The 52,464-nt window shown below is 44.7% G+C and overlaps 2 protein-coding genes and 1 pseudogene across 3 annotated transcripts; 1 reads left to right on the top strand and 2 right to left on the bottom strand.

Annotated features, from left to right (window-relative positions):
* Positions 1–5,235: 5,235 nt before the first annotated feature.
* LOC138807082 (oligosaccharyltransferase complex subunit OSTC-like) lies at positions 5,236–5,674 on the bottom strand (annotated as a pseudogene).
* A 5,421-nt stretch (positions 5,675–11,095) lies between these two features.
* Prss54 (serine protease 54) lies at positions 11,096–29,660 on the top strand. 2 transcript variants are annotated; one of them, XM_069992670.1, is made up of 7 exons: positions 11,096–11,187; positions 11,608–11,841; positions 12,486–12,577; positions 14,782–14,953; positions 21,044–21,302; positions 22,222–22,353; positions 28,906–29,660. In XM_069992670.1, exons 3-7 carry the CDS (start codon positions 12,520–12,522, stop codon positions 29,434–29,436), a joined length of 1,152 nt encoding a protein of 383 aa, XP_069848771.1. In that variant the 5' UTR covers positions 11,096–11,187; positions 11,608–11,841; positions 12,486–12,519; the 3' UTR covers positions 29,437–29,660. The 2 variants fall into 2 exon arrangements, with proteins under 2 accessions (XP_069848771.1, XP_069848772.1); XM_069992671.1 differs by having other exon boundaries at positions 11,605–11,841.
* A 260-nt stretch (positions 29,661–29,920) lies between these two features.
* On the bottom strand, positions 29,921–49,580 carry Cfap263 (cilia and flagella associated protein 263). Its single transcript, XM_069992669.1, has 9 exons — positions 49,362–49,580; positions 46,718–46,844; positions 44,156–44,311; positions 41,953–42,108; positions 41,211–41,291; positions 39,733–39,888; positions 33,073–33,180; positions 31,445–31,600; positions 29,921–30,007 (listed from the first exon to the last, which is right to left on the bottom strand). The coding sequence occupies exons 1-9, from the start codon at positions 49,526–49,528 to the stop codon at positions 29,921–29,923; spliced, it is 1,194 nt and encodes a 397-aa protein (XP_069848770.1). The 5' UTR covers positions 49,529–49,580.
* Positions 49,581–52,464: the final 2,884 nt, after the last annotated feature.

Raw genomic sequence — 52,464 nt, 5'->3', positions numbered from 1 at the left:
CTGCAGAAGTGTCTTGAAGCTCAACAGCTGGAGGGAGCAGTAGAGATTGTTCCTAGGTTGGATTCTAATGTGGGAGATCAAGATGGCCCCCACAGAAGGTTTTCCACATCTTCCAGAGCTATGCTTATTGCCAGGAGAAATGTAATGGCAAGCAGATTGACGGCCAGGGCAAGTTCCTCCAAAAGCTACAGGGTAGCCTTGAAACCATTGCAGCTGTGACAAGAGGGTGATTTAGGGACAGAAGCTGTCCAATAACTTCAAATTCTATTTATTAGATGTAAGGAAAAGGACACAAACAGAAGCAAAACAAACTTTCCCACAAGCAGAGCTTTCTGGGGGCAGGAGGCTTAACGTGTAGTGCCGTGTGTGAAGCCGGCGGAAGATGAAATGGCTGCCAGCAGCCTGCTTGGAAGCAGAAGAAGAGCAAAGGTGGGTCTGGACAAACTCAGCGCTTGGGAGAAACAAGGACTTCAGAGCTCAGATAGGAGCCATGACTCCCAACTGAGCCAGGAGAAAGCTTCATGAAAAAGGTAGCCTTGGACATGAACTTGAGGACTGAGTGGAACAGTTTGATAAAAAAAACATTTCTGTCTGGAGATGGCCAAGGGTGGGCAAACATAACAGCAGCTCAGGTGGAGATATGTTCACCACAGGGTTCATGTAACAAAAGGAAGAGAGAAACTTTGAAGGGGCTTTTACAGAGACTGAGCGAGGTTGTCTGAGGATTTGCTCACACAGAGCCTGTGAAAGAGGTTCTAACTCATTCTTCCATCAAAGCATTTAAACATGAATTGTAAGTGGGTGGACGTGCAAAATAATTGAAATGAGGAATCTGGACAGATAATTGTGCACCAAGGCTTATAGCAAGATTTGCCACAACTCAGAAGGTGGAAAAGGCCCAAATGTATATCCCAAATGTGTGTGTGTGTGTGTGTGTGTGTGTGTGTGTGTGTGTAGTTGTTGTTGGTTGTGGGGCCTAAACTCTGGGCCTGGGCGCTGTCCCTAAGCTCTAAAGCTCAAGGCTAGCGCTTTACCACTTGAGCCACAGCGCCACTTCCAGCTTTTTTTCCCTGCTTATGTGGTGCTGAGGAATTGAACCCAGGGCCTCATGCATGCAAGGTAAGCGCTCTACCACTGAGCCACCTTCCCAGCCCTGTATATGTATTTTTGTAAAGTGGTGTGCTATTTAACTTTAAAAAGCAATGTATCTCTGCCACATGCCACAATGTTGTTGAACATTAAGACAATATGCTAGCTGGGTGCTGGTGGCTCACATCTGTAATCCTAAGCTAATCAAGAGGCTTACATTTGGAAGACTGTAGTTTGAAGCTAAGCCTTGGCAGGAAAAAAAAAAAAAAAAAAAGAAACATTCTTATCTCTAATTAACTAGCAAAGAGCTAGAAGCAGAAGTGTGCCCCAAGTGGTAGAATACCAGCCTGGAGTGAAAAAAGCCAAACCCCAGTACCAGCACATACACACAGGCTTTTTCTCTAGCCCTGTCATTGGTCTTTAACACACACTCACATAGAAATACACACACACACAGACATACATACACACACACACACACATTGTTTTGCTCTCTCTCTATATATATATAATGTATATTTCTATAATTGCCATTAGCCACTGTAGGGTATTTTATATTAAGTACTATCGTTTATATAACTGATGCCCTATTAATGGAACTATTAATGCCTATCAGTGGGTCATCCCCAATTTATTCCAATTTGTGATCATGATAATGTGGTCACATGCCTAAGAGGTGTTCCTGTCACCTTGGAACACAAAAGCTGTCCTACCTAACCTGTCTTGGTGTGGAGTGGCCCTAGGTTGGAGACTTGAGCTGATTGTCTATCAATATGGATAGGTAAAACATTTACACTGGACTGCTGATGCCAGGGAATTTGCTTTTGCTTCAAACAGTATCATTTTGCTCAAACTCCATAGCAATAAAGAATGTTTGTATATTTGCCCAGACGAAAAATCCCATGGAGTTTTCATGATGCTGAGAAGCAAGAGGCTTCAGGTGGGTGCCATGGTGACGCTCTCATCTCCTTCATAGACCGGGCTTGGCATGGCACCAACCAGCTGGCTGGGTTCTTTTGCTCCACCCAGTTAGCACTTGTGGGTAGATGAGAAGCAACGCTAGTTATTCCAGGCCCTTGCAGGTGGTAGAGAGAACAGCAGTGGGTAGTGGCAGTCAGCCCTGGGGTCTTTGACAGGTAAGATGGCTCTTGGTAGTGGGAAGGGCCTGCCAATCCCCTTCCCATCCTCCCCCTCTCCCCCCAGTCAGTTTTCTCGGAGACCTCTCAGCTTTCTGGCCTTACTGCCACCCTGATGCCTGGATGGCTTCTGCTCTACCACCACCACATCTGCTGCTTTTTCTTCATGTTAACACTTCGCAAAGGTAGGCAAGACAACTTGAAAAACTTTCCTGGGACCTGATGTTATAAGACCAGAAGAGCAGCAAGGAGAATGACTCCCAACTGCTCCCCAAGTGAATCGAAAAGCCTGCCTATTATAGAGCCAGAAGAGGAGGGAGGTACAAAGGTGTCTGCACCAATCACAGCAGTCCCCTCCTGTTTCCACCAGTTATGATACACTGTTATGCAAATGAAGGATTGAGTTTGGACCAATTGTAGGTCTACTAATGGGTCCCTCTGACCTTCCCCAGCTCCCTTGTGAAAGTGGCAGTTGTGATGGTCGGTTTTGTTTTGGGCTCTCAAGTCTTTGAACTCCTATTTCTGGAACACTGCAAGCCATATTTTGGGTATTGTCATGAGAACAGTCCTACCACCTTTGCTCACGCTGAGACCCTGGAAGAGGGTATAACAGATGTCAGTTGAAGAATTAAGTCTCCCCAACCCCCATCATCTCAACACATTTAAAGGAAAAATATAATGTTCTAGAAATGTACTTAAAGGCTTGCCAGTAATGGTGTTTTAACAATGTTTAACAGTGCTCTAACAATGTTTACCTTCTGTCTCAGTGTTCCACAGAGACAGGCCCGTGCTATTATTTTTTTTTTAATGTTGTATATGAATATATTTTCTACTGATAGAGCAAAACATCTGGGCTGGGAAACTTGACAGGTGCATTGTATTTGGCTCACCAGTTCAGAGGATGAGACCCCACAGCCTGGTGTAAGCTCATCACGCCCATGGCATCATGGGTGTGTCATGAGAGAGATCACATGGAGACCAGAAGAAGCCAGAGACAGCACAAGAGCCAGTCTTGCTCTTTTATGTCAACCCCTCTCTCAAGAGCTGAGGTTCCACAAGAACTATATTAACCCTTCTCTGAAGACAATGCCCCACCCCTAAGGGTTCTGCCAGCTCCCAACATGGCCATACTGAAGGACCAAACTGTCAGCGTATGTTCCAGGAGGACACGCTCAACCCATAGCCAGACCACAGCTTGTTGTCACTAAATATACATAAAAATATATCATTCTGTATGAAGGAAATAGTGGCTCACCTCTGTAATCCTGGCTATTCAGGAGACTGAAATCTGGGGATCACAGTTTCAAGCCAGCCCAGCAAGAAAGACCATAAGACTCTTTTTTTTTCTTTTCTTCTCTTCCTTCCTTCCTTCCTTCCTTCCTTCCTTCCTTCCTTCCTTCCTTCCTTCCTCCCTCCCTCCCTCCCTCCCTCCCCCTCTCTTTCTTTCTTTCTTTCTTTCTTTCTTTCTTTCTTTCTTTCTTTCTTTCTTTCTTTCTTTCTTTCTTTCTTTCTTTCTTTCTTTCTTTCTTTCTTTCTTTCTTTCTTTCTTTCTTTCTTTCTTTCCCAGTCCTCAGGCTTTAACTCAAGGCCTGGGCACTGTCCCTGAGCTTCTTTTGCTAAAGGCTAGCACTCTACCACTTGAGCCATACAATACCACTTCCAGCTTTTTCTGTTTATGTGATACTGAGAAATTGAACCAGGGCTTCACGCATGCTAGACAAGAACTCTACCACTAAGTTACATTCCCAGCTCGCATGAGACTCTTATTTCCAACTAACCACCAAAAACAAGGAGTGGAGCTGTGGCTCAAGTGGTAGAGTGCTAGCCTTAAGTGAAAAAAACTAAGGGACAGCACTCAGGCACTGAGTTCAAACCCCAGTATCAGTGCACGTGCATGCTTGCACACGTGTACACACACACACACACACACACACACACACACACACACACACACACACACACACCACACAAAGACTGATGAAAAATAAAAGCATAAATACTGTAACTTAGAAAAAATAGCTAGGGGGCTGGGAAGTTGGCTCAGTGGTAGAGCACTTGCCTTGCATGCATGAGGCCTTGGGTTCTATTCCTCAGCACCACATAAGCAAAAAAGAAAAAAGCCGGAAGTGGCACTGTGGCTCAAGTGGTAGAGCACTAGCCTTGAGCTGAAGAGCTGAGGGACAGTGCCCAGGCTCAGAGTTCAGGCCCCACGACCAGACCCCCCCCCCAAAAAAAAAGAAAGAAAAAATAGCTAGCACTCAAGTGTGATTTATTTGTACTGAGACACATGAATCCAAGTGTATGATGAGTTCAAGCAAGTAGCCAAAAACTTGAGTGAAGAAGAACAAACTCTAGAAACCCTTAATCTTTTTTTTTTTTTTTTTGGTTCAGTCGTGGGGCTTCAACTCTGAGCCTGGGCTCTGTCCCTCTTCAGCTCAAGGCTAGCACTCTACCACTTGAGCCACAGCACTGCTTCTGGCTTTTTTCTTTTTGCTTATGTGGTGCTGAGGAATCGAACCCAGGGCCTCAGGCATGCAAGGCAAGCGCTCTACCACTGAGCCACCTTCCCAGCCCCTAGAAACCCTTAATCTAAAAATGTGAATTGGAGCTAGGAGACTGCCTGCTGTAGTGGGAGGCCATTAGTCCAGCTTCTGATGCATGGTTGCAAACTCAGGGTTGTTTTTTTTTTGTAAAAAATCATCACTTTATTCAATATTATAGTTTGAGAAGTGGAGTATTTTTTCCCTTAAGAAATGAAAAACTAAGAAAATGCCACTTGACATGGTTGGGATATCAGAATAGTCAGCAGTGAAAAAATACCGCTATAAACTTGTCTCTGATACCAAGAAATTCTAGTCTGGGCTTTAATGGGCTTCCGAGGTTTTCATTCAGGCTTATTTTCCTGCTGTTCTTTGTTCTTTTCCACGTTTCATAGAGGATTGGTACAAACTTTCAAATTTCATTCACAGGAGTAAGTCCAGAGTTCACTGATTTCTTCTCAAAAGACCCTCTATCCCATCAGATAACCTGGCAGTTTCATTCTTATGAATACTAGCGCCATGAAAAAGCTCAACAGGACACAGACAAATCCAATGAATAACAGAAGAAATCTATTGAGTTTGGTGCATTGGATTGGTCCAGGATTATAAAACCTAAAGTGCCCATTGTAAACAGGAAGCTGGATGTGAGGCCTTCCATAATGTACTGTCTATTTACTCTGTAGACCAAGAAGGCTACTGGCCTCTGGTGTCCATGTTCATCAGTCATGGAGCCAATACTTGGAGGTCCAACAATAACATCATACATTATTCCTCCGGTAATGAGGAAGTAGGCATGACCACCAGTGTATACACCATCATGGCCGACCGCATGTGTACCCAGGGCAGCTTCTTCAGCTTCAGGTTGGGACATTCGAGCACCAAGAACAGGACCTGGTACAAGGTTTCCATGTTGGTGGCAGCAGGACCAGCTGGAGGTCATTGCTTCTTGACCTTGAGCATCACCACGGACCAAGTAGTCTGAGAAGTCTTCTCATGCAAAGCAGACACCAAGTGCAGAACACATGTGAAGTGGTTGAAAAGGAGAAAGATGTCATATCACAGATGAAAATCACAGAAAAGATGATCAGAAACAAATAGACTTAAAATGGATAATCTTAAAAAGTATTTTGGGGTTGGAGGTGTGGCTCAGATGGTAGAGGAATGGCTAATGAGCAAAGACTTCAGAATTTGCTGAATTTGCATCTCAGTCTTAGAATTAAAAAGGAAAATATGTTTCTTTGTTAAATTGAAAAAAAAAGTCCTCCAAAGGACAGCTAGACAAAAAACTAGACAGATGAATAGATTGATTAAACTGGAAGGTATATCACAGTAATCACCTAAAACACAATACAGAATGATAAAAGCGGGGGGGAAGACTACAAAATCAATAAAAGACATGAAGGATAAAATGAGAAAGTCTAACACGGAGCTCTATGGAGTCCCCAAAGGACAGAATAGAGAGCCCGAAGAAGAGAAAATGTTTGAAACACACTAGATGATTACTGTTCCAGAACTTACAGGAAAATATGAAGAACTGATAGCAAAAGTAGGAAACATGACATTTTCTAATAGAATAAAGAAAAGAAACTCACTCTTCAACTTATAATATAGGCCATCAGAAACCTCCTTACAAACAAATACCAAAGTTTTCCAAGGAGTTCTACAGACTTTCATTATTCCACAAGGCCAGAGTAACTGAGGAGAGCACAGAAGGGAATGGTAGGCTAATTCAAGCTGTTTGCCAGTCACCCTACATGAGATTTATTAAGTAATAGTATGTGAAATAATAGAACATTAATTCTTGAAATTCAACAGCAATTTAGTTTAAGAAAGTCTGAAGTTTCATTACTCACACTAATAAAAGAACAAGCATATGATTACCTCAGTAGAGGCCAAAAAAGTTATTTGAAAAATTAAATCTCAGATTTTTATTAAAGCAAACAAAACCTAGAATTAAAAGGGGAATACCATAACCTGCTAACATAAATCAAGTTATCAACCTATATTATATATTATTTTAAACTAGGGAGTGTTGGATACTCACTTTTGACTAGAATAAAGTAAGAATGTCCTCTATTATTGACTATATTTGGCTTAGTTGTCTTGCCAAAACAATAAGACAAGAAAAAGAAATGAAAGATGTAACAATTGAAAAGGAAGAAACAATGTTTTCATTATTTTGTTTTTTCATAAAAAACCTGAAATAACATAAAGATACAGCACTAGAAATAAAATATTTTATTATTCATTAAGATTTATATACTGAAACAGAATTAAAAAGCATAATAGTAAGAGTCAAGATAACCTTCAATTGCAACCAAGAAATACAAGATACTTAGGAATGAATCTCATGAAAAGATTAGCTGAGCACTGACTCTTATGTCTATAATCCCAGCTACTTTGGAGGCTGAGGCAGGAGGATTATTATTCAAAGCTAGCCAGGGCAAAATAGCCAGACCCTGTCTATCAAAAGGTATATGAGAGCCAGGCACCGGTGGCTCACACCTGCAATCCTAGCTACTCAGGAGGCTGAAATCTGAGGATCACGGTTCAAAGCCAGCCTGGGCACAAAAGTCCGTGAGACTCTTACCTCCAATAAACCACTAGAAAACCGGAAGTGGCTCTGTGGCTCAAGTAGTAGGGCGCTCACCTTGAGCTGAAAAGTACAAGAACAGCACCCAAGCACAGAGTTCAAGCCCCACCACTGACAAAAAACAAAAAACAAAAATAAAAAAACACGGTATATTAGATCTGTGCAGAAAATTACAAAATTTTGGTGCAACGGTCTTGAAGGAGACCTAATTGAAAGGTACACTGTGCTTATGAAGAAGTCACTGTTATAAAGATACTAATTTGTTGACAAATTGGTCTGTTGATGCAATGGAATTGTAATTCAAGTCTTAGCACAGTTTTGGGTTATTGATTTGTGGAAGTTTCCAAGTTGTTTCTAAACTATGTGAAAGTAAAAGGAGGCAAATATAATCAAGACACCCAGAGTGGGGGAAAATTAGGAACATTCCCTGTTTGATATTATAACTGCTATGGAAATGAACTTCAGATGGTATGCAACTAGCACAGAGAGATAGACAATTGGTGTTATAGGAGCGAGGTCTGGACCACACTGGAGACCTATGGGCAAATCAGGCTGCAAGATGATGTCACAAAACCATGAGAGCATATTCCTGGTTATAAATACTGCATGTCTTTTTCAGTTAGTAAGAAATAGCTCTTTTTTTCTAGAATGAGAACATTATAGTATTTTATAATAAATTCTTTTGTATGTATGTGTGCCAGTTCTGTGGCTTGAACTTAGGGCCTGGACACTGTCCCTTAGCATTTTACCTCAAGGCTGATGCTCTACTACTTGAGCGCACAGCTCCCCTTTTGGCTTTTTTGATAGTTAATTGGAGGTAAGAGTCTCATGGACTTTCCTGCCCAGGCTGGCTTCAAACCGTGATCCTCAGACCTTGATCATCTGAGTAGCTAGGACTACAGGCGTGAGCCTCAGTACCTGGCTTACAATAAATTCTTTGTTGGGGTAGCAGGGGGGCGGGGGGCAGTAAGAGAAGATATCTAAAAGCAAAACCATGCTTCAAAGTCATGTCTCCTATATTACACGTTGTACCAGTGCTGGAGACTTTAAGTGAGGGTATGGGTACAGGATTCCTTTGCAGACGAGTCCTTATGACGTTGCACCCATAGCAAAGGGTTAGCAGATATTTTGCTTCCCAACTCAGTAAACTAGTGATGAACAAGAGTCATGCTCACAAAATCTGGCATACCTTGACCAGGGAGACAAAGATTCTTTTTTGTTCTGCTTGCCTCAGAAGTGAGGAGATTCTGAAATGTAGTAGAGCTATTACTGGCATGCTTGAAAATCAGTGTTGCAAGAGAACATGGGAAAATCTTTTTCCAGACAGAAAAGCAACCAAGTGGCCTAGAAACCTGCCCACCTCTCTCTCTAGGATGGAAGAGCTTTGCAGGGGAAATGCTTAGTCCTCACCCCAGATTTTGACTTTTACCGACAGTTCCCAAGTGCCTGGAGAAAGCAATTTTTTTGTTGTTGTCAGTTGTGGGGCTTGAACTCAGGGTCTGGGTACTGTCCCTGAGCTCTTTTGCTCAAGGCTAGCACTCAGCCTTTTTAATCCACAGCTCTACTTCCAGTTTTTTGAGTGGCTAATTAGAGATAAGAGTCTCATGGGGACTTTTCTTTTCAGGGCTGGCTTCAAACCACCATCCTCAAATCTCATCCTCCTGAGTGACTAGGATCACAGGAGTGAGCCATCAGTACCCAGCAGGAAAACAATTCCTTGTGAATAAAACCTTCATTAGTGCAAAGCCTATGCTCAATCTGAATATCCAGAATGATCAGTTTGAACCTCCAAAACTTACTGTGATTTCCAATGTTCTTTAACTGGGAAGGTTTTCTAGTTTAATGAAAATACAGGGTAGAAATGGGAAGGTATAGCTAAGTGCCAGTGGCTCATGCCTGTAATCCTAGCTACTCAGGAGGGCGAGACCTGAGGATCACAGTTTGAAGGCAGCCCAGGCAGGAAAGTCCAGGAGACTCTGATCTCTAATACATTACTCAGAAAAAGCTGAAGTGGCACTGTGGCTTAAGTGGTAGAGCACTTTCCTTGAGCACAAAGAAGCTCAGAGACAGTGTCCAGGCTCTGAGTTCAAGCCCCAGGACTGGCAAAAAAGTAGGGGGGGGTATGGAAGGGCTGGCTCAGAAAATGTGTATGTTTCATACTATCACTGTCCTGGGTGAGGCTCCTGCTGCCCTTGGGGAGGTTATGACTTTCCTTTTAAAGATAAAAACTACTATAATTGCTGTCCTTAATAACCTTAAAGAATGCCATCAGTGTTTTTAGAGCTAGGATCAATATTTTAAGAATTTACATAAAGTCCATGGTTCAGAGATTTTAAGACCTGTCATAGAGAGGTCGATTCTGAGCCTTCTTTGCTGGATGTGATGCCAGCTCATTCCAATAGGAGACAGAAAATTCTCTGTCTGCCCCAGGTTCCTTTGCAGGGGGAAGGGGAGTTAGGGAGGAATCTGGAGAGAGTCAGGGTTACAAGTGTTCACCTCAGCCTCTGTGCCTCCTCCATCTCCCTCCTCATTGTTGAAGAACAGCTCCTGCCACCATTTCTGCTTCTGACCCTTGGAAAGGCAGCATATGAACTGGGTGCTGGTGGCTCATGCCTGTAATCCTAGCTACTCAGGAGGCTGAGATTTGAGGATTGTGGTTCAAAGCCACAAAGCTGGAAGGGGAACTGTGACTCAAGTGGTAGAGTACTAGCCTTGAGCAAAAGTAGTTCAGGCCCTGAGTTTAAGCCCTGGGACTGTCAAAAAAAAGGGAAGGAAGTTAGGAAGGAAGGAAGGAAGGAAGGAAGGAAGTTAGGAAGGAAGGAAGGAAGGAAGGAAGGAAGGAAGGAAGGAAGGAAGGAAGGAAGGAAGGAAGGAAGGAAGGAAGGAAGGAAGACAGGCAGGCTGAGTAGGACTTGTCCTGTCCCTACCATGTCCACTGTAGGGCAGTGACATCCCCACTCTGGGTCACTGGGCTGTTATTTGGAAAGTTCTGTCTGCCCAGGTCTCCTCAAGACTTTGAACATGAGTGGGATTCATGTCCCTCCTACTGCTAAAAACTGTCCCTGTTCTTTTTCTCAGGGAAGCCATCCCCTGCACAGGATTAAAAGTGACAGAGGATGGCTGACATCAAGGAGGACCTAAAGGGTAGGAGATCCTTTCTGACTCAGGCTCCCCTTCCCATCCCACCATCTTGCCTTCCTTTGGCCAACATTACCCATCCAGTAAGGGTTTCCTGGGTGCCACCAGCAGCCCACAACCCTCTGTGCTTCAGCAGAATGACAGGCCACCATGATGTTGTCATCAACACTTTCCCAACTCGCTGCTCTCTGTGGCTGGAGCACAGATCTCTAGCTGGCCCTGGGCTGGCAGAGCTGACCTGGTAAGTTTATTTTAGCCCTGCCAGCAGGTGGAGGAATCAGAAAACTGATCTGAGCCTCAAAGAAACCACACCGGAAGCATACAATGCTGACAGGGACTGGTGTGACCCACTTGTGCAGACCCAGGGTAGATGCTGACGGAGAGACACATCACAGTCTTGACCAAAGCGAACGTGATGAGTGTCACTCAGCCGGGCCTGGGGAATGCCTGGCTTCCAGAGTAGCACTGCCAAGGTTGGGTAACAACGAGCTTTTCATCCCAGCCCATCCACATCCCCATATGCAGACATTTGCTTGGAGATGCCATGGCAACCACGATGCCACAATGGAACATTCTTTCCCAAGAAATTTCCCAAGAAATTCCTCTGTTGAGCTCTGCTGTGGAAGGCCAGAGGGAGTTTGTTTCTCCCTCAGTGGAATCCGTTCTCAGAAAGACTCAAGGATACTATGAGGCGAGCATGGTGACTTAGCACTGACTTCATGGGCTACTTAGGTCACTGTTCATGGTTTCAGGCAAGGATGGTGGCCGGATGGTTTGGTCTGCGGTGAAGCACCCAAGGGCTTTGTATTCAGAGAGTCCTGAGCTCCGATTCCAACTTTCCACTTGGTAGCTGTTGGACCTTAGGCTAGTCCCTCAAGGTCTCTGTTTCTGAATCTGTAAAATGGGTTTGTGAAGGGTTCTGCCTCATTGCTGTAGCTACGCAAATGAGCAGAGCTAAATGTTGGGGTGTAGAAATACTGCTGTTTACCATCAAAAAGACACCCTGGTATTTTTCTTAAGCCAGCAGATTTTGGGGGAGGAGTAGAATAACAGCGTAGACAGAAAGCTGAGGGGTGCCCATTCACCCAAACTCTGCCTTTTCTTCCAGTAGCATTTTGTGGCCACAGAATTAAAGCAAGGGTTGAATTCCATGAATCAAAACCCAACCCTTCGTAGAGAGCCAGCTCTCTAGGGCATGCCAAGGCCTGGGCTGCATTGAGGAGCAAGTGGAACACGTGGCTGCCTTCTCGCCTCTGGCCACCTTGCTAATTGCTAGCTAAGAGTGTGTGCGGGACAGCAGCTTCCTGCCTCTTTACTGCATATCCAAGCACTGAGGATGTGACAGGTTAGTTTCCCATGATCCAGACCTTTTTTGTTTGTTTGTTGTGGGGCTTGAACTCAGGGCCTGGGCACTGTCCCTGAGCTCTTTTGCTCAAGGCTAATGCTCTACCACTTTGAGCCACAGCTCCACTTCCATCTTGTGAGTGGTTCACTGGGGATAAGAGTCTCATGGGAACTTTTCTGACTGGGCTGGCTTTGAACCTCCTGAGTAGCTAGGATTATAGGTATGAACCACTGGTGCCCAGCTTTTTTTTTTTTAAATGACAGTACAGTGATTTGAATTCAGGTCCTCCAGCTTGATGGGCAGGTATGCTACTGCTGAGCTGTGCTGCTGGCCCTTTTGGCTTTTAGTTATTTTCAGACAGTTTCTTATGCTTTTGAACCAGAGGCTGTCATTGGACCGCTATTCTCCTATTTAGCTGGGATTACAGACAAACTGCAGTGTTTGGCTTGTTTTTGTGAGACAGAGTTGGCCTCAAACCATCCTATCTCTACTTCCCAAGTAGCTGGGATTACAGGCATGAATCACCATGCTTGGATTCCAGTCATTTATGGGTAGCAAAGAAGAGGCATGATTTTGGACCTGGGGAAACCCAGGAATGTGGGTTTGCTAAGGTGATAGAGTCACTGGCTCTTCTGTCTTCCCAGCTGCCCATGGTGCCCGCTGCATTTCTCTCTGGGGATGGCGGAGCTGAGAGGGATGCTGTTGGTGCTGCTGTATGTGTCCCACACCGCTGCCAGTGAGTGCGAACCCTTCCCAGTTGGGGAGGGGGGTGGTCCAGGAAAATGAAATTCCCTTTAATGCTCAGAGAAGGACTCCAGGGGGTAATGATCCCCAGCACTTTGGCTCTGGGCAGCATGTGTGAGTGATAGGAACTAACCAATCCCTGGGCTGTGGATGTGGACACTGGCTTCAAAGCCTGATCAAGGCTGGTCTTGAGGGCAGAGAGGGCTGGAAAATCAGCTTTAGGCAACAGAGATGCCAGCTGGGCAGAGAGGTACTGTGAGGTCTGCCTTCCTACCTTCAGCTGCACCCTGCCTGCCTGCCTGCCTGCTCTTCAGCTCAAGGCTAGGGCTCTCCCACTTAAGCCATAGCACCACTTCTGGTTTTCTGAGTGGTTTATTGGAGATAAGAGTCTCACAGAGTTTTGGGCTGGCTTTGAACAGTGTTCCTCAGATCTCAGCCTCCTGAGTAGCTAGGATTGTAGGAGTGAGCCACGGGCGCCTGGCTACTTCCAAGGATTTTTAAGGCCTATTGTGCTCACCAAGTAGAAATTTAGGCAAAGGAAAGTTCACACACACACACACACACACACACACACACACACACACACACACACACACACACACACACACACACACAGAGCTCCGCTAAGGCTCCTAGTATAAGTCAATGTCCTGAGGTGGGGTTGGGTGAGGAAGGGGGCAAGGAATCAATCCACTGATTCCTGATGACTTCTAAATCACCAGGTAACTTCACAGGTGTCATTTTGCCAGCAATCAGCTTTGCCATTATTCTAGAAAAGTCTCCAATGATCCTGGAAAGGAGAGGTTTGATCACATGATGTGTCTGCTCAAGACAATGCTGTAGATGACAAAGGACTGGCTTATACCATGTTGTGTAGTGCTGACCCCAAATGTCAACAGCAGGGGGAGCCCTCCCAGGCTTACTGCACAGGGCAGAGCCTCCCTGCATGTGCCCAGGACGTTCCCTTTTGTCCCACTGTCTGTGTGATTCACATCACGATGATAAATGATCCCTGAATCCAGCCCCCAGGCCAGTGCCTGGCAAGGCTGTGTGTCGAGGGATGATGGGCTGAAGAAGCAGCCATTATTGGTCCCATCCACTCAGTGTGCTGGGCAGGGGAGTGGGGGAAACGATGTCCCATGTGACAATGTGGCATCCCTAATCTCAGGCCACTGTTTGGGACTTACAGGGGCTAAGCGTGCAGTCCGCTCTGCTCTGGGAGTTCTAGTGTGTTTCCTCACAGATGTTTAGTATGCCAGGCCTTTCCCACAATTCCACCTCCCAGAAGTGTGTACATCCACGATTATAACTCCCATATTTCAAACAGAAAACTGGGACCCAGAGAAGAGCAATGACTCATACCTAAGATTTCACAGCACACTGAGGGGCCAAGGTGACTTGAGACCATGCATCCAGGCCCTTCCTAAATACACCCTAGAATCTGCTCTGGGGTCTTTCACAAAGGCTGTGTCCGGAATTCTGTTGGATGCAATGTACAGTCAGGGCTCAGAACCTCTGCACCCAGTCTGCTTGAGCAGGAAAGCCCCCCCAATCCCCCACCCCTCCCCCAGTCTAACAAGGCCATGAAGGACTCATCAAAGCAAGGTGTACTGACTGGGAGGGAGGATTGGGGCAGCAGGTTCAGCAGCTGGAAGAGCAAAACTGTTAGTGGAGTTGCCATCTAATGAATGGTGCCTGGAAAGTGGGGTCAGCTTACCACATCTAGGACTTGAGAGACATGTTTCCTTCCCTCCCTCATTCCCCCGCTCCCTCCCTCCCTCTCTCCCTCCCTCCCTTCCTCCCTTCCTTCCTTCCTTCTTCTCTCCCTCTCTCCCTCCTCCTTTCCTTTCCCAAATATGTTTTATTTTTAATAATCACACATTTCCCCCTTATTCATGATATGCTCCTTTCTAACCAGACAAGTGTCAAGGACCTTCCTTTTCTAACATCTTAACATTCTGTTTGATCTATGATCCCAGTACTGGTTGGAGGCAGGGATCTTTGAAACATTATCTATTAGCATCTGTCTCCCCTGGGGCAAATATAGCAGTTGGAGAGTTGGGAAAAGGGAGTCCAGTAGAACTGGGCTTCTCAGAAAAGCTAGGGTGACAGTCAGAGATGAGCAGGGGACAAGGGGTGAGGGCTGGTAAGGGCTGGTGAGGGCTGGTGCCCCCAGGTATCCTCTTCCCTCTACAGAGTGCGGTATCCAGAAAGCCACATTAGTGGACAAATCGGAGGAGAACCTGGTGAGCATCACCGAGTTCCCATGGGTGGTGTCCTTGCAGGATGCACAGTACACCCACCTGGCCTTTGGCTGCATCCTCAGCAACTTCTGGATCCTCAGCGCTGCATCTGCCTTACATAACAGGTCAGAGGGACAGAAGGATGGAAGGGGGTGAGACATGGGAGGGGCACTTCTTGCTCTGACCTTGGGCTTGGGGTCCTAAATTGCCAGCTGCCAGGACTCCTGAGTTCTGAGGACTACAGATACTCTGAACATGAACGACATTTCTTTTTATCTTTCCCTCCCTCCCTCCCTCCCTCCCTCCCTCCCTGCCTTCCTTCCTTCCTTCCTTCCTTCCTTCCTTCCTTCCTTCCTTCCTTCCTTCCTTCCTTCCTTCCTTCCTTCCTTCTGTTATCCTCTCCCTCTTTTATTCCTTCCTTTTCTTTCTTCTTTCCAGATAGTGTCTCCCTACGCAGCCCAGGGTGATGGGCTGTAAGTTGCCATTTGCCTCAGCTCTCCTCGGCTGGTATTACAGGAATGCTCCATCCGAGTTCTGATTTTTCTACAACCATAGAGGTTTTGTTCGTTTGCTTGTTTCAATGTTTGGTTGAACCTAGGACCTTGCCCAGGCTAAACAATTGTTCCTCTTGGCCTTTTGCTTATATATTGTTCTTGCGACAATGTCTTGATAACTTTACCCCTTTTGACCTCAAATTTATGGTCCTCCTGCCTCCATTTCCCAAGTATTTGGGATTACAGGAATGTACCACCATGTCTGCTAGGCACTGAGTCTTAATCTCTGGCTGCCTTACCACTTATCCTGGTAGGACCTGGTAGGATTTATCCTAGTAGGACCTCTTTAAGGCACTTGCTTGGGCCTTACTAATGTCACTATCCCAGACATTGTAGGTTACACAAACAAAAAAAGGAACTCAGTGATTTTACTTTGTGGAGATAAAATGAAACAAAATAATTTCAGCTGAGCACTGGTGGCTCACACTTGCAATCCTAGTTACTCAGGTGGCTGAGTGTATTACACAGTAAGAAGTATTTCCTCCATCCATTGTCTCTCACTACTTATCTTCCCCTGTCCTATCTTTGGGGATCCAAGGCTACTGTTTTGGCTTTGACTTTCTTTCTTTCTTTCTTTCTTTCTTTCTTTCTTTCTTTCTTTCTTTCTTTCTTTCTTTCTTTCTTTTCTTTCTTTCTTTCTTTTTTCTTTCCTCCCTTCCTTCCTTCCTTCCTTCCTTCCTTCCTTCCTTCCTTCCTTCCTTCCTTCCTTCCTTCCTTCCTTCCTTTCTTTTTCTCTGCTTCTCTCGTGGGGCTTGAACTCTGGGAACTGTCCCTCAGCTCTTTAGCTACAAGGCAAGTGCTCTACCACTTGAGCCACAGCTCCACTTCTGGTTTTCTGGCAGTTAATTGGAGACAAGTGTCTCATGGACTTTCCTGTCTGGGAACCAAGACAGGAACCAAGATCCTTAGGTCTCAGCCTCCTGAGTAGCTAGGATTACAGGCATGAGCCACTGGCTCCCAGCTTTTGATTTTCTTTTAACTCAAGGGTTTTGTTAAAAAGCAAAGTTTTAAAATATCCAGGTGTTAGAGTGTGTTAGTTTTCTAACATTATAAATTTTGAGTTATGGTGATCTAACTAGGACTTTGTTGAGGTGATTTTTGTGCTCTATTCTATATGGTCCATTCAATATTTCCCCTAGGTAACAGAAATGCTCCCTGTGTTCTTGCATTTATATAGTTTAATTCATAAGATTGGGGGAGGAAATCTACTTGATCTGTCCTAGACTGAGAGAGGTAAATTTTTTTTTTTTTTTATCAACTTTATATATTTTATGATCTTTTGTTCTACAACTAAGCCAGTCTTTATTAGGAAGCTGTAACCCCATTGGCAATAAATATCAACAATGTAATGAAATAGTGAAAGAATTATTATACAAATACTGAAACCTGTAACCAAAACACATTTGGGTTTGGGAAAAACACAGTATACATATACCACAACAACACAAAAACCTCCCACCAAAACCAAAAACCAGCTTCGGTTAAGGCTTGAACTGGTTGGAAAACGAGAGAGGTAAATTTTATAGCTTTAACTTCATGGACCAGTCATTTAGTATTGACATTGATGACTTAATGATGAAGTTCTGATCTTCATTAAGATCCTTTCTTGGTCTTTCCCTGGTGTCCCTCTGCTCTGCCTTGAGGTTCAGAATGTGTCTCCTGAGACTTTTTTGTATTTTAGGAATGCTTTGTGAATTTATTGTTCACAAAGTGACACTTGCTGTAGTTGTTTCTGATGACAGATGAATTAGGACATATTTGGAAAGTGTCCATTTTCATTCTGCTTTTTATTTTAGAGCTGTAATTTCATGTAAGACACCAAAGCCTCTGTTCTCCTTGGCTAGCCCTTTCTGGACTCACTATGGCCACCACCAGGAGTCATATCTTCTCATTTCTCTCCTCTTTCATCAACCAAATTCAAGGCATTATATATGGCCACGTGCTGGTGGCTCACACCTATTATCCTAGCTATGCAAGAGGTTGATGGTTCAAAGCCAGCCAGGGCAAAAAGGTCCGGAAGAGGAGCTATGACTCAAGTGGTTAAGCACCAGCCTTGGGCAAAAATGCTAAAGGACAATACCTAGGCCTTGAGTTCATACCCCAGTACCAGCACACTCATAAAAAATTTGTTAAAGCATTTAATATAATTTTTAACATTCATCCTGATTCCTTTACATATTCACATATATTCTTCATGTTAGCTAGATATGTTCATCTTTTTGTATGTGTAGATTTCTATAAAGATTAGGAAATTGGTCTACTAACATCGACCTCTGACTTTCCAACTTCATTCCTACTATTTGATTATTGTGGGTTTTTTTTTCCATTTTTCATTTTTACTCCAATCTATAACAGATTTACAGGTTTTGTTCTAATTTTAGGCAAGTGTTATAATGAGATTCACACTGCTTGACAGTCTTTTTGCTGGATTTGCTCCATTAGATTCTAAGTTTGACTAAGTTTGTCTTCAAGTAGTTTTTGCAAAAAATATTTCGTGGGTCTTTGCACATATTCAGAAATGTGCTGACCTTATACCTGAATGAGCATGCAGTTTATACCTCCTTTCTTTCTGAGAACTTTCTAGATGTCACTGCACCCTACTCCTACTCCACTCCATCTTCCACCCACCCCTCTTGGCTTCTGGTATTCATCTTGCTGTGGGACAGTCTGATTTTGTGTGTGTGTGTGTGTGTGTGTGTGTGTGTGTGTGTGTGTGTGTGTGTGTGTGTGTGTGTGTGTGTGTGTGTGTGTGTGTGTGTGTGTGTGTGTGTGTGTGTGTGCGCGCGCGCGCATGCGCACACGCTGCTCCTGGGGCTTGAACTTGGGGCCTGGGTACTGTATTTGAATTTTTTTTGATCACGCTTAGTGCTTTATCACTTGAGCCACAGCTCTGTTTCTGGCTTTTTGGTGGTTAATTAGACATAAGAATCGCAGACTTTCCTGCCCAGGCTGGCTTTGAACTGCAATCCTCAGATCTCAGCCTCCGGAGTAGTTAGGATTACAGGCATGAGCCGCTAGCCCTAGCTCAATGTTATTCTTGTTTCCCCTCTTTGGGTAGGGTGACCATATAGCCTCATGTACCAGGAAAAGCCTGTTCAACATCTGTTGTCTCTCCCAGCTTCCTGCCACTAACACCCCCTCTCATTTGCATATGTTCACTGGCTTAGACAATACATTACATGGTCGAACTCTGGATGATTTAATTGTTGTTGGTCTGCGTGCCCAAGGCTTCCTCCTTCATGTTGGATTGATCCGTCCAGATTCCCTCTCTACTCTTTCCCTCCTGCTAGGTCCCTGCAGGTTGACCTGTGTGAAATACACTAATGCTCTCTCTGGTTCTGGTTGGCTTTAGCCAATGGGAGTCCTGGATCAAAAGGAGAAGAAAGTAAAGTCCAGGACTTTATTCCCTGGAGAGGTCCTGCAGAATGGCTTCCTCCTTTCCCCTGGAGCCCAGAGGCGGGCTCAGAACCCTGTTGTGACCTCTGCATCCTGCTACAATATTGCTCATGAGTCCCTTATTAGGTCTTTCTTGCTTCTGCTCACTACAAGGTGTAATAGCTTTTCCTCCACATGCTCCGGCTACCATCATGTCTGTTCAGGCACACAGGGCCAGGCAAGCATGGACTCTGAAACCATGAGTTTTGGAATAAATAATCCGTCCCCTTAAAAAAAAAAAAGTTCTTATAAAAAAAATTGAACTCCTCCAATCTACTGATTTGAGTGTGCCATCTGTTTCCAATTGGGACCTTACCAGGATATGTCTCAGTGTTGATTTTTCTGTAACATTTTAAATGTTTGCTGTGGTAGAATTAAGTGGTAGATTTAAGTTTTTTGTAAGGAAAAACCTTTTGTAAGTTATATCCTTTTTTTTTTTTTTTTTTTTTAGTGGTACTGGGATTTGAACTTAGGGCCTTGTGCTTGTTAGGCAAGTCATACCCCCGAGCCCTTATTTGCTTTAAGTTTTTATAGGGTTTCTTTTTTTCTTATTTTTGAACTAAAGTTCTCCTGGCTTTGCTTGGGGATGGCCTTGGACTATAATCCTAATTATGCCTGAAATACAGGTGTGACCCACCATTCCTATTCTCATCCATGGTTAAGATTGAATCTTGCTACCTTTTCTTTTTTTGTAGTGGTCGTGGGGCTTGAACTTAGGGCCTGGGTGCTGTCCCTGATCTCTTTTGCTCAAGGCCAAAACTCTACCATCTTGAGCCACAGCACCACTTCCAGTTTTTTTTTTTGTTGTTGTTGTTGTTTTTTTGGGTCCGGTCGTGGGGCCTAACTATGGGCCTGGGTGCTGTCCCTCAGCTCTTTAGCTCAAGGCTAGCACTCTACCACTTGAGCCACAGCGCCACTTCCGGCTATTTTCTTTTTTTGCTTATGTGGTGCTGAGGAATCGAACCCAGGGCCTCATGCATGCAAGGCAAGCACTCTACCACTGAGCCACCTTCTCAGCCCACTACTTCCAGTTTTTGAGTGGTTAATTGGAGATAAGAGTCTCATGGACTTTTCTGCCTTAGCTGACTTTGAACCCGGTTCCTCAGATCTCAGCCTCTTAAGTAGCTAAGATTACAGGCCTGTAAGCCAAGTGCCTATCGAGTCTTGCTATCTTTATTCCAAAGCTGGCCTCAAACTGTGACCCCATATCTCCAGTCTTGCTCTGTTTCTGCTTACTTGGAAATGAATTGAATGAATTATTTGGAGATTAATTGATTAATTGGGAAGTCTCGCAGATGTTTCTGCCAGGCTGGCTTCAAACCACTATATTCAGATATCAGCTTCATAAAGATTATGGGCATGAGCAACTGGTGCCCAGCATCTATCTATCTATCTATCTATCTATCTATCTATCTATCTATCTATCTATCTATCTATCTACCTACCTACCTATCTAATATCTATCATCTCTATCTCTATCTCATCTCCATCTCTACACACACACACACACACACACACACACACACACACACACACACACACACACACACTATTCTCCTGGGGATAGAAGCAGAGATCAGAAGAACAACAGTTTGAGGGTGGCCCAGGCAAAAAGTAAGAACCCCCTCCCCCAACCAAGAGTTGGGCATGATGGAACACATTTGTCATTCAAGCTATGCATAAATAGCAGGATCATATTCCAGGCTGGCCTCTATAGAAAAGCAAGGCCTTGTCTCCAAAACAATTACATAGAAAACTACTGAGGGCATGGTTCAAAAGGTAGAGAGTCTGTCTGACAAGTGAGGGGCTCTGAGTCCAAAAGCCCTGCACCATCAAAAAACAAACAAAAAAATCCAACATCGATCAAAAAGAAAAAGAAAACCCAAAATATTCATAGAAAAGTTAACCCACGGTAACATGTGAACAGATTATCTTTGGGTAGTGAAATGAGCAGTGTTAAGATAGAAGAATCCCCAAGGTCTCTTGGGAGTTCTCTTGCTGGGAGCAGGGGATGCAAGTCTAAGGATTCCAAAAAAAGGATTTCCTGAAGCTCAAGTTCAAAAGGGTGAGCAACAATTTACCCAGGGAAGCTGAGTTGGATGAATATATGGGTTGAAACAATGAGGAATGTGATAACAGGGTCTTCTGGAGTCTTCTTGTTACCTTGTGTTCTCAAAATGCCTTTGCTGTCTGTCTGTGTCTGTCTATCTGTCCATCTGTCTCTAGGAAGAACGTTATTGCTGTGGTTGGTATAGCCAACATGGATCCCAAAATGGTTTCTCATACAGAGTACCCCATCAATGTCATCATCATCCATGAAGACTTTGATAACCACTCAATGATTCATAACATAGCCTTGTTGAGGACAGACTCGGCGATGCATTTTGATGACCTGGTCCAATCCATCTGCTTCCTGAGTAGAAAACTGCATTTGCCGCCAGGCTTGCACAACTGCTGGGTGGCAGGATGGAACCCCACGTCTGCAGTTAATGCAATCCTTCTCCTAGAGGAGGCTGTGTGTGTGCTGCCAGTGTGTGTGTGTGTGTGTGTGTGTGTGTGTGTGTGTGTGTGTGTGTGTGTGTGTGTGTGTGTGTTTGTGTAGGGGTGAGAGTTGGATGAATTGTTTTGGGGGCACTGAAGATAATCATTCAGATTGCTTAAGGTTCTAGACTTGGGCTAGAAGCCTCATCCAATAGCCAGGAATCCCAGGGCTTTCCCTTTCCGTGGCTTTTCTGATATGTAGTACACTGGGCCTTTTATCTTCAGGCCTATATTCATACTAGAAGTGCATAGACAAAGGACAGACCATATGAGGGGATTGTAGGGGTGAAGGGAGGGGACATTATTCTCCAGACTAGAGCTTACTGTGGACAGAGGAGTGGAACTATCTGTGTTTCTTGTCGTTCTTGAAAGTTAAAGAGAAAAGGAAGGAAGAGAGAAAAGAAGGAAAGAAGAGAGATAGGGAGAAAAATATAGAGAAAGAAGCAGGGAAAGAGGAAGAGGAGGAAGGAAGGAAGAGAGGGAAAGAAGAAAGAAAGGAAGAAAGAGAAAAGAAAGAAAGAAAGAAAGAAAGGAGGGAGGGACTGAGGGAGGGAGGGAAGGGAGGGAGGGAGGAAGGGAGGAAGGAAGGAAGGAAGGAAGGAAGGAAGGAAGGAGGGAAGAGATCTAATCCAGATGTGGAGAAAGGGTGAATTGTTCTCCGCCTGTTGACTCAATCAAGGTCAAAGCAAAGGTAATTTTCAGGGAAAACTCAGATCTAGATTCTGATATCTCTGGAAGAGATTTCTTTTATAGGAACACTTGCTAGAACCTGATTCCGATTTGGATACATGAGTGGCAGCTGTGTTGACTCAAGAGACAAGCTTCTTGTTCATAATTCTTGGGCTCTCTGTTGCATGGTCCAGACAGGAAATCACATGACAATGAGTATCCTGAGGAGAATCTCCGTGAAAGACCTTGACCCCTGTCCCCTACACAAACCCCGGAAGACGGGATGCGGCAGTCACATAGAGCAGGAAACTGACACGGTCTGCTTGGTAAGAACGTGATAAATCCTGAGAGTAAGCATTGCTATGTCAGGGGAGGGGGCATGGCAGGGAGGGTTGGGGCACCTCTTAGACAAGTATTCCTGTGAAGACAAGGGCAGTGACAGAGGATTCATGATTATTTCTGGAATAGATAGGGGAGAACAATTACTTATTTAAAACTACTGAACGGTTAAACGTTGTAGTACACACCTGTAATCCCAGCATTTGAGAGACTGAGGCGGGAGGGTCATGAGTGCTGGGCTAGCCTGTAGTGAGACTCTTTTTGCTACTTTGACTCTGTAATGTAGTTTGAAATCAGATGTTACGATTTGCCCAGCGTTGGTCTTGTTTTGCTCAGGATTGCTCTGGCTATTCTGACTTTTTGTGTTTCTCTATGACTTTTATTTCTATTCCTGTGAGGAATATCATTAGAATTTTGATGGAGTTTGCATTAAATTTACATATCACTTTTTTATTCCGGTCGTGGAGCTTGAACTCTGGGCCTGGGTGCTGTCCCTCAGCTCTTCAATTCAAGGCTAGTGCTCTACAACTTGAGCCACAGCACTACTTCCGGTTTTCTGGTGGTTATTGGAGATAAGAGTCTCACGGACTTTCACGTCTGGGCTGGCTTTGAACCAAGATCACCAGATCTCAGTCTCCTGAGTAACTAGGATTACAGGCGTGAGCCACCCACGCCCGGCTTACATATCACTTTTGTAGGGACATTTAAACCATTTATTCTGCTGATCTAGGAACATGAGGAGGTCTTTCCTTCTTCTAGATCTTCTATAATTTCTTTTTTTCAGTGTTTTATAGTTTGCAGCATAGAGGCCTTTAACATCATTAAAGTTATTATGTCTGGATGGATTTTTGGGGGGAGGCTATAGGAAACTGGATTGTTTTCCTGACTTCTTTTGCAGTGAACTTGTTGCTAGTGTATAGATACCCTCCTACTTTGCTGAAAGTGTAAATCAGATCTAAGAATACTCTAGTAGAGTCTTTAGGAGCCTGCAGGATCATAATATCAGCCAATAGGGGAGGTTTGGCTTTTTCCTCTCCTGTTTGTATCTCTTTTATTTCTTTATCTTGTCTTACTGCTCTGGCTAAGAATTCAAGTACTATGTTGAAAAAGTGGTGATATTGAGCAGATTTGTTTCCTTACTGATCTTAGAGGAAATGCTATCAGGGTTTCCTCAGTATGATGCTGGCTATAGGGCTTCATATACCGTCTTTATAAACCTGGTGTGAGGTGCCTCTATTATACACATGTACTCTTTTGGACATATGGCTGAGGGTGTTATCCTTGGAATGTACAGTAGTTTTACTTCTGTTTTTTTTGGAGGGACCTCCATGCTATTTTTTTTTTTTTTGGTCTGGTCATGGGGCCTGAACTCTGGGCCTGGGCACTGTCCCTCAGCTCTTTAGCTCAAGGCTAGCGCTCTATCACTTGAGCCACAGTACCACTCCGGCTTTTTTCTTTTTGCTTATGTGGTGCTGAGGAATTGAACCCAGGGCTCAGGCATGCAAGGCAAGTGCTCTACCACTGAGCCACCTTCCCAGCCCCCTCCATGCTATTTTCCATGGTGGTTGCACTAGTTTGTTCTCCCCACCACTATCCAGAGCCCCTTCTTTCCTGTACCCTCACTAGCATTTGTTGTTTGTATTCTTGATGATGGCCATTCTGATCACAGTGAGAGGGAATCTCAGTGTTTTGTTGTTGTTTTGTTTTTTGCCAGTCCTGGGGCTTGAACTCAGTGCCTGGGTACTATCTCTAAACCTCTTTGTGCCCAAGGTTAGAACTCTACAACTTGAGCCACAGCACTACTTCTGGCTTTTTCTGAGTAGGTTGTTGGAAATAGGAGTCTCAAGGACTTTCCTGCCTGGGCTGGCTTCAAACTGCAATCCTCAGATCTCAGCCTCCTGAGTAGTTAGGATTACAGGCATGAGCCACCAGCACCTGGCCTTTTTGTTTTTGTTCCAATTCTGGGGCTTGAACTCAGGGACTGAGTGCTGTCCCTGAACTTTTGTGCACAAGGCTATCACTCTACCACTAGAGCAGCAACAGCTCCATCTTTTTTTTTTTTTTAGTGGTTAATGGAGATCAGAATCTCCTGGATTTTCCTGCCCAGGCTGGATTCAAACTATGATCCTCAGATATCAGCCTCCTGAGTAGCTAGGATTATAGGTAATAGTCAACTGGAGCACAACTTCAGTGTTGTTTTGATCTGCATTTTTTTTTTTTTTTGGTTGTGGGGCTTGAACTCTGGGCTTGGGTGTTGTCCCGCAACTCTTCAGCTCAAAGCTATTGCTCTACCACTTGAACCACAGCACCATTTTCTGGCTTTTTCTGAGTAGTTTATTGGAAATAAGAGTCTCATGAACTTTCCTGCCCAGGCTGGCTTCAAACTGTGATCCTTAGATCTCAGCCTGCTAAGTACCTAGGACTAAAGGAGTGAGCCACTAATACCCAGCTAGTGTGAATTTTTTTTTTTTTTTGTGAAAATACTGTACAGAGGGGTTACAATTACATGGGCAAGGTAATGAGTACATTTCTTATCAAGCATTGTTGCCTCCTCCTTTGTTTCGCCTTCCCATCCCCCCCATCCCCACCCCACCTCCAAATTTTGTTTTTAAAGTCAAAAATAAAATAAATTAGATATTAAGTGGATAGATAGGGCATATCAAAGGGACAACAGAAATTATATAAGAAATGAGATGAATATATATATTTAAACTAATCAATCTGGTTTTAAAATGGACAAAAAGAGAAAAATGAGAAAAAAATAAAAGCATTATTTTTTGTTAAGCAAAGGACAGGTTTCTGGTCCTCTAAGTATTACAACAGTCTGGTCTCAGTGCTCTGCCCACTGGCTTTTTTCCCTCTGGCTTTGGTGGCCTGCTTCCCAACAGGAAAGGTTTGCTAGCTGCCTTCCTGTTTCCTTTGAGTTGTTTTGCCTAGCAACCTAAGGGCCTGTTTGGGGCTAGGTGGCAGTTATTGCTTCTAAAACTGCAGGAGCATACTGGAGGAGATTTCTCTAGGCAGGTCCTAATCTCTGGGGCTTCAAGTGCCTCCTGTTTGGGAGAAGTAGAGAGTATGCAAGGGTCCCCAGGCTCTGTCCTCCCCACCATTCAGAGGGTAATTAATTGGCTTCTATCTACTATGTGAGTCCAAGTTATTTGGCCCCATGTCTCTGACTCAAGACTTCCCTCAGCAGGTAGGCCAGCTTTCCCAGCCGGCTCTCAGTAGACCAGAGTCTGAATCTTGTTGTATGCTTCCAGAGACTGGACAATACATGGACAATATTGGGTCAGCTAACCACTGCTCTGTCATGGCTCCCACCATCTTGCTGTGACCAAATGCTGGAGAGAAAGGAGAATTTTCCTCTTGCCTATGTCTCTGCAGTTTCCAACTTTGCCTCGCTAGACTACAAATCTCCATAGGATTGGGTCTAGTGTTAATTGTATTGTGTGTGTGTGTGTGTGTGTGTGTGTGTGTGTGTGTGTGTGTGCTCTGTACTAGGGCTTAAACTCAGGACATCAAGATCTTGATTGGCTTTTCACTCACAGCTGGTACTCTACCACATGAGCCATACCTCCAGTTCCAGCTTTTTGCTAGTTAATTGGAAATAAGAGTTTCTTGGTTTTCTCTGCTCTTCAATCCTCACATCTCAGCCTCCTGAGTAACTAGGATTATAGGCACAAGTCCTGTTTTCTGAGTTTTTGCATCTCACTTTTACCCAGAACTTGCATACTTAAAAAAAAAAATCTTCTACACCCACTTTATCCATTTTGCCTTCCAATGCTCTTGTTTTCTTTTCTTTGAGGGGAAGGACTTATGGTTTCTGGTTTTAAATTCACTACCTTGCTCTTGTTGGGCAAGTACTCTGCCACTTCAGCCATGCCCCATTCCTTTTGCTATTTTTACTTTGTTTTTCAGATAGAGTCTTTGTTTTTCTGGGGCCAATCTCAGACTAAGATCCTCCTATCTCTGCCTCCTTCATAGCGGAGATTACTGACATATGTCATAATGCCTGCTTCCCACTCCTATTTTAAATAAGGTTCTGTCTGATCACAGTCCATTTTCTAAAACTGCCTTTTTTTCATTCTTTCTGTTGCCTCTTTGGATGTGTACCCTCTGCCAGGCTGGGCTCTCTGCCCATTGGAGCATCCTTCTGTTCAGCTTGCCAAAGTTGTCCATCTTCCTTATTAAAAGCTGCCTCTGCCCACTACTGAACCTTCAGTGCACTATCCCTCTCATCCACCTGGAAAATGAGTTGTTCTTCAGTTGCTCCCTTCCCTAGAGATGCTAGGTAGAGGTCAGCCATCTTCACCTCCTCCCAGATGTTTTTTAGTGAGCTCAAACACCAAATTGCACATGAAGATAATGCATGCAAGTACAAAGTGTTGCATCTATGATATTCAGACTTGTCTTGGATACTATTCTTTGTCAGATATTGAGTTTTTCTTCTGTAAGAAACCCTGCCTCCAGCCAGATGAGAACTGTATAGGTTTGGCTCTCCTTTGTATAGAATTCACAAACACCTGGTTTGAGTAAAAAAATGTGGCTCACTCATTATTCCACAATACTGTGAATTTCCGGAAATTAAGTAATCACTTAATCACAATCAAAAAAAAAAAAGAACCTTGGGGAAGGGAGGGAGGGAGGGGATGGTAGGGGGAAAACAATGGAGGGGGTAACAATGTTCAAGAGGAAGTGGAAGTGTACTCATTACCTCACTCATGTAACTGTAACCCTCTGTATAGTATCTTTACAATAAAAAAAATAAATAAATAAAAATAAAAAAAAAATGTGGCTCACTTGGACCAGCCAACAAATCATAAAGCAAAGATGGAACCTAGGGCAATCAGATCTCCAGGTAGACTCTCCCTTCTCTGTTCTAACCCTGTCCTTTAAGATGCCAATTACTTATTCCCCTCTAAGCAACCTCAGGACTGCTAATGCAGAAGTGTTTTCCTCCTGAGGACCTAGGAAGGCAAGAGAAATGCATATCTATGAGGCAATTCTTTGTAAAAGTCTATGAATTACAAAAAGCACAAAGGACTGCCTCTCATGTACTTTTGCTCTTCCAAACTTAGTATTTATCAAGTGCCTTATTGCTATGGGCCTATGACCAGGGGGAAGACCTTAGCAACTTCTGAAATTAGATGTGTGAACTTCCAGTAGAAGACAGAACCATTCAACAAAATTCTGTCCCTAACCGTCCCCTCAATCCAGTATCACACTTCATCAAATATTAAGATGCCACTAATTGTAGAATCTATCATGATTTTATTTAATCTCAGGTATCAACTGATTAAAGACACACCTTAGTTTCAGAGCTAAGCAGGCCACACAGTCAAGGACAGTGGGGTAGCCCCTTCCCTTCCCATTGGGGCTAAGAAAGACCATGTGTGGAATGAAGGTAGAGGTAGCTGTTCCTTTAAGAGGAGGCCTGGGGTGGGTGAGAGGCAGACCAGGTGGGCAACTCATACCTAGTACTTGTCTTGCTTCTTTCCCCCATTTCCCCTTAACTTTTGGAGAAAACTGATGATCTTTGTAAACATCAGATGGTAGTAGTTAAACCTTCATCGAGTGCCTATTGCATGGCAGGTAACATGTTAGGTTCTGCATGTGTTACAGACATTCACTGCATCACCACTCCGGCTCAGTGAGAATGATCACATGGCCCAGGGGCACATATCTAGCTAGCTAAGCAGACTGAGCTTCTACTCATTCACCTTGTAAGAGATGAGAGGTATGTGACAGAATCCTGAGTTCCCTGGGGAGAGGGAAAGGCCACACAGGTGGAATAATCCCAGCCAACCACTTGCTCATACCTGTGATCCTAGCTACTTGGGAGGCTGAGACTTGAGGATCAAAGTTCGAAGACTGCCCCAGAAGAAAAGTCCATGAGACTCTTCTCTCCAATTAACTTTCTCCACCCCCTCAAAAAAGCCGGAAGTGGTGATGTGGCTCAAGTGGTAGAACACTAGTCTTGAGGGAAAAAACAAGCTCAGGGACAGTGCCCAGGTCTTGAGTTCAAGCTCCAGTACCAACACAACAAACAGACAAACAAAACTCCAGGTAGAAAAGCGGTGAACCCAGCCCAGGGTGTGTTTCCTGGGACCTCTCTCTGTCCCCTTCTATAGCCCCTACTTAGACCTGAAGGTGGGAAGAAGGGCCTTAAAGGAAGGGTAGGAGCAACCAAGTGAGGAGAAGGGGAAGTTTGAGCAAGGCAAGCCATTTGCAAGGAGAGGCTCGCCAACACCTGAGGAATGAGGGAAGAGTCAATCAAAGGTACACTTGGGGGTGAGAGTGGGTGTGGCAGCAAGAAGATGATGAACCAGGAAGTTAGGGGCAATGTGCAGACCTCCACAAGGAATTTGCATAATGAGAGGAAAATCACCCTTTTGGAATTTGTGGTGGCAGCCGTCAAGTATTGAAATAGTACCCTATAATTTGTCCCATTTTCCAAGGAGAATCGACAGTGAGTCGCACAAGGATCTGGAAAGTGAACCAAGTGTTTTCCAGGCCCTAAAACCTTCTGTCCTTTGTTGCAGGGGGAGCCAGGGAACCCCATGATGTGCCAGCTCCAGGAGTTTGATCTGTGGGTCTTGAGAGGACTCTTGACTCCAGGAGGAGACCAGTGTCCCGGCCTATTCCTGTATACCAAAGTGGAAGATTACAGCGACTGGATCATGTCCAAGGCTAGGAAGGCTGGCCCTTCCCTGTTTTCACTCCACCCCTGGGAGAAGTTGATCCCAGCAACCTACCACCAGCCATCGGCCCTTTTCCCCCTGAGCACTTATCCTGTACCGCCCCCCGTGGCCTGGTCCCACTCCCAAGAACTGGACAGGACCACTGTGCACTCAGTGCCAGCAAACGGCTCTGGAGATTCCAGTCAAGCCTTCAAGGTGAAGGGGATCCAGGATGCAGACAGACATTCCGAGGGAGCCTCTCAGCCCGTGTACTATGACTACTATGGTGGTGAGGCTGGGGAGGAGACTACTGCAGGTCAGAGTAGGCTGCGTCAGCCCCAAGCAATGAGCTTCGTTTTCTTCGTGCTAGTTTTCTTTGGCAGTGGTACCTAGTCTAGCTAACCCACCACCACATGGAAGAGGAAGCTCGGAGCACTGAGTGCCAGGCATTCACCAGGCCCTTTTGGTGTCTGTTTTTGATAGGTGCTCACCTGGGCTGCCAAGGATTGGCATGCACCATGGGGCTGGGGCTGGCTCTCCTGTCTCACTCCTACTTTGGAAGGCCACTTCCATTTGTCCTTGTGAACTAAATGTGTGGGCTAACAAGTGTCAAACCATTCCAGTGCCCTGTGGTTCTTTCAGTGGGAAATGGTTCCTGGGGCCAGGCTGCAAAGATACTTTCCATGGGTACTCGTAGCCCGGGAGGAGGTGATCGGCCTGGCTGGGGAGTTGGGGACACCAGTTAGCACAGAGAACAGTCAGATGACCCTATGACTAGAAAAGCACTGAGTGCTTTAATGGATCACTTGATCTGCAAGCTATTCCTTTCCAACCTCCCCCGCCCCCACCGCTGCCTCCCATGCCCCCCCCCCATCCTTTATTTCGCAGGAGGGCCTGTCGCCTGCATCTGCTCATTGCTGGTTTTCATTTTATTCCAAGCCTTGCGATAGCCTTTTAAGGACATCTGTAAAACACACAAAGTGGGGAGAAGGAGAGAAAACCTGAGTAAACTCAGTGTGCCTATTTCTAATGCATCTACTTCTAGTCCGGCAGAGGGTACAGATGACGCGGGCTGGGGGTGGGGGTGGGGGAGACAGCTGGGTAGAGGCTCCCAGGGGTCAGCTCCCACCCCAAACCTAAACCACATTGCCAGTTCCTGCAGCCTCTGGGGCTCACATGTGACCAGACCCAAGTTGGGATCCTAAATTCCTCCCTGCCACAAAGCAGTCACAACAAAGACAGAAGGAAAAATGTAGCTGGGACTCAGATGTGAAAACGCCCAGCTCCCAGTTTTCCAAGCAGCCCAACTGGGTTCTTAAGCCACAGTAATTCTGTCTTTGAAATGATCTCAGTGTTCGCAAGGGCTGTATGGTCCCAAGCTCTACTGTATAATCTGACAGCAGCATGTCATGGTGGTCCCATTATCCAGAAGTTGACAAGGGACCAGGGGGCTTCCATGAACACTGCACCACGCCCAGGGGCCGCAGGAGGACTCAAACACACAAAGACCCTGGCAACTATGGAAACGAATGCAGTCGAGTACTGAGTGACATTCAAAAATGCATTCTTGTCTCATTTTTAAGAATACTCCTCCATGTGCAAATCACTATTCAGAAGCTTCTAGAATTCATGATAGCAACAACTAAAAATACACTATTACTATAGTCTCTCCCTGATACCAAAACGAACAACAATAACAGTAAAAATAAAACATTTGTAAAAAGGAGTTTTAAAAGCCATTTCTCATTCTTCTTTTATAGCCGAAGCAATTGTTGAAATGTCTCATAGACAAAATACATCCAGCCTGGTGCCGGTTGCTCACGCCTAGCTACTCAGAAGGCTGAGATCTAAGGATCATGATTCAAAGCCAGCCCAGACAAGAAAGTCCATGAGATCCTTAGCTGCAATTAAACACCAAATAGCTGGAAGTGGAGCTGTGGCACTAGCCACAGGCTCAAGACACTAATCTTGAGGGAAAAAAAAAAAAAAAAAAGCAGGACTGGGAAGGTGGCTCAGTGGTAGAGTGCTTGCCTTGCATGCCTGAGGCCCTGGGTTCGATTCCTCAGCACCACATAAGCAAAAAGAAAAAAACCAGAAGTGGTGCTGTGGCTCAAGTGGTAGAGCGCTAGCCTTGAGCTGAAGAGCTGAGGGACAGCGCCCAGGCCCAGAGTTCAGGCCCCACAACCGGAAAAAAAAAAAAAAAAAAAAAAAAAGCTAAGTGATAGCATCCAGGCCCTGAGTTCAAGTCCTATGACCAGCATACATACAAAAAAAAAATTCTCCAAATGTCTCTATTATTTTAGGCCAACAAAACAGACCCCTAAACAAAACTTTTGAGGAGCATGAAAGATTTGTCAAGCTGCAGAGAAGGCATCATCCCACCTTGGGTCCTCAGGCTCACCTCTGCAATCTCCACTTTCCTCTCCCACATCTTGATGGTCTTCTCTAGGTCCCCAATTAGGATCTTTTCCTTGACGTACATCATCACTGGTGGCGCCCGGAACTCAGCTAGCTGCTTCCTCAACTTCTTGTTCTGAGTCTCAGCACTGGACCGGTCCTGAGTTGGGAAGGGCAGATTAGCTCCAGGGAAATCAGGAGGCTCCTGCTCAGAGGACGCTGTGGCCCTGGCATCTCTCTGTAGTCCTAGTGTAGTTCCAAAAAAAGTGGGTTTTTTTGTTTGTTTCTGATATTTATTTGTTTACAGATTATAACTTTTTTTTTTTGGTGGTACTGGGGATTAAAAACCACTTGCTTGCACTCCAAGCAAGCACTCCACTACTCAAACCATGTTTCCAGGCCTTTCACGTTTGTTGCTTGTTTTTGTTTTTTGTTTCCTCAGATAGGGTCTTATACTTCTTATACTTCTGATCTCACTACCATCAACCCCTGTGTAGGTGGCATTAAGGCTACCATGCCCAGTCAAATTGCAATGTTTTAAAGTTAATGAGAATCACCAGCTTTTTCTTTCTCTTCACTTCCTTTCCTATCTCTTACTTCATCCCAACCTTGTTTTGGTTTTAGTTTGGGCTTTGGTTTTATTAAGATGGGGTCTTGCTACATAGCCCAGGCTGTCCTTGAATTTACCATGTGACTCAGCTTGGCCTCAAACCCTTGACCCTCCTGTCTCTACCTCCTGAGGTTGAGGAAATAGGCCTATGCTACCATACTCAGCTTCCCTTTCCTGCATTCTTTCTTCCCTTTCTCCTTTACTAAGGAATATGCTTTACTTACGATTTATTTGTAAGAAAAAATGTCTATTTAACTTCACTTTAACTTCAGACCCATAAAATTTGCTACTTTTTTTGGTGTGTGCTGGTCCTGGGGCATGAATTCAGGGTCTTGAGTTCTTGCTTGGCCTTTTCAGTCAAGAATGGTACTCTACCACTTCAGCCATAGCTCTACTTCCAGCTTTTTGCTAGTTAATTGGAGATGAGTCTCACAGACTTTTCTGGGCTGGCTTCAAATTATGAGCTTCAGTCTTCCTCCCTCTCCCGCCTCTCCCCCCCCCCCCCCGCTTCCAGGAGGGCACCCATACTCTGTTAGAGTGTGCACCTGCCCTTCTGTTCATCTGTTTGCCTGCCTGCTTGCTTACTCAATTAAGCTCTGCCAAGTTTTCTTACAAAAAAATTGTGATCTTCAGATCTCATCCTCCTGAGTGGCAAGGATTATAAGCATGAGTCACCAGCATCCAGCTACTTGAAACACTTTTAAACATTAAATACATTCACACTGTAGTATAATCCCCTTCACCATGTGTCCCCAGAACTTTCCCTCTTCCCAAACTGCAACTCGGTCCCCATAAGCAATCCCATTCTTTACAGATCCCTTAAGGAACTTTTCAGAGCGTCACCTATAGTGAACATAACATTATTAGGTTGTAAATCCAGCTTCTGAACTGATGGCTCAGAGCTTTTGTGATCTCAGCTTCTCTGGGGAAATCATCAAGAATCTAGGAGCTTGGTAGATATACATGCAAGTGCTGTGTGCAGGAGACAGACATCAGAAATGGCATGTTTTGCCCTCTCTTACGTTCTCGGCTTGTAAAGTTTCTTTTTCAATTTTTTCAAGTAGTTCAGCTCTCGTTATAATCTCCTTGTCCAGGCTGATGTTCAGTTCCATTGCCCGGTAAAGCTTGCTCTGAAACACAAAGTGTCCATTAAGAGCTTGAGAGACAAGTGCACCAGGGGCTCACATCTGCTACTCAAGAGGCTGAGATCTGAGGATCAAGGTTCCGAACCAACCTGAGTAGAAAAGTCTAAGAGACTCTATTGCTAATTAACCAGAAAAATGCTGACCTGGAGGAGTGGCTCAAGTGGTAGAGCACCAGCCATGAGCAGGCAAGCTGAGCAAGAACACAAGGCTCTGAGTTCTTGCCTCAGTAAAAGGATTAACAAAGAAACAAATTTGCCAGGTGCTGATGGCTCATGCCTGTAATCCTAGCTACTCAGGAGGCTGAGATCTGGGGACTGCAGTTCAAAGCCAGGCCTGGCAGGAAAGCCCATGAGACTCTCATCTTCAATAAACCAGAGTGGAGCTGTGGCTTAAGTGGCAGAGCTCTAGTTGAGCAGGGACAGTGCTCCAGCCCTGAGTTCAAGCCCCCAAGACCAGCACACACACACACACACACACACACACACACACACACACACACACACACACACACACACACACACACACACACACACACACACACACACACACACACACACACAGAACTTGAAAAAGGCACAGAGGAGTAGAGGGAAGAGAATCTAGGCCTGCCTGTGCACAGGAACTTAGGTCTTCGGAATCTTGAGGACTGAGAACTAGAGTGGTTAGACACATATAGACCAAAATCTTGCCTCACTCTTATTAAGGACAACTTTAGGCAAGTCCTAGAACTTTATTAATACTGGTGCAGCCACTGTCTGGTAGGATTGTGGCCCTTCTGGTAGAGAACTAGACACAGTGCCTGACACATGAACCCTCAGCAGGTGCCATGACCACCTCTAGAGGTGGACATTGTGGTGAAGGACCACCACAGGGTGGATGAGAACCCTTGGCCCCTTTACAAGTGAGAAAACTGACCCTCAGGGAGGTGAATCAATCGGTCAAAGATCACACAGACAGTAGGAGCCAGGATTTGAAGCCAGGCAGTATGATTCTGTTGCCCATGGGTCCACCATGGGCCCAAGGCAGGGGCTGGAATTCCTCAGAAGCTGCCCTGAAGATTCTTTCTGCATCATCTGAAATTCCATTCCTCCCAACCCCCACCCCTGCCCCACGGCCCTTCTTACATGGGAACAAACCCTGACCGTGGAGCTGTCAGCCTGTATAGAGTTGGGATGTGCTCTGCTTAGCTGAGGAATGGGCCAGTAGAAGAAGCTAGAGATTTCAGGGGGTTCATTGGTCCAACAAACCTTGAACATTGTCCCACCCTTCACCAGGCACTGGCTAGTGGAAAATCTAGGCCTGTCTCTAGGAGGCCAGCCTCAGCCCAGAGGTGGGGAGGCTGGCAAATCACTGCAGAAAAATGGTAGCAGCCTTATTGTGCCAAGAAGCGACTATGCCAAGGCAGTGGAGGAGGGGAGAGCTATTCTGTCATGGAGAGGTGTGGGGGGGGGGATGGAGTCAAGGATGACTTTAGCACTTGGAGGTGTGGCTCAGTTGGTAAAGTGCCATCCAATGAATGAATGAATTGGAGTCTCAGTCTGGGACAAAAAGAAAGAGGTGTGTGTGGGGGGGGGGGGGGGGAGTATGGGAAGAGGAAAGAGGAAGAGAAAGACCTTCCAAACCAAGAGCCTGAGGGAAGAGGGTGAGAGCTATAGAGTCACAAAATGGAGGTTGAGGGGGGGCAGGAATGGAAGGGAAGGGGTGTGGTTATGGGGTGTCAGCCTGGAGCCACCTGGGAGGCCTCAGGGACCCAGGAGTCATTCTCCTCTCCACTTGTCCCTCTTTTTTTGGGGGGGGGGGTGGAGCCTGGGGCTTGAACTCAGGGCCTGAGTACTGTTCCTGAACTTGAACTTCTTTTGCTGAAATTTAGTGCTCTGCTACTTGTGCCACAGCTCCACTTCTGGATTTTGGGTGGTTAATTGCAGATAAGAGTCTCATGGACTTCCTTGTCTGGGCTAACCTTGAACCTCAAAATCCTCAGATCTCAGCCTCCTGAACTGCAAAGATTACAAGCAGGCCATGAGCCACTGGTGCCCAACCACACCTCACTTCTTAAAAGCTCATTTCTTGTTCCATGTCTTGTGTGTGAATGAGACCAAACTGAAGAGGACAGTAGAGGCTGTGGTGGGGGAGGAAGGGCTGGGCAAGGCGGGGCAGGAATTCTAGCAAACTTAGCCAGGAGGTGTGGGGAGGGGAGGGGAAGGATGAAGTTCACCCAACCACTCAGGAAGTCAGGGAAGGGGGGATGGAACAGCCAGGACACAGAAAGGCAACCCCTGTCTCTGCTGGGGCCAGTTCTCCATGAAGGCATGGTGGAGCCAGAATGTGATGCTGGGCAGAGGGGTCAGGCATCTGAGTAGGCCACCTCTGAAAAGGACCCAGTCTAGTAAACCACCACAGACTGTAGCTTAAAGCCACAGCCATTTCGCTTTTCTGTTGGTTCCCCCAGCCTCCCTTGTTTCTGGGGCTTGAACTCAGGGCCTGGGCACTGTCCCTGAGCTGCTTTTTGCTCAAGGCTAGCACTCTGCCACTTGAGCCACAGCTCCACTTCCAGCCTTTTGGTGGGTTAATTGGAGATAAGGGTCTCACTGACTTTTCTGCTTGAGCTGTCTTCAAACCGCAATCCTCCACACAGCCTCCTGAGGAGCTAGGGTTACAGGTGTGAGCCTCTGGCACCCAGCTCCATGGCCATTTCTTATCTCTTCTTCTCTATAAGGCAGAAGACTGGTTATACCAGCTTCTCTGGTCATGCCACCACCGGACTGAAACCAGTATTGACCAGGATGGTGGGTGTCATCTGAGACACAAGGTCCATCTCCAAGCTCACTGGCTGTTTGTTGGTAGAACTCACTTCCTTGCACTAAGGTGCTGTTTTCTTTCTGGCTGTCCGCAGGTGTGTCTCAGCTCTTAGAGACCACTCTAAGACCCTTTCTGCGTGGTTTTCTTTATCTTCAAGCACCAACAGAGAACTTTTGACCCAGAAAATAGCATTTCTGCTTCACGTCTCTATCTCTTACAAAGGAATTCTACTTTCAATAGTTTCATGTGACTAGGCCAGGCCCACCAGGATATTTTAGGATCAACTATGCCATATAATGTTACCTATTCATGCAACGGACATAGCCTGATGGTAGAAGCTGTCATATCAGAGCTTTGGCTGGGATTATTCAGGGTATATGCACCAGGGGCAAGGGTCTGAGGACATCTTACAATTCTACCTTCTTCCAGACACCCAGTCATTAGTCAAAAGTGACTCATGAGCTAGGGTCTGGTGGCTCACACCTGTAATCCTAGCTACTCAGGAAGGTAAGCCCTGGAAGATCAACGTTCAAGGCCAGTCTAGGCAGCAAAATTCACTAGACTCCACCTCCAACATAACCAGAAACAAGCAGAGCTGGAAGCGTGGGTTAGGTGGTAGAGCACCAGCTGAGCAAGTGTGAAGCCCACAGTTCAAACTTCTGGGCTGCCCACCCAAAATTTATTTAGTCAATGAAAGAGCAGAGTGATGTATGGCAGCTGTGCTAGCCCATCACACAGAAGAGGCTGTGTCTATCTGAGAGGTCTAAGTGCTATCCCCTGAGCACTTGACCTTGTACCTGATACATAGGTTGATGTTTTTGCCAGTAGACGAGAACTATTCTGTACATTGTTAATAAGGTGTCACAGTTAGGTGTTTGGCGTTCATGTCAGAGTGCTTCTCCTGTCCCACACCCAAACCCACCAAACACACACCTGAATTCTCAGCAGGTCATTTGGCAGTCTTAGCTGAACACACCTGCTCTGGCCAGCCTGTCTTTGGTGCTGATACAGCCCAGCCCAGATAAAAACCCTTAGACACAAGACTTCAGCTCTCCCTCAGCAGAACCACCATCGAATCCCTCCTCATCCCGGGAGAAGGGGGTCCTGCTCCCCAAGCCACAGCTGCTCTGTTTCCCTGGGCAGAGCTGAGAACTGGAACCTGGAGGAAGTGGGCCTGATTTCTACCCCAACCTGTCACTTGGGTCCACCTTTAAATGCCTGTGGGTATCCCCTCACGAAGGCTCCCCCCCCCCCCCGCCCATCCCTGCTGCTATCAGGTGCAACAGGCTCTGGACCAGAATGGCTCCTTCAGCCCTCGGCGGCCTGTGCTGCTGCTGTAATCCACAGTGAGTTTTGGGATGCCCTGCAGAGCTCAGATCAGCACCTGGCAGCTTCCCTGCATAAATCGATAGCAAGGCCAGACAGGTCCCACATTATTTCAGTGACTTTACGGGTTAAGATGGAGGTCCCACATGATCTGAGCATGTGCTTCCGGCTCTGATGCAGTCACAGGGACTGACTTGGTGTGGATGCCGTGATCAGATACCAAGCGCTGATGCGATAAGCTCCGAGGGTGACCTGCTGGATGGCTGGATGCTTATGACACATCCATTTCCAAGTGCCTGCACAGTGTGTCCAGCATATTCTATGGAGGAGGAGAGGCAAATGAATGGGTCACAGTGGGCTGGGAGTCCAGTCCCAGCTCTGTCTCCAACCTGAGTCCTGAATCTGGCAAATATTGTATATCTTTGAACCTCGGGTTTTTATTTATTAAAGAAAAATATTTAATAAACATAAGCCTGGTCTGAATATATTCAAGTTACTTTTTTAAAAAAAACTAGGGCTTGAACTCACCTAATCACTGTTGCAATTAACTAGCCTGGACTGGCTTCAAACCTCGATCATCCTATTTCAGCTTTCTTTGTAGCTAAGATTACAAGCATGAATTACTAGATGTCTGCTGACCAACTCAAATTAACTGTGTGTATGTGCGTGTGAATGCATGTGTGTGTGCGTATGTGCGTGTGTGTCTGCGTGTGTGTGTGTGTGTGTGTGTGTGTGCTGTTCCTGGCTCTTGGACTCAGAACCTAGGTGCTGTCTCTTCGCTTCATTGCTAAGGTTTAGTGTTCTAATACTTGAGTGTCAGCTCCAATCCCAGTTTTTCTGGTGGTTAACTGGAGATTAGAATTCCATTGGCTTTCTGGCTGACTTCAAACCACAATCCTCAGATTTCAGCCTCTTGAGTAGCTAGGATTATAGGCATGAGCTACCAGCACCCAGCTTCAAATGTATTCCTCTCCTCTCCTTTCCTCCTTTCCTTCCTTCCTTCCTTCCTTCCTCCCTCCCTCCCTCCCTTCTTTCCTTCCTTCCTGCCTTCCTTTCCTTCCTTCCTTCCTTCCTTCCTTTCTGTCCAAGGCTAGAACTCCAACTCAGTACTTGTGGCTTTCACTCATTGGTTAGCACTCTATTAACTGAGACAATCCTTCAGACTTACATTTTAAAACAATACTGTGTGGGTCAAAGGACACCGCAGAGTGAGTTAACTCAGCCTATAGCCACCATTGTTATTTGGGCACTAGGCCAGGAAGCAGTAGACTTTTTCCATAAAGAATCAGATACTAAATAGTTTAAGTTTTTGCAGGTCAAGAGGCAAATATCATATATACTATGTAATTATTTATATTAGCAAGAGAAAAAAATCCCTAAATTCCAGTATTATATTGATGAAATTAAAAGTGTAAGACTGAACTATAATATTTTGGAATTCAGGCCTGCTAATGAAAAGAGGGAATGTCTTGGGGAGAAGTCAGTTTTCCTTCTCTGGGTTTTGGAACTCCGAAAATGTTTTCTATCATCTAATTTCCTGCAAATGTTTTTCTGTAAAAGCCATTCTGAGCTCACAGGCCAGCGGGTAGAACACACTTGTTCAGCTTGCTAACCACTATGACGGTCAGACAAGAGTCACTCATAAGGTGGCCAGATGGCCTGGTGTGCCGGGGAGAGGCCCTAATCAGCCAATAGGCTCTACTTAATTATTAATAGTGCCTTCTTCTTTCCCTACGGCATTGTATTTGGGTGATAAATAATTTAGTCATTCTCTGATTTATAGCTGAGACTGTTTTCCTTTGTCACATTTTAAGCAGGGAAGCACTTAATATATGCCTAAGTTAAACACAGACCTAAATGTGGTTAGCGTTTTAAAAACATCATGCATAAAATTAACCTGGAGAGATGGATCATGCCTGTAATCCTAGCTACTCAGGAGGCTGAGATCTGAGGACTGAAGCAGGGCTGTTGCTTGAGTAGTAAAGTGCTAGCCTTGAGCAAAAAAAGCTCAGGGACAGTGTCCAGCTCCCAGGACTGGTACACACAGGCAAAAAAATAAATAAAATTATCTGGAGAATTCAAAATGAAGTGTCAGACATGGGCTGCACCCCCTAATCCAACCAATATCTGTGTAGTAGGGCACTGTTTGTTGTTATTTTGTTTATTTACACATACACATACATATATCTACATGCATATACATGTAGATATATGTATACACACATGTATACGTTGGTCTCATGCTTCCAGAGTTGTGGAAGGAAATTTTAGGAGGCATGGTGAGAGAAGTCAGGAGGTAGTACTGGGTGAAATTGCACAAGAACTTCCCTATGGCTGGACAGTTGGGTGTGAGCATCAGTCAGGGGTGCTGCGCGTTGGGGTATGTAGGCTCTGGGGCAGGCTGAGTCTTACTTTGTATGCATTAAGGGTCTGCAGAGTGCTTCCAGCGGCCAGCTTCAGCTGGATCAGCTCTTGATTCCTCGCTTCAATTGTCTCTACATACTGAGCATTTTCAATCTTCAACTGCTGAAAATCAACATCGTGGAGGGCCTCGCCCACCTCTTCCTTCTACAACTCAGAAAGAAGGAAAGATGGTTGTTCAGATATGATTTCTGAATGTAGCCTCCCACCTTGAAACTTCAGGATGAGAGTTTGGAGATCTGTCATCATTCAGTCATTCCACAAATGTCCTGGGCAACCATGCTATGGTTTGGGGATGGATGTTTGAGCTAATACAATGCTCCTTGGCCCAGCTAAACTGTGGTGCTGGGAATGGGAAAAGGAACACATAGAAGTCCTGGTCAGGGCCTGGAAAGGATTCTCTCAAAGGGTGGTACCTAAACAAGGCTGTAAGGAAGAGTAGGGATCCAATCATTAAAAAGTCTTTTGTAGCTGGGCACTAGTGGCTCACACCTGTAATCCTAGCTGCTCAAGAGGCCAAGATCTGAGGATTTTGATTTGAAGCAAGCCCAAGCAGGAAAGTCTGTGAGACTTTTATCCCCACTAAACTACAAAAAAAAAAAAAAAAAAGCCAGAAATGGAGCTTTAGCTCACCTGGTAGACCACTGGCCTTAAACAAAAGATCAGGTACAGTGCCCAGGCCCTGAGTTTAAGCCCCAGGACTGGCTCACACAAGTCGTTTGTAAACCTGGAAAACCCCTCCTTTGCTTCTAAGTTGTTTCTACAGGGTGGGTGTGTAATAACATCAGGCTACCTACTTGATTTGCCCTCACACTGCCCGCCCAGCTAGGCCTTTGCTATCTTAAATTTGTGGCTATATTTGTTCAACTTGGGGGTAGTTGTAAAGTGCTTCTTCTTTCCTTCTTCTCAAACAATTTCTTTAAGCCCCAATGTCACCAGTCTTCTAGCTCTCATACATTCTACCTGTTTTCTTGCCCTGTGGGCAATTCCTTTCTCCCTGATTTTTTTGCACAGTAGCTGAGTGAGTTTCTTATTAGCTGCTACAAGGTCAAAAATACCTAAAATAATGCGCTTTTTTTGTCTTACAGTTCTGGTCAGAAATCTAAAATGGGTTTGGGGGCTAAAATCAGGATACTGGCAGACCTTGAATCCTTCTGAAGCCTTTCAACACTTCCAGATTCTAGAAGTTTCCTGTATTCCTTGGCTCATGACCCCTTCCTGTATCTCATCACTATGATCTCTGCTTCCCTTGTATCTTCTTTTACCCTCCCCACCAGCTAGCATACAGGAGATCACATTCAGTCCAAGATCACCTCCCCATCTCAACTTACTTCATCATATCTGAAAAATCCTTTTGTTGCATAAAGTCACAGATCCCAAGAGTTAAGACAGGAGCAGCTTTGGCGGGCATGAAAGCTATGATCCGACCTGCCTTTGAAAGGAAATATAGAGGGGGAAAAGCCACATACCTGTCGCAATTGTAAAAGCATTTTTTTCCTCTGAACTTTGAGAGAAACATTTTTCAAACATAATTTATCCTTCATATTATCCTAAGGAAAAAAAAAGCATATTATAATCAGTTTCTCTTCTTTTATCCCTGTTGGTTTGAAAAGTAGATGGGGAGCTGCCGACCAGACCTTGAATCTAACATCCCATCATTTATTTGAAGTCCTTTAACTTCCACCCTGGCTGGCACTGCAATGGTGTTTCACACGGGGATAGCATGCAGAGGAAACTGGGGATGCTCCATGCAAATTGCTTTTCAATTCACAGTTATTTGGGTGTGGGGCTCCCGGAAGGGGGAGTTCTTGACAAAAATGATCTTATGATTCTGTAGTTTCTTTTTCTTTTTTTTTTGCCAGTCATGGTGCCTGAACTCTGGGCCTGGGCGCTGTCCCTCAGCTCTTCAGATCAAGGCTAGCACTCTACCACTTGAGCCACAGCACCACTTCCAGCTTTTTCTGCTTATGTGGTGCTGAGGAATCGAACTCAGGGCCTCATGCAAGCAAGGCAAGCACTCTACCACTGAGCCACCTTCCCAGCCCTGATTCTGTAGTTTCTTATTCTCACATGTTGGCTCACATGTGAGATGTAGTACAGGCTCCAGAGCTTGACATGCTGGAGAAGTCTCTGGAAACGAAGGCCTACTACACGTCTCCCCCCAAACTCCCCGCTTCTCCCTTTCTAAGACCTAATCAGCAGCCAACTCACCCTCCGGCGGTTCATTTCCTCTATGTACTTCATTACTTTTTGAGTGGCCAAAATACTGCCTTTCTTCTTGGATATGGTTTTTAGAATATCTTTTTCAAAGTCATGCACTGCTCTCTGAACTTCAGTCCATCGAATTTCAGCTTCTTCGATGATGGCCTGGGAGAGTAAGAATAAGTGGGATGAGTTTCCCAAAATTCCCAAGGACACATTCCCTGGGGATACCGAAATTCCCAAGCTGTTTTATGCCCCAAAATATAAAACGTCTTAGTCTTAGAAAGACAGATACAAACCTGATTACTTGAATATTATTTTATTGTTTAATAACTAGGAGACAGGGCTGGGAAGGTGGCTCAGTGGTAGAGCGCTAGCCTTGAGCTGAAGAGCTGAGGGACAGCGCCCAGGCCCAGAGTTCAGGCCCCACGACCGGACCCCTCCCCCCCAAAAAAAGGGTAGGACAAAAAAACAAAAGCAAAGTCTTACCTATCTCTATAGATAGGTATTTGAAATATTATTTACCCATTAAAAATAATGTTATGTTAAATTATCTAGAAGGACATAAGGCAAAACCTTAATCATAGTTAAGTCTAGAGAATAAGTTTGTAAGGAAGTAAGACACTCATGCATTTCTGTACCTTCAAAAAGATGTTATAGCAGAGGGGCCCATCAGCTGCACTGGACATAGATGAAAATGAACTAAGCAACCCAAGACAGCGATGGGAAGGGAGGAATGAGAGGAAAGAGGGAACAGCCTACATTCAGCAAGAAGAAAGAAATGTAAATATCACCTGATGTGGAAGAAATAATTGTATTGTCAAAGCTCATAGACTTCACAAACTTTTTGGACCATTATAATGACAATTTGCCTTGTGAAGGTTAAAATGTGTTTGTGACTTTAACTAAATATCACTATTCCACAATACTGTGATATGTGACATTTATGTAATCACCTAATCTCAATTAAAAAATTAATATTAAAAAAAACAAAAAGATGTTATAAGTAAAAATATGTGTAAAAGTAAAAAAAAAATGTCCGCAAACTAGCAGGTTAGGACAATGGTAGCATATTGGAGGCTCCTTTAACTTGCTGGAAGTGTCCATTTGGAAAGAGAAAAGAAGGGGAGAATGTCACAAGGATAGGGAGAGAGGGAAGGAGAAAGAAGTTCTGATGGTTCATTGATAGGAAATATGGATCAACTTGGCACATCCACTGGAAGCAACAAGTGTGATTTTACATGTGTTGGCCTTTCAGTAGAAAAACAGAAAGAGGTGTCTATTTGTCATATCACATGGTTCTCAAAGGCACTGTGAACAATCCAATCAATAGGGATGGTTCTCCCATCACTGGAGGAGAAACAAACCACTGTGTTGTACTCACTGGGAGATACTGTTGGAATCCATCAGGGCTTGCACCATGACCATGCACACAATACATGAAGGACAACTTAGGGTTTTGTTTTTATTTTAATCAATCACTCATTTAAACCTCAAACTCCTTTTATTATTAAAGAATTGTAAACTTTTGAAGGTATGCTGTGTTTATGGGTTTTGTTTTAAAGAATCCATCTCTTAAATCCTTATGCTAAAATACTTAGATAAATAATATGACTAGGGTATACTTTCTAATAACCCTGGGAGTGAGGAAAAAATTGGGGCAATGATGACTGAAGAGCACCCCTCCATTGACCAGCGTTGCACTGGGGTATTGAGCACAGAGGGCTTCGTTGTGTTACTGTGCTACATTAGTGTGTTTTGGAAAAAATTTTTTAATTAAGATAGTCTTATTTTTGTTTGTGTTTTGTCAGTCGTGGGTCTTGAACTCTGGGCTTGGGCACTGTCCCTCAGCTCTTCAGCTCAAGGCAAGTGCTCTGCCACTTGAGCTACAGCACCACTTCTGTTTTCTGGTGGTTAATTGGAGATCAGAGTCCAGCAGACTTTCCTGCCTGGACTGGCTCTGAACCACAATCCTCAGATCTCAGCCTCCTGAGTAGCTAGGATTACAGGGGTGAGGCACTAGTGCCCAGCTATTAAGGTAATTTTAAATGTGTTGTCTGTCAAGTAAGTGGCAAGTTCTTTAAAGGTAAGGAGGGCCTCAACTTGTCTTATCCTGCCTGTGTTTCCTCTAAAACACCAACAGTAACACAGACATACCATAGGTACTCCCTGATGAGGTGTAAGTGGGGGCCCAGGAAGGACAAAGAGATACCTCCTGATCCTGCAGGTCCCGTTCAGCATTGGCTCTCATATGCCTTATTTCATCCTTTGTGTCTTCCAGCTCCCTTTGTACAAGCTCAAGTTTTTGGTCTACAGCCAGGCCTGCCAAGCGGTCCATGCGGGCCTTGGATTTCCGTCTGCTTCGAAACTATTAAACCCAAGAGAAACAAAGTCACTGTCAAAGAGGAATTGGTGGCATTTACCAGTGGCTCACACCTGTAATCCTAGCTACTTAGGAATTTGAAATCTGAGGCTTGAAGTTCAAAGCCAGCCTGAGCAAGAAAGTCTGTGAGCCCCTTCTGTACAATGAATTACCAAAAAAGCTAGAAGTGGAGCTATGGCTCAAGTTGGTAGAGTGCTAGCCTTGAGCAAAAAACCAAAACAAAAACAAACAAAAAAAAACAACAAAAAAAACAAGAGACAATACTCAAGCCCAAAGTTCAAGCCTCAGAACCAGCACATACACACAAAAACATCAGCCCAAGATGGATATCAAATGATCCCTAAGAACTGTCAGAAACCTCCCTGAATGAAGTTAGAGGGGATAAATGCCTGGTAAAGAGATGCTGTTATGCTTTGAGCCTGAAATGTTCCTGGAAGGTTCGTGGGTTGAAGGCCTGATTCCCAGTACAGCAGTCTTCAGAGATACAGCCTTTGAGAGGTGATCACAACATCTCTAACCTCATTAATGGCTTAATCCATTAGCAGGTGGGAGGTGATGGAAATTTGGGAGGTGGGACCTGTTGAAGGGAGTGGGTTCTTTCAAGTATGCCTTGGGGGCTGTATTTTGTCCCCAGCATCTTTTTCTCCATCTCTTTCTGAGTTCTGTTGCCATGAAGTGAGCAGGCTTCCCCAACACATATTCCCACCATAGTGGTATGCCTCACTTCAAGTTCAAAGCCATGAAGCCAGTCAATGAACAAAGACCTCTGAAACCAGAGCCAAACTCAATCTGCCTTCTAAGTTGATTGCTCAGGTGTTTGTCACAACCACACCAAATTAGGCCAAAAGGGATTTTGATTTCCTAAGTCACCTAAGGCCTTGTACTATGATCTATTTTGGACAATAATTTTTTTTCTATTTTTTTTTTTTTGTCGGTCGTAAGGTTTGAACTCTGGGCCTGAGCACTGTCCCTCAGCTCTTCAGCTCAAGGTGAGCACTCTACCACTTGAGCTACAGCACCACTTCTGGTTTTCTGGTGGTTTTTTATTGGAGATAAGAGTTTCACGGACTTTCCTGCCCAGGCTGGCTTTGAACGGAGATCCTCAGATCTCAGCCTCCTGAGTAGCTAGGATTACAGGCGTGAGCCACCAGCGCCTGGCTAAATTAGGGAAATTTTTACTGGGGGAATCTAATCCCACTGTAGATCCATATTCAAGGTCGTGGGAAGCCTCAAGTTTAGGAAAAACTGGTTTAGAAAGTTTTAGCAAAATGGGGCTGGGAAGGTGGCTCAGTGGTAGAGCGCTTGCCTTGCATGCATGAGGCCCTGGGTTCGATTCCTCAGCACCACATAAGCAAAAAGAAAAAAGCTGGAAGTGGCGCTGTGGCTCAAGTGGTAGAACGCTAGCCTTGAGCTGAAGAGCTGAGGGACAGCGCCCAGGCCCAGAGTTCAGGCCCCATGACCAGACCCAAAACAAAACAAAACAAAACAAAAACAAAAAAAAACACGAAAGTTTAAGCAAAACAGATAAACAAAAATCTTTCATTTTTCTAGGTATGTGAGGCAAAGGTCACAAGTGAGTGGTCCAGGAAATGCGTGGGCCTCAAAGTTTGCTGCTCAAAGGAAAAGTCTATACACACACAGTCCCTTTGAGAGGTGGAGGCTGCTTCGCTCCTTAATGTGGCCAGACAGGCTTGTAAATAATTACATCCCCAAACTTAAGGGAATTCTTTTATATAAACTAAGATATTCTGGGGCAGTCAAATCCATTACTAACTAAACCCAGTTCTCTGACTTGAAAGAGAAACTTTGAGGGAAGAGAAGAACCAAAAGTAGAACAGGGAATCAGGTACCAGTGGCTCATACCTTTAATCCTTGCTGCTCAGGAGGCTGAGAAGCCAATCCTAAGCAGGGAAATCTTCAAGACTCTTATTTGGAATTAACCAGCAAAAAGCTGGAACTGGATAAGTGGCTCCAGAGAACTAGTCATAAGCAAAAAAACCAAGTAAGAGCATGAGAGCCTTAGTTCAAGCCCTAGTACGCTGAAAAACAAACTAAAAGCAAAAAGACTTAGGGGCATGGCTCAAGTGATAATTCAGTTGCCTAGTAAGTAAAATGGTCCTGGGTGCAATCTCTAATACCACTATTTTTTTTTTTTTGGCAGAGCACTAGCCAATAGGTAAAAATGGCATATACTGTGTTTGAGTCCTGGTCTTGGACCTAAAAAAGAAACAAACAAATAAAGCAAAACAAAAACCAAAAAAGGAAAGGAAGGATGGAAAGAGTGATATGTCCATTTGGCCAAAGAGGGGAACATCAAAAGATAGAGAGCAATACTATTTACATTTAAGGGGATAAACAGATTAAAAGGATTTTCAGGTCTCCGTTGTGTACCTGTGCAAGATCGGCTGCAGAAATTTTGATGTCTGATAACCGGGGAGGCCGGTGATCCCCAGGCTCCAGTTTAGAGTAATATTTCTCAAACATCTCTGTCTCCGTTCTGAGAGCTGAATTCCCATAGCTGAAAGGCAGAGGAACCTAAGTAAGTTCTAACAGGAATTTATAGCCCCAGCTAACCAGTTCTTAGTACTTACTAGCCACATTGGCTTGCTGAAGGTGTCTTATTTTCTTCACCTATAAAATGGTGCTGCATTTTAGGGCTGCAACAAGAAATGCAAAGACTGGGCCAGATAGTTCCAAACCACCAGAATAAGTGCTAGTCAAGTGTTTGGTATCTTTGTTATTATGTTTAATGAGCCATAAAATTCAGTGTACTGGTAGAATATTGAAAATGATTTTTATTGGTTGTATCTTCAAGTATCATCTAACTCATTTGTGAAATTCCTTCTGAGTTGCTACCTTCTTGAAGTTATACATGCCACTATCTTCAGATATTTTCTTTGGTTTATGTTTCTCAGCAGTCTTATGTCTAGTACTGACAGATGAAAGAATAAACAATGGAAAACTTTAAACAACTAGAGATGAGAAATCAAGGCTGTCTTGAATATGCAAGATTGTGATCTTTTTGAGCTTCTTAACATCTCACATCTATGTAATTTAGCATATTTTGTATATATGTGGGTGCATATTGCACATACGTTAAGAAAGAATACTGCTGATTTGTTAGTGTTGTTTTGGCAGATACTGGAGTTTGAACTCCAAGACTTGCACTCACTCAGCTTGCTTGCTTGGCTGATGCTCTTCCACTTGAGCCATACTTTCAGCCCAGCTTTTTGCTGGTAATTTTGGAGATGAAGTCTTATAGACTTTAGTGCCTGCACTGGCTTCAAACTGGATCTCAGCATCCTGGGTAACTGGGATTACAGGCATGATTCACTGTTGCCCAGCTAGCATGGATGTTTTCATATATTATTGAGCTAACTCCTCTTTGGCTAATTTTTTGACAGTCCTGGGGCTTGAACTCAGGGCCTGGGCATTGTCTCTGAGCTTCTTTTGCTCAAGGATAGCACTGTACCACTTGGGCCACAGTGCCACTTCCGGCTTTTTCTATGTATGTGGTACTGAGGAATCGAACCCAGGGCTTTATGCAAGCACTCTACCACTAAACCACATTCCTTGTATGACTAATTTTTAAGATTAGTGGAGAAGACTCAATGGTAAACATAAAATAGCTAACTATCTTGATTTTCCAGCATATATCATATTTGTGGTGTAGCCTGTGGAGTTGCTCCTGAGTCTGAAGCCCAGAACAAACATTCACTGGGTATGTGAACTTAGGGAAATGACCTCCCAGGATTTCTGATATTGCTTTAGGTCATCTATCCAAAATGCATGGCAAATAATAAGCACTCAAAAACTGATAGCAACAGGCCAATTGTGGCCTATTTATAGATGTATAAATCAACATCTCCTTAGTTGCAGAAATCAGAATACTCTGCAAGACCACTGATTCATAGGATGAACCTACATCATGGAATCCTGGTATTCCATTTACTTTCTAGGGTAGATACAAGTCAGAGAGCTAACAATAGTCCTTCCTCGCTGTCTATAGTGATTCTTTTTTCTCTTTTCTCTTTCTTTTGTGTTGGTCCTAGGGCTTGAACTCAGGGCTCGAATGCTGTCCTTGAGCTTCTTTTGCTCAAGGCTAGTGCTCTACCCCTTGAGCCACAGCTCCACTTTCTATTGTTGTTGTTGGTGGTGGTGGTGGTGGTGGTGGTGTGTGTGTGTGATTTAGTGGAGGTAAGAGTCTTACAAGCACTGGTGGCTCATGCCTATAATCCTAGCTACTCAAGACGGTGAGATTTGAGAATCACAGTTCAAAGCCATCCCTGCCAGGAAAGTCTGTGAGACTCTGACACTAAAATGCTGGAAGGAGCTATGGCTCAAAGTGATAGAGCCCTAGCCTTAGGCAGAAAAGCTCAGGGACAGCTCCCAGGCCCTGAGTTCAAGCCCCACAAATGACAGAAAAGAAAAAAAAAGCTTTACAGACTTTCCCAGGCTTCAAGATGCAATCTTCAGATCTCATCCTCCTGAGTAGCTAAGATTACAGGCCCGAGCCACCAGCACCTGGCTCTATTGTCTTTTTTATGCCCTGGTTCTGCAATGTTGCCTTAGAGGTAAATCATCCCAATTGCTTCCTTTCTACCCTGCTGCCTTATTAATTTTATCACTAGCATTGGGAAGAGGCTTAGAGGTCACCTGAGGTAGGATTGGGAAGCTCCTGGGCACAGCCTGGCACCAGTCAGATACCAGGGTCTCAAGTTCTAGCTTCACTAATAACCTTCACCAGTGACTCTTGGGGTTACTGAGGGTTTTCCACTCCTTCACCCCGACCCTGGTTTCCTTATTTCTCCACCCCATCTTGGTTTTATCAACAGCTTGTTAGGTCACTGGTGCTGGAGCCCCTGGGACCACCAAGCAAAGTCAAGCCCCTGTAGGGGGGTGGGGAGGGGGTAGGAGAGGCCTCAGTTTCCCCGCTGTTCATGGATGGTCTCCACGCTGGAGCCTAGGTTTTAGGCCTCTGGGGCAGAGGGTCCACGTTGAAGGGTGATGGCCCATAGAAGACACTGGCCGATACCTGAGTTCATCCACCAGCCCGCACAGCTGGATAACAGGCAGGTCGTTCTCCTCGCTCCCCTGGGAGTCCGTGAGGCCGCTGTCGCTCTCATCATCAGTCATCATGCTGCTCAAGCGGCCCTGGACCGCGTCTAGAGGGTCCCGCGAGTCCCTGGTGCTTCCAGCCATTTGTCACTCACAACGCGACCCTGCTGCTGCTACGCGTTGCTAAGATGACCGACCATGGGCGGGCGGGGCGGGAGGGGCGGGGCGGGCGGGGCGGGCGGGGCTTCCGTAGGGCACGCCCACCTCCCCAGCCTATCGCCGCGAGGCTGCTGGCCCCGCCCCGACACCCAGACCTGGTCGATTTCCCTCCGAAAGTTGGTGGGAATGTTGCAGCGGGGGTTGCTTCAGCCCTCCTTAAATCTGGCACGGTGCGAAGTTTCATTTATGAAAACCCTTGCAACAACCCTGCAATACTGCCTGTTATGTGTCCGTTCTGATCACCAGGAACCCAGGCAGTTCACAAGGATTTCTGGGAGTGTTTTACGTTTCCTTCTCTTATTGTGAGATCCCCTTACTCTGCACCTCACAGACCAACTGCTGTCTCCTTCAGAGACCCACGTCTTGCATTGCTGGAAGAAAACAACATGGCTGATGACAACAGTACTATACATTTACAGAGGGGTTGAAAGCAGCCCAGCTGACAGAGCGCTAGCCAATAAGAGAATGCGTTAGATACGAAGTTTGAGCCAAAAAAAGAAAGAGATGCGCCTTAGTGAGGACTGGATATCTATTATGTCCTGGTGGAATGCATTTGAGAGTGACCAATCTGGCCCTCAAAAGGCTTCCAGTTAAATGAGGGAAATTGCCCCTAAATAAGCTGTTGTGGCCTGCTGTGATGATAGGGCCAGACCTAATGGTGCTGTACAATTAGGAGTGGTGAAGGTGGCAAATTTTAGTTTTGTAGTTTTTTGACCACTTATTTTTTATTTTCACTTTTTTGTTGTTGTTGACCTAGGGTTTGAACTCAGGGCCTGGGTGCTGTCCTTGATCTTCTTTTGCTCAAGAATAGTGCTCTACCACTTGAACTACAACTCCACGACTGGTTCTCTTAGGGATGGTTAATTGGAGATAAGAGTATCACAAATCTTCCTAGTGGGCTATCTTTGAACGGCAGTCCCCAAACCTCAGCCTCCTGAGTGGCTAGGATCACAGGTGTGAGCCAGCAGTGCCAGGCTTTGACCATCATTGTAAAGCAGTGAAACAATGTGAACTTCAGGATATAATAATTTTGTTTGAAAAGAGCAAATTTTAGCCCCTTTCCTACATATGTTCCTAAATTTGAATACTACCTTTAATATTGAAATTTATATGGATGCAACTGGAGATTGTGTTGAGTGAGATAAAATAAAAAGCTAAATATCTCATACTTTTGCTAATATGTAGACTCTAGACCTAAAATGATGATGGTGGTGATTATGACAAATAATGAGATGTGAGTCTAAAAAGGGGATCACTGGGAAGAGGAGAATATAAGGAAAGGGTACTAGAGGAGGGTGGGAGAATATTAAAGACATGATAAGAAAGAAAATTACAAATAGACACCCCCCATCAATATAGACATAAAAATGTGTAGGAAATCCAATAAATTCTACAAAGAAAGTTACCAGAACTAACAAGTGAGTGTGGCAACACAATAGGATGCAGAATCACTATACAAAAATCATTTGTATTGCTAGAGCAATAAATAATTGGAAATTGAAATATAAATCAAGCCACACACTGGTGGCTCACATGTAATCCTAGCTACTCAGGAGGTTGAGATCTGAGAATCTCGGTTCAAATCCAGCTCAGCAGGAAAGTCCGTGAGATTCTTATCCTCAAAACCACCAGAAAACTGGAAGTGGTGCTGTGGCTCAAGTGGTAGACTGCTAACCTTGAGCTGAAGAGCTGAAGGACAGTGCCCAGGCCTAGAGTTCAAGCCCCATGATCAACAAATAAAATAAAATAGAATAAGATAGAAGAAAGAACAAGATAGGATAGCACTGATGTGAATTGGACTAACATATTAATGGAACAGAATACAGTTTTGAAACAGACCTACATGGATATAAGTAAAATGACTTTGCACAAAGGTAGGAAAGCAATTATTGGAGAAAGGACAGTAGTGCTAGAACAATTGGATTTTCATTAAAAAATAAAATTCCATTCATATCTCATATCCTATGCAGAATTAAATAAAAATTTACTGTAGACTAAAGTATAAAATCTAAAACTATAAAAACTTACTAAAGAAAATACAGAAATTATTTTGGACATTTTTAGGCAAAGGATTAGGCAAAAGAAATCTTAAATACAACATCAAAAGCTCATGCATTTAAAAAAATCAGTAAAACTTCTCTTCAACAGGGGTTGATAGGAGGAGTGGTAAGGCTACCTGTCTAGCAAGAACAAGATCATGAGTTCAAACCTCAGTACCACCAAAAGGTCTTAAGAGAATGAAGAAACAAATTTCAGTTAAAGAGTAAATAATTTCAAATCACATATCTGAAAAATGACTTGTGTCTAGGATGCAAAAAAAAAAAAAAAACGATCAGAAATCAATCACAAGTTGGCTGCTGGTGGCTCATACCTGTAATCCTAGCTACTCAGGAGGCTGAGATCTGAGGATCGAGGTTCAAAGCCAGCTGGGGCACAAAAGTCCTTGAGACTCTTATCACCAATTAACCACTAGAAAACCAGAAGCAGCACTGTAGCTTGCCTTGAGTTGAAGAACTCAAGGACAGCTCCAGGCCCAGAGTTCAAGCCCCACAACCAACCAACCAACCAAATCAATCAATCACAAGAACAGAAATAATCACTTCTTCAAATGGGCAAAAAATGTGAATTTCCTCTCCCCTCCCCCCAGGAGACAGTGTCTTGATAAACTGATCTTAAACTATATTCCCTATGCCACCCAAGTAGTTGGAACTATAAGTATGTACCACAGTACCAACTAGCATGCAACAGATTTAAGCAGACATTTCATTTCATTAAGAAGACAACCATACTGTTTGCCACTGGTTACACCTGTAATCCAAGCTACTCAAGAGGCTGAGATCTGAAGATGAAGATTTGAAGTC

This window comes from Dipodomys merriami, unplaced genomic scaffold, assembly GCF_024711535.1.
Source record: "Dipodomys merriami isolate MVZ:Mamm:240054 unplaced genomic scaffold, mDipMer1.0.p SCAF_41, whole genome shotgun sequence".
NCBI lineage: Eukaryota > Metazoa > Chordata > Mammalia > Rodentia > Heteromyidae > Dipodomys > Dipodomys merriami.
Note: the sequence above shows the minus strand (reverse complement) of the source record. Positions and strands in the feature narration are given on the sequence as shown.

Excerpts from the sequence above, each read along its gene's own strand:
- Prss54 (XM_069992670.1), top strand. The coding sequence starts at position 12,520 with ATGGCGGAGCTGAGAGGGATGCTGTTGGTGCTGCTGTATGTGTCCCAC. Across the intron at positions 14,954-21,043 it reads GCATCTGCCTTACATAACAG|GAAGAACGTTATTGCTGTGG; the intron begins GTCAGAGGGACA and ends ATCTGTCTCTAG. Across the intron at positions 22,354-28,905 it reads AAACTGACACGGTCTGCTTG|GGGGAGCCAGGGAACCCCAT; the intron begins GTAAGAACGTGA and ends CCTTTGTTGCAG.
- Cfap263 (XM_069992669.1), bottom strand. The coding sequence starts at position 49,528 with ATGGCTGGAAGCACCAGGGACTCGCGGGACCCTCTAGACGCGGTCCAG. Across the intron at positions 42,109-44,155 it reads GGGACCTGCAGGATCAGGAG|GCCATCATCGAAGAAGCTGA; the intron begins GTATCTCTTTGT and ends TTACTCTCCCAG. Across the intron at positions 33,181-39,732 it reads AGACCCTTAATGCATACAAA|AGCAAGCTTTACCGGGCAAT; the intron begins GTAAGACTCAGC and ends TTTGTGTTTCAG.